The following is a 71,806-nucleotide window of genomic DNA, read 5'->3' on the forward strand; positions in this document are numbered from 1 at the left end:
TTGAAGTCAAAGGCCTTTCCTTTAGCCTCCCAGGCCTCCCCTCAGTCTCAAAAGGCTGACTCAAGAGTCAATGATTAGTAACTGTAAACTAGTTAAAACAGTCTCCACGATGTTCTTATGCCTGGCCTGGGCCACTAACTTATTACTAATGGTTACTTCCTAGTTAGCATTCTATTACTGCTAGTGTCTGGCTTTTCACAAATGATCTCTTCCCTGTCTAATCGCTTTCTCACGGTTACTTTCCAGGTAGAGTCCTGGTGCACCTCGTGTTTTCTCTTGTAACTGAAACACTGCCTGGCACCCCCTGCCTGTGAGCAGTCTTCATTCCAGAGAGCAGGTCAAGGAAGGAGAACCCTGAAGACAACCAGAAACCATCACGGACCCACGGCCCGGATGACTCTGAAACGGTCTGTGGGTGAAGAGTAACACAGACACCTTAACCAGCCACCCCCGTCTTCTGAGCTGCACCTGCAACACCCCTTGCCATCCCCTCTCGAGTCAGGACATACTTTTGAGGTGCTAGCCTGGCATGTCCTCCTCTGCCTGGCAGAGCAATACAGCTGTTCTTTCTCTTCCTCAAAACTATTTCTAAGACTGAATTGGTGCCAATGTACAGAGGCCACATTTTCAGCCACAAATTTTTTAATTTTTTTTTTGGTCTTTTTGTCGTATTATGGCTGCACCCACGGCATATGGAGGTTCCCAGGCTAGGGGTCGAATCAGAGCTGTAGCCGCCGGCCTAGGCCAGAGCCACAGCAGCACAGCATCTGAGCTGTGTCTGTGACCTACACCACAGCTCATGGCAAGGCCAGATCCTTAACCCACGGAGCGAGGCCAGGGTTGGACCCGCAACCCCATGGTTCCTAGTTGGATTTGTTTCTGCTGCGCCACAACGGGACCTCCTCGGCCACAAATCAAAGTCACCTCTGGGTGTTACGCATTTGTCCCTGGCATCTCCTGTGAATAAATGAGGGAGACACGTTAATAAATCTGTTTGTTTTTCTCTGTCTTTTGTTACAGGGATCTCGGCCAAGAACTTCAGGGATGGAGGGAAAATGCTTTTTCCTCCTCTGTACTGGCCTTTAGCAGAAACCCTAAATTTAGTCAGGTTGGCCAGAATCCCCCTTATTCTGGATGTTTCCTGGTGGTGATTTTCCACGCCCTGTCCCTCACCCTATGCCTTTGGCTGTAACCCCTCCTGCATCCATATCTATTTGGACCAGAGCCAGCTCTACACCAAGGGCTCTCTTTCCCCCATTGTAATTGTTCTGGAAGAAAATTTGCCAGCACCGTTTTAACTTCTGATTCCGGTTTTCTTTGAATCCAGCAGCATCTGGAAGCACTCTCTTTCCTTCTCCCCAAGATCCACGGACCATTGCTATTTTCCTCCTGAATTCACTCATTTAACCTTTTTTCATTCCAGATATGATGCTACCCCTCAGTCAGCACAGCTTTTCTACTCAGAAGAAGCAGGTCTTGGAGTTCCTGCTGCTGTGCAGGGGTTCGTCATCTGGCTTGTGTCCGTGGGTTAAGGATCGGGCGTGGCCACAGCTGTGGCATAGGTGGCAGAGGTGGCTTGGATTCGATCCCTGGCCTGGGAATTTCCATGTGAAGCAAGTCTTCCGGAAGAGAGGGAGGGATGCTGAGCAGACTAAATGACACACAGACGGGACACCCAGCATTGCCTTAGTCATGGTATATTTAAGTCCTTTCTTTTCCTTTCTCATCACAACCCAGAAAACCAAGAATTTCTCATTTTTCATGTCATACTGATTCCTCTTTTAGAACAACTCATGGCAGTGGGGGAAGGTGGCTTGTGTAAGACCAGAGAGTTAATTGCTACCAGTGTATAAATATACTAAAAATCTTGGGTTTTTTTTTTTTTTTTTTTTTTTTGGCTGTGTCTGTGGCATATACAAGTTCCCGGGCCAGGGGCTGAACCCACACCACATCGGTGACCTGAGCTACAGCAGTGACAGCACTGGATCCTTAACTGAACGCACTGAACCACTAGGGAATGCCTAAAAAGTTTTAGTTTTGTCCTTAGAGCAAGAGGCAACTTTTGTTTTTTGTTTTGGTCTTTTTAGGGTTGCACCAGCAGCATATGGAAGTTCCCAGGCCAGGGGTCAAAGCAGAGCTGCAGCTGCTGGCCTACACCACAGCCACAGCAACTCGGGATCCAACTCAAGTCTGTAATCTACACCACAGCTCATAGCAATGTCAGATCCTTAACCCACTGAGCAAGGTCAGGGATTGAACCCTTGTCCTCATGGATACTAGTCAGATTCACTACTGCTGAGCCACAAGGGGAACTCCACTGGGGACTATTGAAGGCAGAAACCTGGGACAAAGGAAATGCATCATCAGATTTGTGCTCCCATCATTAACTCATCCAACAAATATCATGTGTATTTGGTTCCAAGGCCTGTTCTGAGGCCCAGGATTACTTCCGTGAACAGACAAAAACCCACGCCTTCTTGGAGTGCACATTCTCGTAGGTGGGGGAGGGGGACAATAGGTGGTTTGTATAAAGAGGCACATTGCATTTGAGAAGGTGATACATGCTATCAAGAAAAAAAATAGCAGATAGAAAGTGCTGGGCTAGTATGGTTTTAAATAAGGAGGTCTGGGCATTCCCATCATGGCGTAGCGGAAACGAATCCGATTAGGAACCATGAGGTTTCAGGTTCGATCCCTGGCCTTGTTCAGTGGGTTGAGGATCTGGGCAGTGCCATGAGCTCTGGTGTAGGTTGCAGATGTGGCTTGGATCTGGAGTTGCTGTGGCTGTAGTGTGGGCTGGCAGCTATAGCTCCAATTGGACCCCTAGCCTGGGAACCTCCATCTGCCGTGCGTGTGGCCCTAAAAAGACAATAAATAAATAAATAATAAACAAATAAGGAGGTCTGGAAAAAACTTGCTGAGAAGATGAGATTTGAACAAAGCTTTGAAGGGTTGGGAAGATTTTATTTTCTTTTTAGGGCCATACTTGTAGTAAATGGAATTTCCTAGGTTAGGGCTCAAATGGGAGTTGCAGCTGCTGGCTCACGCCACAGCCGCAGCCATGCGGGATCTAAGCTGCACCTGTGACCTATGCTGCCAGATCCTTAATCCATTGAATGAGGCCAGGGATCAAACCAGCATCCTCATGGATAACCAGTCAGGTTTGTTACCATTGAGCCATGACAAGAACTCCGAAAGACATCCCTTCTTGAAAACGAACAGCTTTACAAATAAGTTTTTCAAGTTAGAATACCAATTTTGTGCTCATATGTAATTTTGAAAATTAAGATGATTACAAAGAAGAAAATAAAATTACTCATAACCACTCAGAAATAAATATCATTAATATTAATAATTTGGTATAATATATGATTTTCCCGACATTTATATCCTAGGATTTTAACTTACCATATGTATTTTACCCTCTTTAAATATTCTCATAGACCATATTTCTAATAATGCATAGTATTGTCATACTATAGTTTATTTGATCATTTTCCCAATTTCAATTATTTCCAGTATTTTGCTAAGTTTTAACAGCATCCTGAAAAAAAGTCCTCGAGGTACAGCCCTTATGATTTTCTTACAGTAATTTTTAGAAGTTGAAATAAAAATATTATTATTGGGAGTTCCTGTTGTGGTGCAGTGGAAACGAATCCCACTAGTAACCATGAGGTTGTGGGCTCGATCCCTGGCCTTGTGCAGTGGGTTGAGGATCTGGTGTTGCGGTGAGGGGGGGTGTAGGTCCCAGACATGGCCAGGATCCTGGGTTGCTGTGGCTGTGGTGCAGGCTGGCAACTACAGCTATGATTCAACCTCTAGCCTGGGAACCTCCCTATGCTATTGGTGAGACCCTAAAAAGACAAAAGACAGAAAAAAAGAGATAAAGTAACTGTGGTTCAGGCATTCACAATGGAGCCTCGTGGCCACTGTGGATGTGGTTTCAGACATATTTCTGCATCACTGAGAACCTGAATTTTCTGAACTGTATGAAACTCACAGACACCACCAACCATTCTCAGAACAGTACCTGCTAACAGCTGCCAGCTGCAGGCTTACGATTTCAAGGTGTCCTGTTGTAACCATGCGAATTTCAGACCCCAACCCGTCCTTACTTATCAAGCACCCTGACTTCTTGCCACTCGAAGTATGATTTTTGAAAAACAACCTTATGTCATTTTTGTGGGGTTTGCCTTTCTAAGTCTCCCCCATTTTGCAGTCCAGTGGAACACAATTCACGTGCTTTTTCAGTCTATGCGTCCTAGGCTATAGTCTTCATTTTGGTTCCAATAAAATTCTTTTCTACTCCTATTAGATATTGTTTACTGATTACTTCCATTGACATTGTTTGATGTAATTGGCAGGATATCAGAAAAACTCACCTGGAATCTACTTTAGTACCAAGCATGGGCCGCTTGTGCCCCCCGCGCCGCCAGCTTCACTTGACTCTTTCGAGGCTTCACGGAGTTTTTCCTGATATCTGGATCTCCTTGCATTAAGTGATGTTCTACACAGCGTGTATTGGAGGCATAATCTTAAGACATGCCGTTTTAAGGGGAAACCTGTACATTTCCCAGATGAAACCTACGCAGAAGGACCTAAGGGGAAGTTGGCAGGCAGAAGACCAAGAGGGCATTTCTGGGCAGGAATGTCCTAGAAGGAACTTTGCAGTTGGCAAAGTTCTTTTCTTTCCCTTTCTTTCTTTCTTTCTTTCTTTCTTTCTTTCTTTCTTTCTTTCTTTCTTTCTTTCTTTCTTTCTTTCTTTCTTTCTTTCTTTCTTTCTTTTTTTCTTTCTTTTTCTTTCTTTCTCGGCTGCGTCTGTGGCTTCTGGAGGTTCCCAGGCTAGGGGTCGAAGTGGAGCTGTAGCTACTGGCCTATGCTACAACCACAGCAACGCAGGATCTGAGCTGTGTCTATGACCTATACCACGGCTCATGGATCTGCCATGTCCTTAATCCACTGAGCGAGTCCAGGGATCAAATGTGTATCCTCAAGGTACTAATCAGATTTGTTTCTGCTGAGCCACGGCAGGAACTCTTAATCTTTCTTTTTAATGTGGCTTAAAATTGGAAAGATTTGTTCTTTACAGTAAAATGAAACTGAAAGAAAATGGGAACTTGTGCTTCTAAAGCCTACCAGCTCCAGACTGACAGCCACCCTCTGGAAGTCCAGCTGAATTCATGTACAAGTCGGATGGAGCCAATACTTGCAAGTACTTATTTCAGCCCAAATGGCCAAGATGAGGCTCCCTGGACTTCCCCCAGCTGGGTTTCGTGCACTCAGTGAGAGAAAGCCGGCTCGATAACACAGCTTTTCAAAATTCTGACCCTGAGGAGTTCCCATGGTGGCTCAGCAGTAACAAACCTGACCAGGATTCATGAGGATGTGGGTTTGATCCTTGGCCTCACTCCGTGGCTTAAGGATCTGGTGTTGCTGTGAGCTGTGGTGTAGTTTGCAGACACAGCTCGGACTCCACGTTGCTGGGGCTGCAGTATAGGCTGGCAGGTGCAGCTCTGATTTGACCCCTAGCCTGGGAACTTCCATATGCCCAGGGAGCAGCTCTTAAGGGGGAAAAAAAAAAAAAAAGCAACTCCTCTAAATACTTGTTTATTTAAAGAAAAAAGGAAAGAAAAACAAAGTGAGCAAATCAGTGAATGATATTCAGTACCCTTGCTTTCAGTGAATTCTGTCGGGGCTTTCTTGGGTGTCTGGCATGTCTGTTTTGCTTTTAGCCTGCTCAGAGAAATGCTGGGTTGAGAAAAGTCCTGCACAGTCGCCTCTTAGATATGCAAGAATGTGCCCCTCCTCCCAGCTGAGCTGTTTGACCTTTAGCCCCTTGGTGTTGGAATAGAAGCCTGGGAAGCCCAACTGTCTCGGAATCGGGTAAACATCTCTAAGACAATCCACTGAGAAAGTTTTGGCGTGAATTTGGGGATGTTCTGGGTGCCTTGAAAGGCCCACGGGGAATGACTAACATACAAACTTTGCCCGAGTTGCAATGAGTGGGCTAAATGTGACATCAGTAAGGGTGCTTTTTCTTTTTCTTTTTTTGCATTTTGGCATTTATTTTCCCGTGGGGAACTGCCCCTGCTCCTCACTCGGCTCGTGTGGGGCTCCACTCCTCAGTTCAGCTGGACACTCAGACCCAGTCTAATCAGAGCGTGCCAGCCCCGCCACAGTGCTAAAGGCAAGGATTTTCTTAAGGGGCTGGGAGGATGGGGGGCTTGTGTGTGCCTGCACGTGTGTGTGTTCTCAGCCAAGAGGCAGCCTGGTGTTGAAGAGGGTGCATCCTGCACCCCCATGGCTGCGGTTTGAATCCCAGTTGCCCAGTTCCACCGTGTACTGGCTAGAAGGTGGTGGGTGAGCCACTCCTGCTTTCTGGGTCTTTGACCCTGTAGAATGGGGCCAAGAACGCTTCCTACCTCATGGGGTTTTATGGGGATCCAATGTGTTAGTATCTGTAAAGGCTGGGCTTTGTCTCCTTGACTTTTTTTTTTTTTCTTTTTAGGGCCACCCCTGAGGCATATGGAGGTTCCCAGGCTAGGGGTCAAATCAGAGCTACATCTGCTGGCCTACATCACAGCCATAGCAATGCAGGATCCGAGCCCCGTCTGCAACCTACACCACAGCTCATCGCAACACCAGACCCTTAACCCACTGAGCAAGGCCAGGGCTTGAACCGGCAACCTCAGGGTTCCTAGTCGAATTCGTTTCCACTGTGCTACACAGGGAACTCCTCTCCTTGACATTGTATTTGGGCATGTAACGGGCATCTCAGATTTAATACCCCGGATGAAGTCTCCTTTCCTTGTCTTCCTCAGTCAGCTAATGACAGCTCCCTCCTTCAGTTGCTGCAACCACTGTCCTTGGGGTTGTCTGGGCCCCTCTCTCTTTGTCTCTACTCCATCCACAAGTTCTGCCAGTTCTACTTTCAAAATATATCCAGAAGTCAACGAGCACCTGCGGAGGTCAACCTGGTGTAAGCCACCGTCATCTCTCAGCTGGATGAAAGCACCGGAGCCTCCTAGACGGTGTCCCTGCTTCTGCTCTCGCCCCACTCTAGTGGATTCGCCACAAGCAGCCAGGCTGAGCCTGAAAAAACCAATTTGGACAATATCACCCCTGGGCACTGTGAGTGCCCCGCAGCCCCCACACTCTCACATTTGCAGCCTCTTCGCCCACTTCCCCCGCACCCTGCCCTTCCTGTACCAGGAGCCTCTCTCCTCTAACCTTTGTTCTTCTTCGCTTTAGCAGTTACAATGCCAAATACTGTTGAACCACTAGGCCGCCAGGGAACTCAGGATGATTTTTGGGGGCAGGGTTGGATTTTTTAAAGATTGAAATATAGCTGATTTGCAGTATTGTACTGGTTTCAGGTGTACAACAAAGAGATTCAGTTATATATGGGTATTTTTTTCAGATTTTTTTCTTTTTGTTTTTTTGGCCCCACCTGTGGCCTATGGAAGTTCCTGGGCCAGGGACTGATTCAGAGCTGAAGCCACAACCCACACCACAGCTGCGGCAATGCTGGATCCTTAACTTACTGCCCAGGGGACCCAACCCCCTCCTCAGCAGCCAGCCAAGCAGCTGCAGAGACAATGCCAGATTCTTAACATGCTGTGCCCTCGTGGGAACTCCTCAGATTACTTTCTATTAGAGTTTTTTGCAAGATATTGAATATTGCTCCCTGTGCTATGCAGTAAATCCTTGTTGCTTATCTATTTTATGTATAGTAGTGTATTTGTTAATTCCAAACTCCTGATTTATCCCCTCCTCCCTCTCCCCTTTGATAACCATAAGTTTGTTCTCTATGTCTGTGGATCTATTTCTGTTTCCTAAATAGATTCATTTGCTTTCTTTTTTAGTTTCCACATATAAGTGATATCATATAATACTTGTCTTTCTCTATCTGACTTAACTCACTTAATATGATAATCTTTAGGTCTACCCATGTTGCTGCAGATGGCAATATTTCATTATTTTTCATGGCTGAGTAATAGTCCTGTGTGTAAGTGTGTGAATACCACATCTTTTTATCCATTCATCTATTGGTGGACACTCAGGGTGCTTCCATGTCTTGGCTATTGTAAACGGCACTAGGGAGCCTGTGTACTCTTTTTTTTTTTTAAGGGCCACACCAGCAGCATATGGATGTTGAACTGGAGCTAAACTTTTGGCCTATACCACAGCCACAGCAATTGAGGATCCAAGCTGCATCTAAGACCTACATCACAGCTTATGACAACGCTGGATCCTTAACCCACTGAAGGAGGCTAAGGATCAAATCCACATCCTCATGGATACTAGTCGGGTTTCCGCTGCGCCATGATGGGAACTCCAAGCCTGTGTTCTTAAATGCTCTGCACAAGGATTCCTCACAGCCAGTTCAATTCTGTGCCCTCAGCAACCTACGATGGTGCCAGGCATGTGGTGGTTCCTGAGTACGTATGTGTTGAATCTATAAACATCAGAATATGCCATTTTCTTGTCTGAGTGCATTGTAACCATGTGCAAATAAGTCCACAAGAACAGTATTACCATGTGTTGAATGCCTAACCCGTCCTGGGTGTGTGTACCAGCCCAACCAACTCCCAATCTAACAGGTGGAGTAGGCATTAAGCTGTGTCCATGTAACGGATGAGAAAACTGAGGTTCAAAAATGTAACTTGCCCCAAATCATACCACTCCGAGAGAGTGTGCAGGGAGAGTGGTGTAGTCTCTGTGCATTTGTTTTTTTGTTTTGTTTTGTTTTGCATCTTTTTTTTTTTTAGGGCTGCACCTGCAGTGTATGGAGGTTCCCAGGATAGGGCTGTAGCCGCCAGCCTATGCCAGAGCCATAGCAACATGGTCTCCCAGCAGCGTCTGCGACCTACACCACAGCTCATGGCAACACTGGATCCTTAAGCCACTGAGTGAGGCCAGGGATCAAACCCACGTCCTCATGGCTGCTAGTTGGGTTTGTTAACCACTGGGCCACGATGTGAACTCCTCTGTTCATTTGTAATATCTTCACCAAGGGCATTCTAGAACGTTTGACATTTGTAGTTGAGCACCTCACGTGCAGAAAGATAGAATAGCAAAGCGAGAGGGCTCCTGATCCAAGTGTCTCAGCAGGGGCGAAGGACTACAGGGGCCTTTCAGATATTATTTTCTCCAGTGTTTGTGGCCTTTAACAGGTGTGGAAACGAAAAGCTGAAGTGTTCCCAAGTCGCTCTTGATTCAGAGTCAAAAATTGAGACAAAGTAAATCTGAAACTGTAACTGTGTGGGTGTGTCAATTGGTACAACCTCTTGCAAAGTTGTAAATGGTTGTGCCATCTGATCCAGGAAGACTACTTTTACGAGCAGAGGTACTGGGCAGGTGAAAAGATAGGCTGACATAAAAGAGTTCCCGTTTTTACTGTCCTAAGAAAAGAAGAGAAAACCCAAGTGCCCATTGATGTGGGTCTAGTTAAATAAACCGTGGTAAGAGTTCCCTGGTGGCCTATTGGTTAAGGATCTGGCATTGTTACTGCTGTGGCTCGGGTCACTGTTTTTTTGTTTTTGTTTTTTGTCTTTTTAGGGCCACATCCGAGGCAGGTGGAGGTTCTGAGGCTAGGGGTCGAATTGGAGCTGCAGCTGCCGGCCTACACCACAGTCACAGCACCGCAGGATCTGAGCCGTGTCTGAGACCTACACCACAGCTCATGCCAGTGCCAGATCCTGAAATGGCTGAGCGAGGCCAGGGATGGAACCTGGGTCCTTATGGATACTAGGAGCCACGACAGGAACTCCTGGGGTCCCTGTTGTGGCACAGGTTTAATCCCTGGCCAGGGAACTTCCGCAGGCCATGCGCGTGGCCAAAAATTAAATAAATAAATAAGTAAACCGTGGGGTGCTCTATGGTTGACTGCCAGGGGTCGTTTGAAAGAACTAGGTAGTGTGTTTTAGGGTGTGTCCTTCAAAGGCATGACCATGGGAAGCAAGCTAGGCAGAGAACAGGGTTTACAAATATGCTGTAATGTTTATGAAACAATGAAAACTCCTCTCTCTGCATATATGTATCTATAGTAATACTGCCTGTGCAGTACTCTGGTTAAGAGGAAATCTGGGACAGGAAAGAGAATGAGTTCCTACCTATGACTCTGTCCTCTTTGACTTTTATACCATGTATGTCTACGTTATTTCTTTTCAGAAACAAATACCTTGTTAAAAGAGGTTGGTTTAACGGCAGGTCTTAAATGCTGTAATACCAGAAGGCTCAGTTCAATAAAGGGAACAAGTGACCGTAGCTGATTTTGGATCTTGCCCAATATTCAGTGTAAAAGAAAGTTCACGCCCAGGAAAAGGAAGTGGAGGAAGGCAGGGAACACGGTTGGGTCAGAGTTCAGAAAATGAACCCACAGGCAAGACCGACATTTCTCATCCTGTATCCACATTATTTTGTGTAGGCCTGGGGTTGTGAGAATAGCCCTCTGACTCCAGTTTGGAAAGGCTGGACTAGCAGGTGTCAGAAATAAGACTCTGGTCTGTAATTCATTCATTTATTCATTCAACCAGCTCTTTCTTCTTCTTTTTCTTCTTCTTCTTCTCCCCTTCCCTCCCCCTCCCCCCTCCCCCTTCTCCTCCTCCTCCTTCTTCTTTTTCTTTTTTTTTTTGTCTTTTTGTCTTTTTAGGGCTGCACCCGAGGCACATGGATGTTCCCAGGCTAGGGGTTGAATCAGAGGTGTAGCTGCTGACCTACACCACAGTTCATAGCAACGCCGGATCCTTAACCCACTGAGCAAGGCCAGGAATCACACCTGTGTCCTCATGGATACTAGTCGGGTTCGTTAACCACTGAGCCACGACAGGAACTCCCCATTTAACTACCTCTTGAGGATATCAATTCGAGTCTCAGGATATGGAGAGATTAAACTGCAGTTCCTGCAGACCTAGCCCCAAGCTAACTCCTGGACCAGTTAGAGGAACACCTTGCAGAAATTCTCAGAGGATGTGTGTTCCTGGACAGTTACTGAGGCCAAAGTTCCTGGAGCCATCTTAGCCCCCTCTCCTTCTGGTAAACCCCACAGCCAACTCATCAGCAAATCCCACTGCTTCTACTTTCAAAATATATCCAGACTCCAACTTCCTTTTTTTTTTTTTTAATCATTTTGCCACTTTTTACTACTCTCCTGATTAAAGTCATCATAACTGGCCTCCATCTTTCGACTTTCTCACAGTTTATTCTCAGTGCAGAAGCCAGGTTGAGCCTTTGAAATGTCATGCCTGGGAGTTCCCCCTGTGGCACGGTGGGATTAGCAGCATCTGGGGTGTGCTGGGATGCAGGTTCAATCCCCAGCCGGGTGCAGTGGGTTAAGGATCTGGCGTTGCCAGTAGGTTAAGCTGCGGCTTAGGTTGTGACTGCAACTCGGATCTGATCCCTTGCCTGGGAACACCACATGCTGTGGGGTGGCCAAAAAAAAAAAAAAAAAAGAAAGAAAGAAAGAAAAAAGAAAAAATGTCATGCTTGATCAAGACACCCAGAGACCTAGAATAGGTTAAAAATAAAACTCACAGATCCCCAGGTCCTTCTCTTGTCCTACAGGACCCTGGGTGATCTGGCTGCTGGGAGCCTCTGAACTTCTCTCCTGCTCTGCCTCCCTCAGTCCTGCCTTCCAGTTCCCATGGCCTCCTTGTGGCTTCTGGAGCAGACCAAGGGCTTTTCTGCCTCGGCATGTTGCCCCCCTACCTCCCATCCCCTCTGTCTGGAAAATATTTGCCCCAGGAAGTCTTGTGACTTCATCTTCCATTTTCCTTAGGTCTCTGCTGAAGTGTCACAGATGCTCCTAGAGCTAGGGAACCTTGAGGGAGGAGATGCAGGGGACATCTGGGCAAAGCCAATGGATTATTTATTGAGCCACTCCTTTGAGTGCTTACTGTGTGCCCGGCACGTTCCCCAGCAATACCTCGTGGATTATAAAACTGCCTCCCCTCCGCAGCCTCAGGGAGCAGGTAGCGAAGGGCTTACCATGTATCTGGCATTCTGCTCAACACCTTGTAGATAGAACTCATCCTCATTACAACCCCATGAAGTGAGTACGGCTATGGTTCCCCCTCGACATCTGATGCACAGAGAGGTAAAGCGACTTACCCCACATCACCCAGCCAGTGGGCAGCCAAGCTCTGTTCGAATCCAGGGCTTACGCTGATGCCACTGGAGAGAAGACCTCAGGCTTAAGTGGAGCCTTTGAAGGGGGCCCCCACCAGGTATTGATCAAGGGTACAAGCAGAGGTAGAACATTCCTTTTTGGGCAGAAGGCACTGCTTGAAAGCAGGTGCAGAGGCAGGCAGGCAAGTGCTTTCACATTCTTCAGGAAGACCTCGTGGGTGAAGTGTGAAGTGATAAAGTGAGCCCACTGAGAAGTAAAACGCTGTTATTTTTGAGTGTCTGCCAAGTAAGGTCATTTCCCTAGAGATGGAGAGAGTCTGCTCAAGAATCCGGCTGTAGTAGGTGCTGTAGTAGGCTTTTTAAGACCTTTCAAGCCTTATTGGTCGAACGACCGCGGAACTTTAAAGGAGCGGGTGGGGGTGTTAAGGGAGCGGAGAAAAAGCAGGCGAGAGATAAAGGGAAGTGCATTTGCCGAGCCCTGCGGGCTCTCTCCTCCCAGCCTGCCGGCCTCCACCGGCCTCCTCTCCAACTTCGCCCGGGAGACCGGCGTTGGACCTCATGGCCAACCACAGATTCAGCGTCGTATCTGGATCCGAGGAGGAAGCCTGTTGCTCTAAGAAAGCCAAGATCTGTCTCGGCGTCTTTCTGGGCCTGGTGCTGGTGACCGTGGCGGTGGTGGTCGGAATCCTGATGGGGCGCCGGTCGCCCAAGTGGAACGGGAAGGGCAGCACTGTCGATTTTCAGGAAATCGTCCTGAGGCGATGTTACACTTACATTCGGGTGGTGCAACCGGAGCTGGGGTGAGTTGGCGTCGGCGGCGCACCGCTGGGCCCCGGGCGCGAATCTTACGGCGCACGGCTGGGCACAGCTGGGCACAGCTGGGCGCTGCGCTCCGAGCTGCCTCCGGGATTGTCTGGAACAAAGCATCTACTGTTCCGAGTCAGCTGAGAGCCCGTGGGGCAGCACCGAGTAGGGTGTCTGGGCTTGCGATTCCGTGCGCCACTCGCTAGAAGGGCTGGCGGTGGTGCCGAGGGTGCCCGCGAACAGAGCGCTGCTCCTCCGCACAGTTGGGGGGCACCTGGCAGAGATGCCCTGAGCCTCTCGGCGCCCACAGCCCCGTTGCAGGGCTGGAAAATAGCCGGGGAGTTGCTGGCGTTTTCTACTTTGCACGGCGTTTCCTTTCGCCATCTCTGACCCAAAAGTGCCCCGGATGGTTAAGTGGCTTGCGGAGCCTGAGGAGGGGAGGATAGCGTTAGAAGGGCTTGATCAATGAAATTAGTTCCATTCATTAAAACGGCACCCCATTTTTTCTTGCGTTCCCTGCAATGAATGTGACCAGAGCACCCATTAACAAAACCAAGCAATAACAGCTTTCGCAATTAAGCTATAACATTACGGGAAAGTGAATCTGCTTAATGAATCCCGTATCGACCCTGGAAATACCACCCACATCAGTCTATGGAATCTTTCCGGAAGGTTTCTCAAGCCCCCTCCCAGCCAGCTTCTAATCTCTCGCCAAAGTGAACCACCTTCTTGAGTTCATTTCCAGGGTTTGGTTTCGCCTGGAAAACTCAATTTTGAAGTTGTACATATAGCAGAGTAAGCTGGGAGTTAAAAAGTCGCTTCTTGGGCTGGCAGAGGTAGGCAGGGGAGCTGTGATTTTAAACCGTGTGACTGAGATCAATTCTGCCTGCAAACACCCATCCCTGGGGATGAGCTGTGAGACACCGCCGGGGGCCCCTCCGCGCCGCCCCTCGGCAGTCTTCCTGGCTAGGCTCAAGGGTTTGGGTCTAACGCAGATTCTGGAGGTCTTCCTTGCAAATTGTTCAAGGTCAAGACTGCTGTGGTCCGCTAAGTGTTTTGCTTATGAATAATTAGAGATAGCCAATCTGAAATGGGAATGGTAAAAGAGACCGTTTTATTTTCACTTAATGTAATAGTTTAAATTGCTGCTAAGTCATATTTGGGAAGCTCACATCCATGTAGCCAGCAGGATGCACCATAGAAACTACACAGCTTTTTAATATTTGTCGGGATGCTGCTTGGTGTTCAACAGTGTCAAAAACAACATACATATGTGTATGTGTATCTATTCAAAACTATTAACGAAGATATCCTCTGTTACTGTTTCTTGAGCATCTTTCCATATATCTCACAACACACACACACACACACACACGTTATATAAACGGGCTAGTAATTAATATGTGCTTACCGCGTGCCAGGTGCTTTTAAAAGACCAAATGATTTAGTCCCTTAGCAACTATTTGAGGCAGCTGCTATTGGCATCCCTGTGTTATATATGAACAAACTAAAGTGGAGAGTTTGAGTAAATTGATCCAAATTTGGGTCCAGGAGTTCCCATCATGGCTCAGCGGAAAAGAATCTGAGGACATAGGTTCTTCGATCCCTGGCCTTGCTCAGTGGGGTAAGAATCCAGCGTTGTCGTGAGCTGTAGTGTGGGTTGAAGGCGCAGCTCTGATCTGGCATTGCTGTGGCTGTGGTGACGGCCGGCGGCTACAGCTCTGACTGGACCTCTAGCCTGGGAACCTCCATATGTGGTAGGTGTGGCCCTAAAAAGCAAAAAAAAAAAAAAAAAAAAAAAGCTGGGTTTAAACAGAACCTAGGGTCACTTTATCCTTAAGTGGGTCAAGAGCAAGAACTCTAGTGACACACTGCTTGGGTTTAAATCTTGACTCTGTCCTGATGTAACTTTAGATAAATGACTTTCTTTGTGCTGCAGGGAAATGGAATGTAGAACCTACAACGTGGGGAAATGAGGGTTAAGAGGAACAATCCTGAATATCGTAAATGCTCGAAATGCTATTTTTTAGGAAAGTGCAATATCACAAACATCTTTCAATGATAATAGACTTAGTTATAGACTACGGCCAATATCAAAATAGATGCGAAGTATTTTCAGATTTATTTAAATCACAATCCAGTAGAGCAGTTCTCCAATGATGAAATTTGTGTATTTTTAAAAATTATGATGCTTTTTAAAAACTTAACATTTGGCCTTGGAGATCTTTTGGCGTCAGTACATATAGGTTTATCTCGTTCTTTTTAACAGCTCGTAATATTCCATAGATTGGATGTAACCATTTCCTACTGATGGAAAATTAGTTTCCCATTTTCATTCCCATTCATTCACTCAGCAGGTATTACTTGAGCATCTACTGTGTTCCAGGCAGCGATCTAGTTCTGCCAATACAAGAGTGAATGACAAAGTTCCCACTCTCATGAAGCTTTCATGCTGGTTGGGGAAAAACGTGCTGCAATGAATATCTTTGTACATATGTTTTTGGGTACAGATGAGAGTGTTTCTGTAGGCTATATTTCTGGCAGTAGAATTCCTGGATCAAAGGGAGTATTAAGCACATTTAAAATTTTGATAAGTATTTCTGAATTACCTCCAAAATAACTCTACAATTTTATACTTCCATCACCATTTATTAGAGCTCATTCACTTCATTGCTGAAGAGTATGAACTCTTTGTAGTTATGAGAAAAATAACGTCTAATTGTTTCCCGACTCTCCATGATTTTTGGCATATTGTGTATGTTTATTGGCTGTTTATATTTTTCTATGAATTTCCTGTTCAGATCCTTGCTAATTCTACTGAGTTGCTTGTTGATTTCATTTTATGGGAATTCTTTGTATATTATAGATTGCATAAGTGGAATTTTCTTTTCTTTTCTTTCTTTTTCTTTTTTCTTTTTTTTTTGGACACAGCATGCAGCTGCCTTATGTGGGATCTCAGTTCCCAGACTAGGGATTGAGCCTAGCATTCAGGGGCAAAAGCACCAAGCCCTAACCACTAGACAACCAGGGAACTCCCTATGGTGTTTTCTTTCTCTCTCCCTGTTGTCCTTGTAGCCTTTCTAATTTCGGTTGCCTCCCTAGAGACTTGAACTTCAAGGTCATGACTCTTTGAATAGTAACTTCCTCCTTCTATGTTGCTGAAAGTCCATTATGCTGACGATTGTACTCAGACCCTCTTAACATCACCAGTCTTTTCCTTGATGAATTCTGAGATGATTCCCGGGACCTTTCTGTCACATCCATCCCTTGTCAGATTGCTCTCTCCTGCCTTGTCATTTCTATTGGGCCAAAGCAGGATGTTATGTCAGTTACTCAACCTGATAGTTCTAATTTGACCTAGTAGAAGCTTACCGCTGCAGAATTTTATCAGAACTATGTATTAACATATGCAAAACCAAACATAATTATATGCATAACAATTATGCATATAATTGTAACTGTGTAGGAGTTTCCTGGTGGCTCAGCAGGTTGAGGATCTGGCATTGCCACTGCTGTGGCTCGGGTCACTGCTCTGGTGTGTGTTGGATCCCTGGGCTAGGAACTTCCACATGCTGAGGATGCAGCCAAAAAAAAAAAAAAATTGTGACTGTAAAATTGAGTGTGACTGAAAAAAGTTAGCAGAATATGGTACTTTTGGGTTAATGGAGTTATTAACCACTGATTAGTATTATTCCACTGCCATCAGTAGGTTTATTGTATGTTTATTAATGGTCAGTTTCAAATGATCTATACTTGGCATTTTCCTTGTCTGTTCCTACATAATAAACCACCCCAAAACTTAGTGCCTTAAAACATAAACTATTTTATTTTTTTACATGACTCCATGGATTGATTGGGCTTAGCTGGGTGGTTCTTCTGTTCCTTGTGATGTTGGCTGGGGCTGAAGTCATTTGGGGGCATAGCCAAGCTGGGATATCAGACCTCACTTACACGAATGACACACTGTGCGGGGATAGTCAGTTGGAAGGCTGGTGTCACTGGGATGCTGGAAATGCTGGGTTTCTCCTTCTCTGTGATGTCTCAGAGACTTAGAATCACACCTCTGATGTCTTCAGCCTGTGAGCGTGTTTTACAGCAGCGCCATGGATGTGATCATTGCCTTGAGGTCATTTCTTTCTTTTTTTTCTTTTTTTTTTTTCCCCACTGTACAGCAAGGGGGTCAGGTTATCCTTACATATATACATTACAATTACATTTTTTCCCCCACCCTTTTTTCTGTTGCAAGATGAGTATCTAGACAAAGTTCTCAATGCTATTCAGCAGGATCTCCTTGTACATCTATTCTAAGTTGTGTCTGATAAGCCCAAGCTCCCGATCCCTCCCACTCCCTCCCCCTCCCATCAGGCAGCCACAAGTCTCTTCTCCAAGTCCATGATTTTCTTTTCTGAGATGTTCATTTGTGCTGGATATTAGATTCCAGTTATAAGTGATATCATATGGTATTTGTCTTTGTCTTTCTGGCTCATTTCACTCAGTATGAGATTCTCTAGTTCCATCCATGTTGCTGCAAATGGCATTATGTCATTCTTTTTTATGGCTGAGTAGTATTTCTTATTTCGATATTCTTTTACTAGGAAAGACTGGGAATGAGAAGCAGTTTTATTTTCAAACCTAGTAAATCCTGACTTGGAAATGTTTGATCTTGAGTCTGCCTAAAAAAGAACAGTTCTCTTTTGGTCCATGTCTCTCTTTCTTTCTGGATTTTATCCTACACAGCTAAAAGAAATGAGTTGGCACTTCCAACACTCTGCCTGGAAATACCCTCAGCTAAAATCCTAAGTTCACTAGGTCTATTTATTTTCTTTTCTCCTTCTTCTTCTTTCTTTCTTTCTTTTTCTTTTTTTTTTTTTTTTTTGCTTTTTAGGGCTACACCCACAGCATATGGAGGTTCCCAGGCCAGAGGTCCAGTCAGAGCTACAGCTGCATGCCTATGTCACAGCCACAGCAACATCAGATCTGAGCTGCATGTGCGACTTACACACCACAGCTCATGGCAATGCTGGATCCTTAACTTACTGAGTAAGGCCAGGGGTCGAAGCCACAACCTTATGGTTCCTAGTTGGATTCATTTCTGCCCTGCCATGACGGGAACTCCTTCTTCTTTTTCCTTTTCTCTCTTTCTTTCTTTTTTTTTTCTTTTTACTTTTTGGGCTGCACCTGCAGCATATGGAAATTCCCAGGCTGGGGGTCGAATTGGAGCTATAGCTGCCAGCCTATGGCACAAGCACAGCAACGCAGGATCCGAGCCTTGTCGGCAACCTACACCACAGCTCACCCATGGCCGGCGCAGCATCACTTCCACTTGATTAAAACAGTCACCAGTTCAGCCCAGATTCAAGAGGCAGGGAAATAACTCCACCCCTCCACAAAAGGAGGAACAGAAATTTTGTGGACAGCTTAACCCTTCGTATATCTTTAAGCTAGCTTTTAAAAGTTCTTTTCCTTAGCATCTTTTTTGTTCGTCTGTTATGTCTATTGCTCTTTTCATTTTATTGCCTTTGATTGACTAGATTTAAAAGTGATACAAATTGAACACATGTCTCCTGAAATATAAGCTCAAAGAGTCTAGAGACATTCTGTCGAGAGACGTATCTTGAGGACCTGAAAGAGTGCCCAGGATATAATAAGCAAAAGCATTTAGTTGAGTTAAATGAGGGGTATACAAGTCGGTATATTGCAAATAATAAAATTGAACAGAGCCATAATCAGTATCCTCCCTAGTGAACTTCTCAACACATCATTTCTGAATCCATCCATTTCTCTTGGGGGCATATAGACTGCTAGAGACGATTATTTTTTCTTTTGTATAAGAGCTTCTTGGTATTTCTTTGTCTTCTTCCCTTATTCCTTTTTCTGTTTTCCTTTTCCATAAATGTCTTCCTCCCACAGAACTCACTTTCTGCTGGTCTTTTAGTTTGGGTGGACAAGCATTGAAACGTATCTCTGGTAATCCAGCTGCGCCTTTTCGAGCTGAACCAGGAGCATGAAATGCAGAAAACCCCTAAACAGACCACATCAGGCTCTCCTTTCTCAAGGAGCTACCTTCTGGCCAAGATGATCTGGGGCTTATGAGACACGAGAGCTGTGGCCAAGACTCACCAAAGTGTTAGCAAATGGTGAGCACTGATGATTTGGGGATACTGGGACTGCGGGAGAGTTTCAAGTGTCCAAGCAACAGCCAGGACCCAGGGCTCGTAGGAGTGGGGTGCAGAGCCTGCAGGAAAGACTGGAGGACCCGCACCCCAAGTCAGATGCACTTCCAGGGAGGCACCTCGCTGGTGTAGCTTCTGTTTCATGAATCTTCTCACCCTGAGGAAGTCCAGCGCTCCTGTGAGTTGCAGGTATGGATGACAGCTGCTGGCTGTCTAGGGATGGACGCAGGTACTTCTAGACTATCTCTCCTCGTCCTCGCCCCCAAGACAAGATAGGGTCATGGGGGGGGGGAGGGGCTGTTTCATTCACCTCTGCATCCCCTCTGGTCCGGCAGGTTGCACATCACATTACAGCTTCTCCTTCTTCTTCTTCTTTTTCTTTTTTCTTTTTTTTATAGCCACTCTTGCAGCATATGGAATTTCCTTGGCTAGGGGTCAAATGGGAACTGTAATTGCAGCTGCAGGCCTATGCCACAGCCACAGCAACGCTGGATCTGAGCCAGATCTGTGACCTATGCCTCAGCTTACAGCAATGCAAGGTTCCAGGGATGGAACCTACATCCTCATGGACGCTATATTAGGTTCTTAACCTGCTGAGCCACAATGGGAACTCCACATTACAGGTTCTTAATAGATGCTGAATTAGCTCCACTTAAGTCCACATCATGCTGGTTGATACATAACATAAACAGTGAGAGGCTTGGAGAAAATTCTTTGTCCAGCTTCTCCCAGCTGCTGCTGATCACGTCTGTGGCCATGTCCACCATCTTTTCTGATCCCTTTATCTTCAAGGTCATAATTACTCTTTGCTTCCCATTCCTCTTCAAAATGTCTAGCAAGATTTCTCAGGGCCAATTCTTCATTTTCATTTCCCTATGGCCTCCCACCTCGTTGACTCGAGCATTTGGTTAACTTCCCCTCGGTAAGATTTATTAATATGAAATGGGCAAAATAGCAGATTTGTGTAAACACTTAGTCAAGACTTTCTGTGTGTGTGCAGTTGTGGATTCAGGGAGGAAGGAATCACAGGTCCTGCCCTCCACGTCCAGCAGGAGAGGTGGGGCATGCTGGCCTGGAGAGAGCGTACTGCAGGACCTGTTGTCTCCAACAGCAAAAAGGTCTGTGCATGGACGAGAGGGCCTCCGAGGGCGGAGGGGCTGCTTCTGTGCTGTACTTCCTGCTAGACTCCGCAGGGCTGAGTAGGATGTATCAGCACCTATCAAATGAGAAAAATGGGTGAATTGCTATGAGCCAGGTGCCAGCCTCATGCCACAGAGATTCAGAACTGAGCACCTGGTGCGGCAGTCAGGATGCATTTGATGAAAGAAGTAGCATTTGAAGTTTTCCTTTTGCCATAGGATTTCAGCAAATGTGTGTTCTGAAGAGTGTGTGTTACCCTGTTAACAAAGCCCTGGAGACAGATAAGATGCTACTCCGGGGGGCAGATTGGCCAAGATAAAGGGATCAGAAAAGATGGTGGATGTGGCCACAGACGTGATCAGCAGCAGCTGGTAAAGGTTGGACAAAGAATTTTCTCCAATCTCTTTGAAGGCTGTGGGACCTTGAGAGAACCCCACTGGCCCCGTCCACAACCTGGACCTTCTCGGCACACACGAGAGTGAGAGGGTGACCGTACTGGTACAGGCCAGAATTCCAGCGTGTTTTCCCTTTGAGGTGATGGAATGACCACCTGCTCAACATCTGCCTTCTCTGTGAGACCTTGAACTTCATTAGAGCATCACAAGGCATCACATTCACCTGGGCTTGCTTTATGATTATCAGGCTTCCTTCAATCCCACCTTTCGTCTGGGCTGCTAAGATAGAGACCAGCGGCCAGAGCATCTCAGATGCACTTGACTGAAGGTGGAAGATAAAACAGGAAGTGAAAGAGGACTCTGAGGTGTGGAGGCTGGGGGCTGTGTCGCAAGGAGGGAAAGTCAGATCCTAGAGCTCTTATCTGTGGAAGGAAGGGTGGAGTGGCATATATATGCAAATCAACTGAGTTTGGGTGCTCCTTGCACATCTGGGAGTGTGCAGCTCTGGGGGGTAGAATCTTCTAGAAGGAAGGGCTAGTTGGATGCCCCAGGAGCACATCAGATGGCTGAGCAAGAGAGGAGAGGAGAGGAAGAAGGAGAGATGATCCTTCTCGGCTCCTTGGCCTCGTGCTTTGCTTCAGATGTTAGAAAGATTGGTGCTGCTCACCACTGGCGTCCCGCGCACACTTCTTGCTCTGATATCGTTATTAACAATGAACAGCTGCCGGAAGTGGCCGTGTTTTGCCTGGAGAAACCTTTGGTTCTTTATCACCCTGAGCCCTGAAAGCCTTTCTGCTTCCTCCTTTCCTCTTTGGAGGGAAAACCCTTGGAGAAGAGCTGCCAAAAGTCTGTTTAGAAATTTTGAAAGGGGGAGGGTTGGGAAGAGTGTTTATGGGTTGCCAATGTGCGAAGAATTTTATACGGTGGGTTCTTTTAAAATGCTACCAGAATCTTGTCAGGAAAATCTCAGGACATGCATGGCATAGGTGGACAAAGGGAGCCGGAGGCAGTTAAAGAATTAAGTGATATCTGGCAGTTGGTTAGTGGTGGCAAGGTGCAAAATGAAGTGACTGCTCATTGTTCAAAAAGCAGGAGAAAAGCTTTTGCTTTCCCTTTCTTGTGTGGTCTTTCTCTCTACCTGCCAGATGTTTCTTATTTGTTATTTGGGCTTGAGGTCCCCTGGGCTCAGGAATACTTGCAGGGAGGGACCCAGACCCTCATAGGTGCCTGAGGCTGTCCCCCCAGAACTTGGCACACAGGGAAGGCGCACCTGACCTTGATCTTCCTATGGGCGGCAGAATGTTGCAGGGTCACCATGGGCGAGAACCTGCCCCAGGGAGGTGGAGAAGCAGCTGGCAGGGGTTGGGGGGGCTATTATGTGTGAGCCAAGGCTTCAAGGCCCTGGTGCACCCTCTGGTGTCCCACGAAAGCAAAGATCAGATTATTAAGAATCTCCAGACAGCAGCTGCAGAGCATTAAACTCTAAGTGTGGGACCTTTCTGAGCCCAGGCCCCCCTATGAAGTTCACGAAAAGCCGATCTTTCAGTTAGCACATGACAGCGTCGGGAGAGCAACTCATCTCTTTCTATCCTTGGAATCCTCAGATCCATCAGAATGATGAGAAAAATCACATGGAGTGATTTTTCCCTAGGTAGGCGGTAGAGCCAGTTTTGACCTGACTGCATAGCCTGGAGCCATCACATCATACAGTTTCCAAAAGAGTGTGTTTTGAGCAAGCCCCAGGGCCTGGGGCAACCCATTCCAATTGTATTCTTATTATATTCTTATAATGAGGATATTCAGTTATCTTTCCATTCACTTTCAGTCCTAGATGCTTAAGTTCCCCTGTGAGTAACAAATAGAGTGGGTTCTGGAGGTGGGGCAGCAGGAGGGGAAGCTGGCTGAAGGAGTTCAAGGGCCTGGGCTTTGTGGCTTAGAGAAATCTGATGGGAGAGCATGGAGTGACAAGTTGTCCTGCACTGGTTGAAAAAGTCTTATTGCAAGTGGATCAGATGTGTATGTTGTAGGTAGAATCAGAGCCTCAAATAGCAAAGAGCCAAGAATAACAACCAACATTTGCCCAGCTCATCACAATATGAACTCATTTGTCAAAGCAGAAGTTTCAAAAAGTTTAGAGCATGCCTTTGAGAACATACAGAATCAATACATGTCAAAGATGGATTGATTCATTTTTGAGAGAATTAGGAAAATTATAAAATCCATTCAGAGAACACTTGGTAGCCCTGATTATTTATAAGTATTAAAAAAGGAATTTAAGCATTAGATTGGTAGGTTAGAGATAAAACTGGTGGATGTTTCCACAAGGCAATAAAAAGCCATAGCCTTGGGGAATATCTTTACTTTTTATGGCTGCACCTATGGCATATGGAAGTGCCCAGGTTAGGGGTTGAATTGGAGCTGCAGCTGTAGGCCTAAGCCACAGCCACAGCAACACAGGATTTGAACTGCATCTGTGACCTATGCTGGATCTTAACCCACTGAGTGAGGCCAGGGGTCGAACCCTCATCCTCATGAATACTAGTTGGGTTCTTAACCTGCTGAGCCACAATGGGAATTCCTGGGATATCTTTTCTATCAGAGAGGAATTACTTGCATCTCTAATGAATAAGATCTACAAGTTACTGTCAAAGTTCATAAGGTTTGAGAGTCAATAGCAGAGACGAACAAAGATACATTTGCTAGATAATTAACTTCTTCTTGGCTGCATGTGTTAAACAATGACCCCATATGACACTGAAGGACACACGCCCACCTTTTGTCCTTGTTTCCAAATTGTATGTATTTTGTGTAACACACTTAATAAGTATTTATCGAGTTTCTCTCATGTCCCACAAACTCTTCCAGATCCTGAGGATGTAGCAGTGAACAAAACAGACTATATTCTTGCTCAGATGCAACTGATATTCCCCTGGGGAGTGGAGGTGCAGACAATAAAGAAAGCAAGAGAATATGCAATATGGCAGATGGTGGAAAGTGCTAGAAAGAGTTTTAAGTATGGTGATAAAACAAGGAAGGCTTCACCGAAAGATGACATTTTAGCAAAGACCTGAAGAAAGAGGGAGAGCAAAAACTAGAAAGGTCTGTGAAAGCGCATTCTAGGCAAAAGGAAGAACCCCGACAAAGGCTGAGACAGCAAGGACTCCAGTAGGGTCGGAGCTTTTTGTTACGGAAATCTTCAAACATATGTAATATTATAATCAATCTCCACTTGGCCCATTACTCAACCTCAGGAATTATCAACATTCTGCTTGCTATTCTTTTTTTTGGGGGGGGGGGGCGTCTTTTAGGGCCACACGGGTGGCATATGGAGGTCCCTAGGCTAGGGGTCTAATCAGAGCTACAGCTGCTGGCCTACACCGCAGCCACAGCAACGCCAGATCCAAGCCGCATCTGTGACTTACAGCACAGCTCACAGCAACGCTGGATCCTTAACCCACTGAGCGAGGCCGGGGATTGAACTGCCACCTCATGGTTACTAGTCAGACTGGTTTCTGCTGCATCAGAGTTGAAACTCTGAGAGGCGGCTTCTTTAAAGTGAGCGGAGAGGTTGTCTAAGTAAAGACTGCTTCTCAATTTTGACAGTTTGCTATTGTTTTTCACAACTGGTCTACCAATATAAAATTCAGCAACATTTTAAAAATGATTTTTATTTGTTCCATTATGGTTGGTTTACAGTGTTTTGTCAATTTCTACTGTACAGCAAAGTGACCCAGTCACCCTTGTGTGTGTGTGTGTGTGTGTGTGTGTGTGTGATCTTTTTCTCACATTATCCTCCATCATGTTCCATCATAAGTAGCTGGATATAGTTCCCTGTGCTCTACAGCAGGATTTCATTGCTTATCCACTCCAAATGCAGCAGTTTGCATCTATTAACCCCAGATTCCAGTCCACCCACCTCCCTCCCTCAGCAACATTTCTTTTTGGTCTTTTGTCATTTTAGGGCTGAACCCAAGGCATATGGAGGTTCCCAGGCTAGGGGTCAAATTGGAGCTGTAGCCGCCGGCCTACACGGCAGACACAGCAACGCAGGATCCGAGCCTCATCTGTGACCTACACCACAGCTCACCGCAACACCCGATCCTTAACCCACTGAGCAAGGCCAGGGATCGAACCTGCATCCTCATGGTCCAGGAACATTGTTTAAAGTGATTCACTTTGGTCATTTTTACCAAAAAAATTCAACTTAGTTTCCCTAAGAAAAAATGTTATTCAATTTATTTATGAACACTTTAATTGAATTATATAATTTACGGCCAAAATAACACACAGAAACATGCTTAAGAATAGGTAAGTAAACTACGAAACGAGTGAAAATGAAAGTTTTTGGGTATAGTAGCGAGCAGCCTGTTCCTTGTGTAGAAGACGGGCAGAGTCTGTACAGTGAGAACGAAGATTGTCTGTTATCATAGACATTCAGTTAAGTAGGGGGTCAGCTAAGAGGTTTTTTTGGTTGTTGTTGTTGTTGTTGTTGTTTGCCCTAAGTGAATTTCGAGGTGGCCAGGTATTTTTTCTTACCATTAAAGATTTTTTTTTCCCCTCACAATTAAAAATCTATTTCTTGCCTTAGACATAGATCAGTTCAGAAAACTACTAGGGCAAAGTTTTATTTAAATGGACTGCGATGGAAAGAATGGATGCAAGGTGGTGAAAACAAAACAGGAAACTGAATGACAGAGGAAATTTAAAAAATTGCTTTTGTGTTGTGTGTGTGTGTGTGTGTGTGTGTGTGTGTGTGTGAAAGGCTAGGTAGGGGCTTGGAAGGGCAAGAGTGATTATATTCATCAGTTTTTGAGTTGATCTGAATGGGGAGTAAGGGATCACCTTTTTCAACCAAATAGCACCAGTTAATATCTTCCCTGCAAGAGGGGGTGATAAGAATCTTGTTTTGAGAAAGACAAAGAACGAAAGTTGAAACTCAGGTCAGAAATGTGCAGGGTGAATGGGGTTTGAGAATAACATTCTTCCTCCTCCCAATGACTCATTTTTTCCCTAACTATAAAAGTAAAACATGCCCTTTATAACCCCTTTGAAAAAAAAATATATAGAGAGAGAAGAAAACAAAATCACTTAACCCTCCAAGAAAAATTCTGAACAGGTGGGGAATACCACATTTGTTTTTAAGGAAAGAGGTTCACCAAAGGAAGCTATCCGCTTAAATGGATAGCCTCAGCTAAGGAGTTTCAGAGACATAATGCAAATTTCTTCTAAAACGTGGCATTTTAAAAGTTGCTAAGCCTTCCTAATCAATTACACATGTTCAAGTGCAAATATGTGTATTTGTGCAGACAGAGAAGCTCAGAGCACCAGTTGGGAGTGTCTATATATTAAAACTTACTATGTTACATATTTAGTGTGTATTTCCTCTTTCTTTTACACTTTAAATGAAAGGTATGTTTTGAATAAGAAAAAAAATGCTGAGCTTGGCTCTCCACTTCCTACTTGATTTATCAAATGTGATATAGCCACATAGCAGAAAGCTATGTACAGCTTTGGTCTTGGGGTGTTTCGAAGCCATGAGTAAAGCTTGATTTGAAGGGATATTAACAATTCCCCCAACGCATTTACTTGGCTATAATCCATATTTGCCTTGCTATAGTTCGCATGGTTCTTCGTTCTTATTATGACAACCAAGCAAATGGTATAAAGTAATTTCTGTCCTTGGCACATCATAGTTGAAGTATTGTGAAATTTTGGAGTTCCCACTGACGTGCAGTGGGTTAATGATCTGGCTTGTCTCTGTGGAGGTGCGGGTTCAATCCTGGAGCTGGCTGGCCCAGTGGGTTAAGGATCCAGCATTGCTGCAGCTGTGGCGTAAGTTGCAGCACTGGCTCAGATTCGATCCTAGGCTTGAGAACTTCCATATGCCACGGGGGTGGCTGGAAAAAAAAAATTGTGAAATTCTATAAAAATTGCTTCCTTCATTATCTAGGAGTTTCTAGAGTAAACGTTTATTTATAAATTAACTTGTCTGGAGCTGTGTCAGTGTTGGCAGTAATTCAATCTCCTTGGGAGTTCTTTAAGAATAAAGAAAACATGCAGTTGAGAGGGGGAGAGATTAAAACTACAAGCAATGTCTGAGACTTAGAACAAGGGCCGTTGATCACATTTCGGGGATCTGATTTCATGTTTTAATACTTCTTAATAAAAATTTTAAAAGGTGCTTGGGAGAAAGTTCCCTGGTGGAGCAGTAGATTAAGGATGCAGGGTTGCCACAGCTGTGGCACAGGTTGCAACTGTGGCCCAGGTTTGACCCCTGGTCCGGGAACTAATATAAGCTGTGGGGCGCCGCCATAAAAAAAAAAGAAAGAAAACCAAGGCTATGAACATATCAATTCACTGCTAAAACTTGTCCTTTTTATATTTGATAGGTCTAGTTTTCTTCATTCTTCCTGCTCAAGGGACTTCCTTTTCCTTCTTCAGTACTCCTTATTCTTTTTTTGTTTTATTTTGTTTTGTTGCTTTTTAGGGCTTCACACAGGGCACATGGAGGTTCCCAGGCCAGGGGTTGAATCCGAGCTGTAGCTGCTGGCCTACACCACAGCCACAACAATGCAGGATCCCAGCCACATCTGCTACCTACACACCAGCTCATGACAACACTGGATCTTTAACCCACTGAGCGAGGCCAGGGATTGAACCTGAGTCCTCATGGATGCTAGTCAGATTCATTAGCCACTGAGCCACGACGGGAGCTCCCAGTACTCCTTATTCTATATCTCCTCTCAATTATTTTCTTTTTAAAAATCAAACCTATCAGATTATGAAAATGCTAAATGCTCTGAAATATCCTTGGAACAATGTTGCAAATGTCCTTTTACTCATCATGCAGAATTAGCAGACAATGAAACTTTTATCATATTTGCTTTGGATCTTTTTTTCCTAGTTTTTATAGAAATAACATATTACAGATAAAAATCAAAATACCACTCCCCTCAGTTTTCATGTTTTTATGCTCAGAGGCAAATATAACTTATTTCATCTGTATGTTTCTAGAAATGTTCTCTGAATAGATGTGTATATTCACGTTTTTTTTTTTTTTTTTTGCTTTTCAGGGCTGCACTCTTCTTTTTTCTCCCGCCCTCTTTCTTCTTCCCTTTTTTTTGGTCTTTTTAGGGCTGCACCCGTAGCACATGGAGGTTCCCAGGCTAGGGGTCGAATAGGAGCTACAGCTTCTGGCCTCCACCACAGCCACAGCAACACCAGATCCGAGCCACATCTGTGATCTACACCACAGCTCATGGCAACACTGGATCGAACCCGAAACTTCATGGTTGCTAGTTGGATTGGTTCCTGCTGTGCCACACACACATCCTCTTTCCTCTGTCTTTTTTTTTCCACTTAACCAGGTATCTTGATTTTCAATATAGTTCTATCTCATTGCAATAGGATCCCACTTTATAGATTTACCATAGTCTAGACATGCTTTGATGGACATTTAGTTTTTTTTTTTTTTTGATCTTTTCCAATATACTGCAGGCAATGTTGCAATAAAATTCTTGGGTGTGCCTAAGACAGAATCATAGAAGCAGAATCACTAAGTCAAAAAATATGCTATTTAAGCATAGCCAAATTTCTCTTTATGAGGCAGTTCTCTTTGTCAGGCCATAAGCGTTTCTTTCCTCGTATGTTCACTACACAAGGTGTTTTCAGGCATTCTAATTTTTGTCAAACTGAAAAGGAGAGATGCTGCTGCATTTTAATTTGTATTTGTATTTATTCTGTGTTTTTGCCCTGTAGAATAAACTCTGCTTTCTCTACTTAACAATATGCTTTGGTGGTTTTAATTACATCATTTTAGAGATGTGTCCATGTGGATATATGAGCACTTGTTCATTCATTTTTTTCTTTTTTCTTTTTAGGGCCACACCCGTGACATATGGAAGTTCCCAGGCTTGGGGTTGAATCCGAGCTACAGCTCCCAACCTATACCACAGCCATAGCAATGCAGGATCCAAGCTGAGTCCGTGACCTACACCACAGCTCTTGGCAACGCCGGATCCTTAACCCACTGAGTGGGGCTAGGGGTTGAACGTGTATCCTCGTGGATCCTAGTTGGGTTCATTAACCATTGAGCCACGAAGGGAACTCCCACTAGTTCATTAATTTTAACAGCTGTATAATATTCTACTGAATGACCATATTCTATGTTTACTTATTATTATTTTTTAATGTATAGCTCTTTGTTTAATTTCAGATGCCTGTGTTGATGGTGCAGGTTCGCAGGGAAGCCCCCAAACCGTGATTGCATTTCAAAGTTTTTGACAGTTGGGGTAGATCGAGCAATTCCCAGTGATATATTATATAGTTAGTAAAAATCATTCCATTTATAAAAACCAGTGCACACCCACCCAGTAAACAATAGAAGAGTCCTCTCCCACTTTTATCTCAAAGCCTTAGTGGAACTCAGGTTGCGGAATTCTGGAAAACACCCAGCTTTTTTGAAGACGTAGTGTGTTGATACTCATGGAGACCGGTCTGATATTTGGGTCATTAACGTGCTCTGCCGCCTGTGCCCCAATGTTCTTTGTAGATACTGGGGATCCTATGCTTATTAACAGATTTCCTTATTCTTAGGTTTTGCTGACATGAACAATGCTAAAACATACATGTCTTCTTATGCATATGATTTTTTTTTCTAAGATTTAGTTAGAGGGAGAACTGCTAAGTCATAGAGCGTGCCGTCTTCACCTTTCTTGGGTGTATGACTTTGCTCAGGCTGGCATAACAAAGTACCACAGACTGGTGGCTTAAACAATAGAAATGGATTGTCTCACAGTTCTGGAGGTCAGAAATTTGAAATCAAGGTGTCCGAGGGCTGATGCTTTCTGAGGGTGGTAAGAAGCTTCTGTTCCATGCCTCTCCCAGGTTCTGAAAGCCTCAGGCATCCTTGCCTAGCAGGTGTTCTCCCTATGTCTTCACATTTTCTTCCTTTTGTGTGTGTCTGTCTCTAGGTCCAGACTTCCCCTTTTTTCTAAGGACTCTGGTCCTATGGGCTTAAGAGCCACCCTCATCCTCATCCTAACTTGATCATTGGCAAAGATCCCATTCCTAAAAAAGGTCCCATCCTAAGGGAGTGAGACTTTGGGGACGCAATTTAGCCCATGCCGGTGGGTGGACCAATGAAGGTGCTTTTGGCCACAAGTAAAAGAATACTCACCGGAAGGTGGTTTAAAACAAGAGATTTTTATAGACACACGTAATAAGACACCTCCGAAGGGGGAGCGGTCCTAGGGGAGGTTCAGCAGGTTCAGCTCACCGATGGCCTAGGATCTTTCACTTTTCCATGTCCCTGGGGTGACCTTTATCTTTGGGCTCCTTTTTTTTTAATTTCATTTTTTAATTCAATTTTTTAATTTAAAAACATTTATGCAATTTAAAAGGTTACTTTCCATTTCCAAGTGTTTACAAAATATTGACTGCATTCCCTGTGTCGTATAATAATACATCCTTGAGATTCTCTTCCAAGCTGTCCTTGAGCTTCTTGTCACAAGATGATTGCTGCTGCTCCAGCCATTACGTCCTCATAGAATGATATCTGGAAACAGAGAGCAGGAGGATGGGCAAGAGGACCCTCCTCATGTGTCTCTTCATCAGGGAATAACATTAAAATTTTTTTTTTTTTGCTTTTTAGGGCCGTACCTGTGGCATATGGAAGTTCCCAAAGTAGGGGGTGGAATCAGAGCTACAGCTGCCAGCCTACACCACAGCCACAGCAACACCAGATCCTTAATCCACTGAGTGAGGCCAGGGATGGAACCTGCATCCTCATGGATCCTAGTCGAGTTCTTTAACTGTTGAGCCTCGAAGGGAACTCTCAGGGAATAAGAAGCCCTCCCTCAGCTACCTCCGTGCTTTCCCTTGAATGTCATCAGCTGGAATTGGGTCACTTGACTCCCCAAACTGTAAAGGAGGCTGGCGAAGTGAGTATTTGGTATTTGGAATCTCTCTGATAGGAAACATGCTTTGCCAATAGGGAATTAAGGGGGAGGTGTATCTATGTAGCTTGGGAAGCAATGGTATCTGCCACATAACAAATGGCCACACTGATCTCCAGATTTGTGGTATCAATTTCCTTTCACAGGAGCAGCGTGAATTTCCTTGTTCTGGTACCTCCTCACTGTCACTTGGAATTGTCAAACAGTTTTGCCTGTCTCTTTGTGGGCTTAATCCTTCCCTGATTACAAACACAACTGATCATTTTTTAAATGCATATATTGGTCCTTCTGATTTCTTCTGTGAAATGCCTCTTTGTCTTTTGCCTTTTGTTTTTGTATTAAATTGCCTCTCTTCTTTACACACTTAGGATTCTAACTTTTTTGTCAGTTGTGTGAATTACAAATATATTCTCCCAATAGGTGGTTTGACTGTTTTCCTTTTCTTCTTCTTTTCTTTTTTTCTTTTTTTTTTGGACTGCATCCATGGCATGTGAAAGTTCCAGGGCCAGGGATCAAACTGGAGCTACTGCAGTGACATCAGGTTCTTAATCCCGCATGCTGCCGGGAAACTCCTTGGCTCTTGACTTTATTTAGTGGGTCCCTTGTCTTACTGAAGATTTTAATATGATCATATTTATCTTTTATGGTTGTGCCGTTTGTATCTTGAAATTAAGTGTTTTACCTATTTGGAATGTATCTTTGTGTGTGGTGTTAAGGTAGGAACCTAATTTCACTTTTTTTCCTACAGATGGATAGTCAGTTGTGCGAGTACTAATTATCAAATCATCTATCCTACATCAAGGGCTTTGTAATGTCACTTCTGTAGCATATCAGGCTTACTAGTTCATTTCTGGGCTCTAATCTGGATTATGGTCTGTTTATACCATTTCCACATTGTCTAAATAACTGATGTCCTAACACTCAATATAATGTGTCTCTACTTCCTGTTATATCAGTTTACTTTTTTAAACAAATATGTACACAGAGTCATAGACTATGTGCTCTTTTTGTCTTTGGCCTCTTTCATGGTTTTGGCAGGATGTTTTTGAAATTCACCCACGTTTTTGTGTATGTTAATAGTTTCTTCCCTGAGAGTTCCCACTGTGGCTCAGTGGTAATGAACCTGACTAGTATCCATGAGGATGCAGGTTCAATCCCTGGCCTCACTCAGTGGGTTAAGGATCCAGCACTGCCATGAGCTGTGGTATAGGTCGCAGATGTGGCTCGGATCCTGTGGTACTGTTGCTGTGGCTGTGGCATAGGTTGGCAGCTGCAGCTCCAGTTCAACCCCTAGCCTGGGAATTTCCATATGCTTCAGGTGTAGCCCTAAAAAGACGAAAAAAAAAAAAAAGTAGTTTCTTCCTTTTTATTGCTGAGTAGTAGTCCATAGTGTGTATATATCCCAATTTGTCCATCCATCTGTTGATGGGCATTTGGTTTGTATTCACTTTTTTTTTGTATTCACTTTTTGAACATTATGACTAAATAAAGCCTCTATGGAGTTTAATATATAAGTGACTGTGTGGACATGTGGTTTCGTTTTTCTTGGGTAAATGTCTAGAAGCTGAGCCATGTGGTTTGGCTATTTAAGAAACTGGTAAACTGTTTTACAAGGTAATTGTATGGTTTTGATGTTCACCACGGCCTATGAATATTCTAGGTGTTACGCATCCTTATTAAACTTCTTACTGTCAGGCTTTTACATGTTAGCCCTTCTGGTGGGTTTGCAGTGGTGTGTTAATGGTGGTTTTGAATTGCTTTTCCCTCGTGACTAATAATGTTGAACATCGTCTCATGGGCTTATTGAAGTATGTAGTCAAATCTTTTGCCAATCTGCAAAAAAAACTAGGTCAGTTTTTGTTCTCACTGAGTTGTAGGCGGTTTATGTATTCTGCAGAAAAGTCCTTGGTCAGATGTATCCTGAAACTTCTTTCACTTGGTGACTCGCCTTTTCATGTTCTTTGAAAGTGCAAAGTTTGTCTAGATCACCAAGCTCTTCAGTGGTTTTGTTTTTTGGTTTTTGGTTTTTTTTTAAATACTTTTTAAGGCTGCACCCACGGCACGTGGAAGCTCCCAGGCTAGGGGTCAAATCGGAGCTACGGCTGGCAGCCTACACCACAGTCACAGCAACATGGGATCCGAGCAGCATCTGCGACCTACACCGCAGCTCACGGCAACACCGGATCCTTAACCCACTGAGTGAGGCCAGGGATCAAACCCATGTCCTCATGGATCCTAGTCCGGTTCATTACCACTGAGCCACAATAGGAACTCCAATTTGGGTAGGTCTGGAGGTCACATAATCTAAGTCCTCCAGATTTTTTCCTTTGCTTGTTTCGGCTGGCTTGTATTTTCACATAAATTTAAGGATCAACTTTTCAGTATTTTTAACAAAGCATGCTGGAATTTTGTGATTTAATAAATATATAAATACATCTTAGTGATAGTTACCATAGTAACATTGAGCCTTTCAACCATGAATATGGGAAATCTCTCTATTTCCTCAGGCATTTAAAAATTTCTCTCACCAATGTTTTGTTTTCAGAGTACAAGACTTACATATATTTCGTTAAATTTCTGCCTCGACATTTCTTATTTTTGCATTCCTGTAGTTTTATGCCATTTATCAAAGTAGGAGATGTGTATATATACATATATTATACATATATATATGATATATAGATGTAGATATGTGTGTATGTGTTTATATAGACACATATATATGTACATATACATGCATATATCCTACTTTGATATAATACATGGTATATAATTTTAATATGTAGTATATAATATATAGTATTTAGAGTAATATAGTATATATATTTTTTAAATGTGTTCTAATTGTTGCAGGTGTATAGGAATGTTTTAAGTTTTGAATGTTGGTATTACATCCACAGACTTTAGAAACAAGCTTGATATGTTTGAGAAAAGGGAAAAAGGACAACTGTTGGGTCCTAGTACGTAAAGGAGAACAATTTGAGGTCAAAAGTAACCAGGGATCGCATGGTCATCAAGGTACAGGTTTTTTGTTTGTTTATTTTTTATTTTTATTTTTTAATTTATTTATTTATTTTTCTTTACTGCACCAACAGCATATGGAAGTTCCTGGGCCAGGGATTGACTCCAAGCCACAGCTGTGACCTGTGTCTTAGCTGTGATCTACGCTTTAGCTGTGGCAACACCAGATCCTGTAACCCACTGCACCAGGCCTAGGATTGAACCTGCCCCTCTGCAGCAACCAGAGCTGCTGCATTTGGGTTTTTAACCCTCTGCACCACAGCAGGAACTCCAAAGGTATAGGTATTTAACAGAAGGAATTCCAAAACTCCCCACGCTTAACACAAGCTTACAATATCCCAGTGTGATCTATCTCCTTAACCACCACACAATCCACGTGTTTGTGCGGCTCTCCTATTTAGTGACTGTAGCGCCCTTTGGCCTGAGATCATTACAGGTCGTGGGCTGTGTGTGTGTTGTTAACTGCCCTGTCCTTAGAGTCTGCCTGATCCTTTCTGCCTGGCGTATAGCAAGCATTCTGTACTTATTGAACAAAAGAATGGAAATATAAAACAGATAATCTTTTTTTAATATATTATTAATATATTTTCAAGTTTATATTTATAGCATTTGGATATTAGAACAATGATAAATAGGTCTTAATGAGTACAAGAGTCTGATCTAAGGAATTGCAAGTGACTGTCACAGAATGCCTTTTTTCTTTATTTTTTTTTCCGTCTTTTTAGGGCTGCACCTGCAGCATAGAGAGGTTCCCAGGCTAGGGGTCCAATCAGAGCTGTAGCTGCCAGCCTATGCCACAGCCACAGCAACGCCAGATCTGAGCCATGTCTGCGACCTACACCACAGCTCATGGCAACACTGGATCCTTGACCCTCTGAGTGTGGCCAGGGGTCGAACTCACATCCTCAAAGATACTATTCAGGTTCGCGTCTGCTGAGCCACGACGGGAACTCCTCAACATTCAATTTATTTGCTCATCTAGTTTACATTATGGTTGCAGGAAACTTCCAATTCCTACAGATAATTAGTAAGAAACAGGCTTGCTTAATATTCTGGGAGAAGACATACTTAGTCTTGAAGTGGGATGAAAGGCGAGAATATGGAAGGATAAATTTAGGGATATTACTTTCTTAATGGTACACTTAGAAATATTTAAATAGAGGCAGAGCCACAGCAACACGGGATTTGAGCACAGCTCACGGCAACACCGGATCCTTAGCCCACTGAGCAAGGCCAGGGATCGAACCCGCAACCTCATGGTTCCCTAACCACAGCACCACGACGGGAATTCCTGCTTTGTCTTTCAAATGCTGATCTCATGTAGTCTCATGAGTCCTCTGGACTCACATACTTACCTGTTCGTTTCACAGCTTCACTTGCGTGTCTGATGGACATTTAAAACTCAGGGTGCCCCAAACTGATCTCCTGATCAATACACCTCAACCCAAAGCCTTCTCCATCCCAGTTCATGGCAGCTCTATCCCTCCAGGGTCTCCAGCTTCAAACCTTGGAATTATCACTAACTCACTCTTGGTTTCTCTAACACCACAATCCTACCAGTTAGGAAATTGACAATGAAACCAGAGTCTATCACGTCTCGCTGTCTCCACTGCTACTGCCCTGGTCCTAATCACCAGGGGCACTGGCCTGGGTTACTGGTCTACCTTCCTCTGCCTTTTCCTCTCTTTCAGACCATATGCAACAAAGTCACAGGAATCCTTTGGAACTTAAGTAGTATCGTGTGCCTCCTCTGCTCAGCATCCTCTGTGGCTCCTCCATTCCCCCTCAGTGGAAGCTTCTGAAGCTCTGTCCAGGCAATCAGCATTACCTTTCTGATCTCTCTTCTGTCCACTGTCCACTTCGCTCACTCTGGTCCAGGCATACTGGCTTCTCTACTGCTTCTTGAACATGTCAGGCACTAGGGCCACTGCGAAGGCTGTTCCTCCTGCCCAGAATTCTGTTCCCTGGGATCTTTATGGCTGAGTTCCTTGTTTCCTTCAATGCTTTGCTCAGATGTCATCTACTGTCATCTCTGCTCAACGCCGAGTACAGCCACCTCCTAGCCCATAACCTCTGGCTCCTTTAGCCTACCTGTTTTTCCCTTTTTCCATAGAATTTATACATTTCTAGAATACTCTATAACTTACCTATTTATTATGCTGTTGTTTGTTTGTTTTTAGGGCTTCACTGTGGCATATGGAAGTTCCCAGGCTAGGAGTCGAATTGGAGCTGCAGCTGCCAGCCTACACCATAGCCACAGCAACGTGGGATCCAGCCATGTCTGCGACCTATGTCACAGCTCAGGGCAACGCTGGATCCCTGACCCACTGAGCAAGGCCAGGGATCAAACCTGCATCCTGGAGTTCCCGTCGTGGCGCAGTGGTTAACGAATCCGACTAGGATCCATGAGGTTGCGGGTTCGGTCCCTGCCCTTGCTCGTGGGTTAACCATCCGGCGTTGCCGTGAGCTGTGGTGTAGGTTGCAGACGCGGCTCGGATCCCGCGTTGCTGTGGCTCTAGTGTAGGCCAGTGGCTACAGCTCCGATTCGACCCCTAGCCTGGGAACCTCCATATGCCGCGGGAGCGGCCCAAAGAAATGGCAAAAAGACAAACAAACAAACAAACAAACAAAAAAACCTGCATCCTCATGGATACTAATCGGACTTGGTTTCCCTGCGCTGCAATGGGAACTCCCATGATGTTTATTGTTTATTGTCAGTCTTGCTCTGGTAGAATATAAACTCCTACAGCACAGAGATTCTTATCTATTTTGTCCACTGGTATATCTTACATGCTCATACATATACGTGGAACATAGTAGGTGCTCAATAATATTTGCCAGATTGATGATTTCTAAGCTTTCCTTCCGCCTGAAGAGTCTGATTTAAGACCTTATAAAATCCTGATCGCCTCAGTGCAAATCCCCCTTTCCGCCACTAGGTGGAAGTCTTCACCTTCACTGCGGGCTCCCCGTAGCCTCAAATGTGAGCATTCACAGTTGAGTTAAGCTGCGTGTTTTCTTCGGTCCAAGACAAGCTGCCCGGCAGGACTCCACGGCAGGAAAATTCCGCAGACTGAGTGTAATTACCCCTCGGGATTCAACTGCTTTTAGGGAAGAAGACTTGGGATGTGAGTGCTTTCCTGGGGGAGCAACACATTATGAAAGTGATGTTGCTTTATTGCTGGGGATTTTTGCAGTGTAACTCACACGTGGGAAGGATGTAGGTTTAGAGAGAGGTGACAGGACAGAGTTGTGGCACCTCAGGTAGGCTGACAACATACAACCTGGATTCAACCACCAAATATTATCTGTTTTTTTTAATTTTCACTTTAGCGTACGGCTTTAACCCTTTCTGCCCCATCCCATTTTACTCCATCCACTTACTATCCCTATGCTGGTCTTCAAAATTTCTCGTGACCTATAGGGAAATACAGCCCCTCTGGGGTCCTCATTTCTGTTGGGACCCACTTCCTTCTGGGGATGGACAGGGCTGTGATCAATTTCCTGTGGGAGGCAGTATCGTTTAGCAGAAAGGGCAGAGTTTGGATGTAGCAGCTGTGCCGCTCGCTGATTGGTTTGGGGGCAAGTTCTTTTTTTTTTTTTCGTGGGTTTTTTTTGTCTTTTTAGGGTCATTCCTGGGGCAGATGGAGGTTCCCAGGCTAGGGGTCGAATTGGAGCTTTAGCTGCCGGCCTACACCACAGCCGCAGCAATGATCACAACCACAGCAGTGGGTTTGGGGGCAAGTTCCTGAGCTCTGAGCCTCTAGCTCTAAAGCAGGGGGCTGGTAGTGCCGCCCCTCCCCCATGGGGCTGGTGGGAGAGTTAAATTGGATGCGGGACAAGGTAAGCACCCAGCACGGTGCCTGGCACATGGTGAGTGCTCTGTGGGGTTCTCACCCTCGCCTTCCTCCTTCAAGCATGACCCTCGTCTGACCCCCTGCCTCTGGGCCCTGGAGACAGTCCATCCGCGGTCGGAGGTAGGGAGAAGGAACGAGAAGTGCATGAGCAGGAGTGATGCATGGGGGCAGGTGAGGGGTCTCTTGGAAGGAGCAGAGTGGTGGGAAAGGGGAGCACGTCCCAGTGACCTTGAATCCTGACATTTGTGCCCAGCCTGCATGCACCGAGCCTCCAGGTCACCGACTCAAGAGGCAAAGACAAAACTGCTATATCAGATCGAGAGTCCAGCTCAATACAGAAGAAAGGAAACTTACTTATTAATAAATCACATCTTTCAGGAGTTCCTGTCGTGGCTCAGTGGGTTAAGAACCTGACCAGTATCCATGAGGATGCAGGTTCGATCCTTGGCCTCGCCCAGTGGTTTAAAGATCCAGCGTTGTGACGAGTAGGGTGTATGTCGCAGATGCAGCTTGGATTTGGTGTGGCTGTGGCGGTGGCGGTGGCGTAGCCTGGCAGCTGCAGCTGTGGTTTGACCCCTAGCCTGGGAACGTCCATATGTTGCAGGTTCAGCCCTAAAAAAGGGAAAAATACATAAACAAACGAATAAGGACATCACGTCTTTCAGAAGCTGCTCCTTAGTGGGTCAGGCATCATTGCTGATGCAGCGGGCTTCTTTCTACATGCCTCTCGATTCTTCAGTGTCCCATTCAGACTGTGGGTTGCTGTTAATTCCCCCTGCCCCGCTGCTCCAAGCACCAACTCCACTTTAGCTGAACAAAGTGGGTTTATCACTCTTGGCTAGAAGCCTAAGCACTCGCCAGGAGGGATCCACGGAGGCAGGGGACAAAGGGAAAGGACTTGTAGGATTTGGGTCTGTTCTTTTTTGTTTTGTTCACTAGTTTGTATTTTTTAGGGTCCGTGTATCAGTGAGATCATATGGTTCTTGTCTTTTTCTGTCTGACGTATTTCAGTGAGTATAAATGCCCTCCAAGTCCAACCATGTTGCTGCAAATGGCAACATTATTCTTTTTTGTGGCTGAATAGTATTCCATTGTGCATATCTATATCTCTGCTTCTGGATTAATTTTTCCGACCTGATTTCTCACGACCGCCCTCCTTTTCACTCACTTCCTCCAAATCAGCAAAATCTTTTCTGCCTCAGGGCCTTTGCACTTGCAGTGTCCTTGGGCAAGAAGGAATTTCTTCTCAATGCTTGGTCTCAGGGAGCCCTCTCCTGACCACCCTCCCTAAAGGGGTCATTGCTTCAATAGTCCCCACTGGTTTCCTGCATTCTTATCATAATCCATATTTATTTTGTTAGCTTATTTGCTTATTTTCATACCGTCTATCTCTAAGCAGAGAGCGAGCCCCACAAGGGCAGGGGGACTCATAAATACCACTTTAGACACAGTGAGGCGTCTGAACAGCTTTGCACACAGCGAGTAACTTCGTAAATGAGATTTGTGGGGGGTAATTCTACTCTAAGTATATGTTAGAAAATCTAATTATTCGTGAATAATTCAAATCATCATGTTTTATCTCACAGAGATAGAGACTGCCAGAAGATTGAGAAGGCATTCACAAATGCATTTATCTCTAAGGACCCCTGCAGTGCCAGAGAGGAAGACTACGACCCGCTAATGAAGCTGGGGCATCAGACTGTGCCTTGCGACAAGGTAAGTGCGTCAAGTTGTGGATTTAACCCTGAGGGTAAAAGCCAAAGGGAACATGATGGAAGATAGCATGAAAAAAAAGAAAGAATGTATATATGTGTATATATATGTGTGTATGTATGACTGGGTCACTTTGCTGTACAGAAGAAATTGAAGCAGCATTGTAAATCAACTATACTCTATTTATTTATTTTTTAACAAAGCCAAAGGGAAGAGGTCATGGGACCAAATTTTTTTTCTCCCTGCCCTGGACATGCAGAAGTTCCCAGGCCAGGGATCGAACCTGTGCCACGGCAGCAACCCGAGCCATAGCGGTGCCATCAGATCCTTAACTTGTTGTGCCACCAAGGAACTCCACGGGACGGAATTTTGACTGGGATGAGGGAAGAGGAATTTTGCAGGCATGGTGGGCAAGGAAGGAGCTTGTGGGGCCATTGGGAGACCAGGATGTCATCAGGATTTGGGGACACCTGGGGACGGGAGGTAAGAGAGAGGATTGGGAGTTCCCGTCGTGGGGCAGTGGTTAACGAATCCGACTAGGAACCATGAGGTTGCGGGTTTGGTCCCTGCCCTTGCTCAGTGGGTTAAGGATCCGGCATTGCTGTGGCTCTGCCGTAGGCTGGTGGCTACAGCTCCAATTAGACTCCTAGCCTGGGAACCTCCATATGCCGAGGGAGTGGCTCAAGAAATGGCAAAAAGACAAAAAGAAAAAAAAAAAGAGGAGAGAGAGAGAGAGCGAGCATTGGGGATGAGAAAGGGGAAAGGAAAGTGGATCTCAAATCAGGCAAAACAAACCTAACACAAAACCCAACCCAACGCAGACAAAAATAACCCATCTTGTGTACCTGTCAAACTCTCTCTGCCCTCTCATGGTGATAATGGCAGCAGTGATGCCATCTGGCATTTGCCAAGTGCCTTGTTTGCTTACAAATGACTCTCTTAACCCTCATCCCCTTAGGTTTTCGCCACCAACCTGTGGAATGGGTCAGGTGTCAGTACCCCCATTTTGCCAGTGAGAAAACTGAGGCTTGGCAAGTTTAGGTGGTCCGTGGTGCTCAAGTATGATGGTTCTGAAAATGACCAGTTGAAATGTAAAGAGCCCACGATTCAGAGCCACAGAGGCCTGGGCTTCGATACCTATTAGAGTATCGTGATTACTCTGTTTTCTGTGTTTTCTTTCATTCAAAAAGGTGCGGCTTTTTTTGGACTCAGCACATTGATCTCAGTGATAGACTGTGCTTATTCTTTCTTAGACAGTCTTTTGGAGCAAAACGAAGGAGCTGGCCCATCAGTACACGAAGACTCAGAAGGGGCTGTTCACCCTGGAGAACACGCTGCTGGGTTACATTGCAGACGACCTCAGCTGGTGCGGGAAAGCGGGCTCTTCTGGTGAGGCTCTGGGCCCCGTGGGGTCCCCTGGGGATGTGCAGAGTGCAGGAGCTCCCCCCCCCCAAGATCAGAGTGAAGGAGTCAGAGATATGCACCCCAATGTCATCTGTACCCTTAATGACAGCTCAGGCTAATGTGAAACAGCATCCTGTAGCCAACCCAGGTTTTCTAGAAAAACCAACCTCAGAGTTTGGGGCTATCATACCCCCTGATTCCCTCCGTTTTTGTTTTTGTTTTTTAAAGCTGCTCCCGAAGCATGTGGAAGTTCCCAGGCTAGAGGACCAATCAGAGCTGCAGCTGCTGGCCGAGGCCACAGCCACAGCAGCGCCAGATCCGAGCCACATCTGCAACCTCTGCAGCCCACGGTGGGAGGCCAGGGATCCAAGCCGCATCCTCATGGATACTACTGGAGTTCTTACCCCCTGAACCACTAAAGGAAATCCATGTTGTTAGTTGTTTGTTTTTTGTTTGTCTTTCTAGGGCCACACCTGCAGCATATGGAAGTTCCCAGGCTAGGGGTGGGATTGGAGCTATAGCTGCCAGCCTATGCTGCAGCCACAGCAACCCGGATCCAAGCTGCATCTTCCAGCAACACCAAAGCTCATGGCAGTGCTGGGATCCTTGACGCATTCTGCCGGCCCAGGATGGAACCTGTGTCCCAGTGCTCCCAAGAGGCCACCAATCCAGTTAGGCCACCAATCCAGTTAGGCCACAACAGAAACTCCCCTGATGCCCTCTTTTTGAATGCAAGGGTAGCCTACTTCTGAATTGTTGGTGTTTTGCTTTCTCTAAAGGCATCACTCTGGACCACAGAATGAATTCTAGGCAGGATGAAGGCTTCCGGGGAAGCAGGTCAAAGTTCTGGCTCTGCAGAATAGCCGCAGTGGCCATGGGCTAGGCTTCTCTGCGTTTCGGCCAGTGTACAGCTTTGCTGTTGGTCAGAGGTCGTCCTACCTTGCCCAGAAAGACCCAGAACACTCCCTGTGGGAAGATGTTTTCTACTCAGAAAACACGATTGAGTTCATTTCCCTTCCATTTTTTTTTGGGGGGGGGTCCTTTTTTCTTCTTTTTTATTTGCACTGTGGATATTTGTACTTTATATTGTTATGTTCTTATTTTAATTGCTTTTGACTGTCATGAAATACTTATTGTAGAAGCTTCTTCATGCCAGATTTGCATTATTTTCCAATTACAAAAATGATGCATTCTTAATTGAAAAATACTTGCCTACACAGAAATGCATAAAAATAAAAAGTAAAAATACTTTTACTTTTCCTGCCCACTTCTCAGTTTCCATGCTACCTCCCAAAGGGGGAACGGTTTTCAGCAATCTGGAGCGAATCCTACCTTAATGATGCTTATATTCTGCCTTTTGCCACAGAGAAATGCAGTACATCTGTGGATCCCTTCCTATTTGGATGTTTCGTTGCATATTTTGCTTAGATTTTCTTCATTCAAGTTAAAGAGTCTTCTATATGTTCACCTAGTGTTCTTATTTTTGTAATTTTTAAATTAATTTTTAATCTGGACTCTTTCTACCCAGAAATATGGCATATGAACATATCTCTCCACTTATTTTCTTTCTAGTTAAAATTTTAGTAGTTTTTTTGGCCATGTTTCTTGCTTTCCTTTTAAAGTAAATGTTTTTTAAAGTTGAATTTTTATTTTTGTTATTTTTTCACTTTTTAAAACTTAAAGTATAGTTGATTTACAGTGTTGTGTCAATGTCTGCTATATGGCATAGAGTCATATTCTTTTAAACTTTTGCATTTTACTAGTTAGCTTTTCTTTGTTATTCATTTAATTCTTTTATCTTAAGCGTGTTTCCTATAAACTTCTTCCTTTTTTGTTTTTTGTTTTTGTTTTTGTTTTGTCTCTTTGCCATTTCTTGGGCTGCTCCTGCAGCCTATGGAGGTTCCCAGGCTAGGGGTCGAATCAGAGCTGTAGCCACCAGCCTACGCCAGAGCCACAGCCACACGGGATCTGAGCCGCGTCTGCAACCTACACCACAGCTCACGGCAACGCCAGATCATTAACCTACTGAGCAAGGGCAGGTACCGAACCTGCAACCTCATGGTTCCTAGTCGGATTCGTTAACCACTTAGCCATGATGGGAACTCCTGTGTTGTTTTTTTTTTTTTTCAGTTTATCACCTCAATTGGTTCTTAGAATAAAATGTATATATATATATATAAGATTAAAAAAAAAACTCTTTCTTATCTATTTATCTTTTAAAGTTCTTTATTTTTGCTTTCTTTTCAATTGAGTCCTATTTAGGTTGTTTTATTTTGTCTACTTCCTTCTTCTCTGGCCTCAATTTTTATTGATTCCTTATTTTATCTGCTGTCGTTCAGGTTCCTAATTTTTATATTTTACTTGTTCTATAGTCTGAGAAACTTTTTTCCCTTAATTTTTTTTCTGCCTTAGCTTTGCCTTGTCTTATTATGAAAGTCTTAATTTCTGTCATAACCTTCCATTTTTTTCCTTTTTCTTTTTACAGCCACACCTGTGCCATATGGAATTTCCCAGGCTAGGGGTCGAATCAGAGCTGCAGCTTGGACCCACACCGCAGTCAACTGCCACAGCAGATCTGAGCCACGTCTGTGACCTACACCACAGTTCATGACAATGCGAGATCCTTAACCCACTGAGCAAGGCCAGGGATCGAATCCTCAACCCCATGGGCACTATATCGGGTTCTTAACTTGCTGATTCGCAATGGGAACTCCTGTTCTAACCCTCTAATCTCTCTCTTTTTAACTGCATATTCTGCTTTTTTATATACTTAATTTCTCTTACTTTGTTATAAGACTTTAAAATGACTTTAAAATGTTATTTGTGTATGATATGTTTGCATAAAGGCAGGTGGCAAGGGGGAGACATTCTTGTGGAGAGAGGGGAGGTGACAAACGTGGAGACCTCTCTTCGGATGCGGTTGTGAAGATAAAAAAGATTTATGTTCATGAAAACCTATGAACTGGGGCACTTATGTAACACCTTACAAAATACATGTTCATTTCATCGGTGTCAACATTGTTGCTTCTATTGGGAGAGGATTCAAAGTTTCTGACCCCACAGAAATTACTTACATCTGCACATGTAATTTTTTGTTAAAATTGGTGTGGTTTTGTTTTTAATGCAATTAATTACTCTAAAAACTCACAGAATTACTTCCTCATCCTGGGAAGGGCTTCTGATCGAGAACTTTCTTTCCCATCATTGGCAGCCAAGCCCACGTCTGTGGTTAGGTTCATTTCCTGAGGCTGTGGTAAAGAAGTAGCATATTCTGGGTGGCATAAAACAATAGAAACTTATTTTCTCAGAGTTCTGGAGGCTGGAAGTCCTAGATCAAGGGGCCAACGGGGCAGTGCTGTCTCTCTGAAAGTTCTGGGAAAAACTCCTTTGCCTCTTTTCGCTTCTGGTTGTGGCCGGCAACCTTGGTGTTCCTTGGCTGGTGCGCGCATCACCCCACCTCTGCCTCCGTCTTCGCGTGGCTGTCTTTCCCCTGGGCGTCTTCCCAGTCCCTTCCCTCTGCGCATGTCTGTCTCTGTGACCAGACTTCCCTGGTCTTTCAAGGACATCAGTCCAACTGAATTAGGCCCCAACCACCCTAACGATCTCATTTTGCCTTGATTACATCTGCAAAGACCCTCTTTCCAAAAAAGGTCCCATTCCCAGGTACTGAGGGTTCCACGTCAACATTTCTTTTGTGGGAACACAATTCAACCTGTACCAAGGTGGAAAGGGAAAGGTGGGTGTTTGCGTAGGGTTCAATCCCCGGCCTGGATCAGTGGGTTAATGATCCGGCGTTGCCATGAGCTGTGGTGTGGGTCACAGACGTGGCTCGGATCTGGCGTTGCTGTGGCTGTGGTGCAGGCCAGCAGCTGTAGCTCCAACCCCTTGCCTGGGAACTTCCATATGCCACAGGTGTGGCCCCCCAAAAGAAAGAAAGAAAGAAAGAAATGCATGGATAAAGAAAAATGTGGTGTGTATCAGTCAGCCTTTAAAACGAAAGAAATACCATCATTTGTGACAACACAAACGTGGAGGGCATTATGCTGAGTGAAAAAAACCAGAGAGAAAAAGATAGAAACTGCATGTTATCACTTATATGTGGAATCTTAAAAGAAAAGAAAAAAAAAAAAGGAACTCATGGAAAGAAAGAGAGTAGGAGTCCCCATTGTGGCTCAGTGGGTTAAGAATGGGATGAGTATCCATGAGGACACAGGTTTGATCCCTGGCCTTGTTCAGTGGGTTAAGCTTCTGACGTTGCCACAAGCTGTGGTGTAGGTCACACATGCAGCTTGGATCCAGTGTTGCAGTAACTATGGTGTAGGCTGACAGCTGCAGTTCCAATTTGACCCTTAGCCCAGGAACTTCCATATGCCTCAGGTGTGGCCCTAAAAAAAACAAAAGAGAAAGAAAAAAAAAAAAGAGTAGATAAGTGGTTTCCAGAAGTTGGAGGAAATAGGGAGAAGCTGGTGAAAGAGTACAAAGGTTCAGTTATGAGATGGATAAGACCTGAGGATCTAATGTGTGACATGCTGGCTATAATTATTAACCCTACTGTATTGTTGAGATTTGCTGAGAGAGTAGGATTCAATTGTTCTCATTTAAAAAAATGTGTATGTATAAGGTGACAGTTGTGTTAACTTGATGGGGGAGAATCTTTTCACAATGTGTTTGCATACCAAATCATTATGTGGTACATGTTAAGTACCTTACAATGTTATTTGTCAATTACACTCAATAAAAAATAATGAAAATAAATATGGATGCCTTAAGGCAGGTATCCTTGGGAGGAATAACACAGAAACTATGTGTTCATACTTCTGCCTGTGGCTCCTCACTGACAGCTGAGCCTGTCTGGCTGGGGACAGTATAGAAACACTGAGGTCATCTGAGCCTACGGATGTGGGGCTGGAGGAGGGAGGTTGGGGAGGGAAGTGGTTAAGAAGCAGAAGAGAGGGAATTCCCCTTGTGGCTTGGGGGTTAAGAACACGATAGGTATCTGTGAGGATGTGGGTTCGATCCCTGGCCTCGCTCAGTGGGTTATGGATCCCGTGTTGCTGCAAGCTGCAGAGGAGGTCAAGATGCAGCTTGGATCTCGTGTTGCTGTGGCTATGGCACAGGCGGCAGGTGCAGCACTGAATCAACCCCCAACCTGGGAACTTCCATATGTCGCTGGTGCAGCCTTAAAAGGGAAAAGGGGGAATAAAAAAAAAAAAAAAGCAGAAGAGAGGTTGACATGAGCCCTTCCAGGTTTATCTCTGTCTCCCTAAAAACGGGGATCATGTTGGGACCTTGTCTCTGTCAGACGAGCGTCTGCTGCAATTTCCCAGAACGATGACTCAAAGCTGGTCACTGTGTTCCTGTCTGGTATTTGGAGGATTCAGGAAGGACTTGGAAGGGATTCAGGGGGCACTTAGTTAAATTGGGTTGAGATGTGTCCATTGTCCAGCCTCCGTCCTGGCAGTGATGCTGTTGGAAGGTGGCTCCACTGTGATCCAACAGCCTGGGAGGAACAGAGACGAATTATACCCTGTCTTTTCCACCTCAATTATTTTTCTGTAAACTGCGTCTTTCAGAAATAAACCATGAGTCTTGTCCGGACCGGAGGAACTGCAACAGCAACTTTGTTTCTGTTTTCTGGAACCTGCTGTCCAAAAGGGTAAGTACCACAGGTGATATTCTAGAATCTTGGAGACCCAAGAGCTTAAGAGGTCATCCAGTCTGTGGTTCATTTTAATTCACTTGGGGTCACAGATCCTTTTAGAAACAAAAGTTTAGGATTCATTCCTGAGAAAGACGTCCATACGCACACGCCCGCTTAATTTTCGGGCATTCGCAGAAGGTCCTTGAGCTCTAGCTGCTGACGTCCTGATCTTACTCATTTTTTTTTGGTTTAGACTTCCAGCCGTCTGTCTTGGTTTATTTGTTTGTTTATCTTTTTAGGGCCGCACCTGCAGCGTATGGAAGTTCCCACGCTAGGGATCAAATCAGAGCTACAGCTACCTATGCCTACACCACAGCCACAGCGACACAGGATCCCAGTCGTACCTTGACCTACAGCACAGCTCATGGCAATGCCCGATCTTTAACCCACCAAGCGAGGCCAGGGATCACAAGTGCATCCTCACAGAGACTGTGTCGGGTTCTTAACACACTAAGCCACAGTGGGAACTCCCTCTGTGTTGATTTAGTCCTCTGATCCAGACACTGGCCAACCCTAGTTTTCTGGGACAGTCTTAATAATTTACATTTACTACGTGCCAGGCACAGTCCGCAGGTCTTTACGTGGATTAAAATCTTTCATCCTCGCAAGAACCCTGCGAAGTAGGTACCATGAGTATCACACCCATTTTACAGATGCCATCATGGAGGGGCAGATAAATAAGCACTCTACCAGATGTACACCGCAAGTGACAGATCCATGATCCAGGCTGGGAACCACTCATCATCTTGCCCCTCAGCTTCCCGCATGTATATTTTTCTTTTAAGTTGCTTCTTTCCAAGTGGACTAGGAAAAAAAAAAAAGCGAAAGAAAGAAAGAATAGAAAGGAATGGAAACAAAGGGGGAGAAAAATAAAATGATACGACTGAGAATTCTCCAAAAATTAAACGTAGACCTCTGAGGAGCTGGGGCAAGTGAGGACTCAATGTTTGTTAAGTGCATATTTGTGACCAGTCCTGGGCCAGGTGCCTCACCAACGTCACCTCGTTTCGTCCTTACAATAGGAGGTACGAGAAGGTACAAATTCCCACACTCCAGGTGAGGAAACGAAGAGGGTATGTGACTCGTTCAAGGTCTGTGGGCTAGTGAGGAGCAGCGCTGAGAGCCTGCCCCACCTTAAGGAGCTTAGGTAAACCCCGTGAGGAGAAAAGGTGACAGGCGGGGCCTGGAAGTAAGGAGGCTCTTTAGACAAGCACAGGCTCTGCATCTGTTCCGCCCCTCAGAGCCCTCATGTGTCAAGTGGGAGTAAAACTAATGCCTGTCCCACAGGGTTGCTGCAAAGCTTAAACGAGATGCCACCATCCCATTAATTAACTCAGGATGTATTCCTTTGACAGATATTTGTTGAGGACCTACTAGGTGATGTGAAAAATCCGAGGCACTGCCTAGTTTTTCGTTGTTGTTGTCTGTTTGCTTTAGAGAAGTTTCCATGTAATCACTCTATGATATGTTTTGTGGCAGCGCTGTTGCTGAAAACTTTTTTTGGGGGGGGTCTTTTTGTCTTTTTAGGGCCACACCCACGGCACATGGAGGTTCCCAGGCTAGGGGTCCAATCGGAGCTGTAGCTGCCGACCTACACCACAGCCACAGCAATGCCAGATCTGAGCCATGTCTGCAACCTACACCACAGCTCGAGGCAATGCCAGATACTTGACCCACCCAGTGAGGCCAGGGATTGAACCAGGCAACCTCATGGTTCCTAGTTGGATTCGTTTTCAATGTGCCACAACAGGAACTCCTTTTTATGTTTTTAAAATTTTTTTCTGAAAACTTTTAAAGCCAAGTCACATTTTATATGTGTCAGGTACCTCTTGTTTCCCACTGTCCTTGGGGCTAGGAATACAGCAAAGGGAATGGAAGGCACCCTGCCACTGTGACCTCCCCAGGACTGCACCTTTTCTTCAGCCAAACGCTCATAGATGGATGGAGATGGGCCTCTTTGATCTGACTTGACCTGACTGGGTGCCTTGAATTCCAGTCTTACTTCCTCAATTCCAAGAGACATGACCTTGGGACAAACTGGCCCATTACTTGCTATGTGGGGGGCTCCTCAGAATTATCAATTGAAGGGTCAGTGCTTGGCGCCCTGTAGGCACTCTGTTGAATTAGCACTTGTGACTGATAATAATTGGGCCTCTGTTTTCTGCTCATCATCACCCCCAGGAGAAAGACAGACGGTGTACTGGATTTTCATAATGCTGATTCAAATGGTTCAGCAGTGTTTTCTCTCCTGTAAAGGCCAGATCCCTTGGCCAAGCATGTAGGGCTCTCCGTAAACAAATTATTTACCCAACTTCAGCATCCACTCAGGTTTGCCCCCAAACACCACTCTTCTCTGAAGCTGCCAGGCCTTTCTGTTTGTAGCTGCCTCAACCTCTACCAGGTGGAATCCCACTGATTCTTCAGGACTGAGCTTCTGCTGTCCTCTGTTATGATTTTGCTGGTTCTTTTCTGCTCTGCATCACAGAGTATTTGGGCTTCTTCCCACCTCTCCTCTCTTCCTCTTTCCCTCCCTCTTCTCCTTCCATCTTAGATGTCCAGCCCAATCAAACCTTCAGATGACACCAGCACCCGCCACCATTCGTTTGCAACCTATGAGAAACTCCAAGTGAAAATCATCCAGCTGAGTCCATTTGATACACAGAAATGTAAGAGATGATTGTAAAGTATTACTTCAAGTCACTAAAAAAAAACAAGTAGATTTTTCATTAGCTCCTTCACTAGCTGTGAGGCTCCAGGGTTGCTGTGGACAGTGGGACAGCCGGGCTCATAGCTGTACAAGAGCTGCTGGTACTGGTGGGTCAAGCCACGTTAAGCTCATCCTCATGATGCTGTATAGTTGGATAATGTGAGAAGGGGACCTGAGATTGTCCCAAGGTCTGAGTGGGCTTCCTGGAGGAAACAGATTGTTTAGTTTTGTTCATCTTGTTTTCCCCAGGGCCTAGCAAAGAGTCCAGCTGCATGTTTGTTGCATGAAGACGTGAAACTCCTTGCTCAGTAATATTCACTCACTCCTTCCTTCCTCCCCCACTGCCTTCAGTGTCCCCATCTCTCCACAGTTTCTTTTTTCTTGGTGTCCCGTTTCTTTCATTTCTGAATCCTCTGCTCCCACTAAATGAAATGTGCACTGTCCACAATGCATGGCCCCAACAAAGTGCTTTCATCTGCTTCCTTTAGCAATGACATTGCTCATAATCACCTAAACTTCCAACTTTTTTTTTTTTTGTCTTTTGTCTTTTTTGTTGTTGTTGTTGTTGTTGCTATTTCTTGGGCCGCTCCCGCGGCATATGGAGGTTCCCAGGCTAGGGGTTGAATCAGAGCTGTAGCCACTGGCCTACGCCAGAGCCACAGCAACGTGGGATCCGAGCCTCGTCTGCAACCTACACCACAGCTCACGGCAACGCTGGATCGTTAACCCACTGAGCAAGGGCAGGGACCGAACCCGCAACCTCATGGTTCCTAGTCGGATTCGTTAACCACTGCGCCACGACGGGAACTCCAACTTCCGACTTTTTCTTTCTTTTTTTTTTTTTTGGCTGTGCCCACAGCATGTGGAAGTTCTTGGGTCAGAGATAAAAATCATGCCACAGCAGTGACCTGAGACACTGCAGTGACATCATCAGATTCTTAACCCGCTGAGCCACAGAGGAACTCCCTGGCCTTCTGACTTCCGAACCACCAATTTAGCCACAGTGATGTTCACCTTCATTGTTCAGATGCAGACTGGAGCAACTGTTTCCAGAACTCTCTGTGGGAAGCAGATTCCCTCCAAGGGCTTGGGGTGAAAATGGCATAGACTTGACCTGACCGAGCTAGAACCATAGAGGCTTTTCCTCCTTAACGAACTGATGCCGCGAGCTGTCTTGAATGGAACTGCCAGGGCCTGGCAGTTAACTTTGCATGCTGAGAAATGGTGTTGTTTTTGTTTTTAAGTTTGCAGAAAATGCCTGTGGGATGGTCCAGGTGATTCTCAATGGATCCATCAGTAACGCCTTTGATAAAACCAGGTACTAATTTCTTTGCATCCTACTTGCAAGGGTGAGCACAGTTTCCTACTTGGTATTCATCTTTAGCAGAATTTACTTTTCATTCTGAAAGTCCTGAAGACTTGGCCTACAAAAGGTAAAATGTTTGTAGTCTATGGAGAGATTTGTCTTTCTTTCTCTTTTCTTTTTTTTCTTTTTATGGCCACACCTGTGGCATATGGAAGTTCCTAGGCTAGGGGTCGAATCAGAGCTGTAGCCGCCAGCCTACACCACAGTGAGAGCAATGCCCCATCCAAGCCTTGCTTGCCACCTACACCACAGCTCATGGCAACACCAGATCCTTAACCCACTGACTGAGGACAGGGATCGAACCTGCATCTTCATGGATTTCCACTGAGCCACAATGGGAACTCCAGAGATTTGTCTTCCTTTTATTTTATTTTATTTTTTTGTCTTTTTGTCCTTTTAGGGCGGCACCCGAGGCATAGGGAGGTTACCAGGCTAGGGATCTAATCGGAGCTGTAGCTGCCGGCCTATGCCACAGCCACAGCAACACCAGATCCAAGCCGTGTCTTCAACCTACGCCACAGCTCACAGCAATGCCGAATCCTTAACCCACTGAGCGAGGCCGGGGATCGAACCCGCAACCTCATAGTTCCTAGTCAGATTTGTTTCCACTGCACCCTGATGGGAACTCCGAGATTTGTCTTTCTAAGTCAGTGCCTTCGCCTGGTTTCTCCACTGCATAAAGTCCCCTGCAGGTCCTAATGGTCCAAACACTGAGTCCAGCCCATCCTCTTGACTTTTCCAGGCCTGGTATAAGTTCCTCAGCTCTCCATCCCACACTCCATCCTGCCCACTTTCCACCTGTGATCACATTCTCCCCCCATATGACCTGCCCCTCCCTCCTTCTGCCTGTCTAAATTCTCCCCACCCACCAAGACCTGCCCTGACTCTTTCCCCCGCTCCCCCAGCAATGTGAACCCCAGTGTAGCAGTCAATCTACTATTGGACTGTCAGGCGCTATACTGGGTGTTAGGCTTTCGTTATCTCTTTGCGGATGGTGTCAGCAGTTTACTGCAGTGGTTAAAAGTGGGGGTCATTACATCTAACTATATGACCTTGGCAAGGTCCCTGGAGTACATATGTACCTGAAGAGGTGATGGTTATGTGAAGATTTTTTTTTTTTTGCTTTTTAGGGCCTCACCTGCAGCATAAGGAAGTTCCCGGGCTAGGGGTCGAATCGGAGCTGCAGCTGCCAACCTATGCCATAGCCACAGCCACCTCAGATCAGAACTGGGTCTGTGACCTACACCACAGCTCATGATAATGCCAGATCCTTAACCCATTGAGCAAGGCCAGGGATCGAACCCATATCCTCATGGATACTAGTTGGTGTTCGTTACTGTCGAGCCACGATGGGATCTCCTAATGGGAAGATTGACTGCAATAATGCAGGAAAGATGCTGAGCCCTGAACCTGACGACAGAGAATGTGCTAGGTGAATATCAGCTCTTACCCTGGCAACTGGATCTGGCCACAGCCCCGCCTTTCTTCTCTGACCCGCTTCTGTACTTACTGCTTTTACCACATCGGTCACCCTGCCAGTCTTTATTCTCCATTCCTTCCCTGGATAAAGCTGATTGAAAGGAGGGAGCATGTATTAACGTGTCTGGGACCTCTAGGTGTCCCCAATTAATTTTCCTTCTCTCTTCTTTGAATGTTTAATCCAAAGAATCATTTGTCTTTCTGTCTTCTTCTGACTCCAACCCTGTGGGGTTTGGGGGGGGGGCCGTGTTAGCATTCCAGAAATTTGTAATCTAATGTTACGGATCCAAGAGCTTGCAAGGGGTGGGGGGGTGGGGTGGGGGGGGAGGGGGGGTGGTTAGTGGGCGGAGCTTAGGACTGGCATGGAGCAGGACATCATGGTCTTTCAACACCTGCTTCTCAAGCTGGCGGAGTGTGTGGGTGACCTGGGGATGGGTGGGCTGCCAGTTCTGATTCAGCAGGTGGTAATGCGCGGGGTTCTGCAGTTCTAACAAGCTCATGACGTTTGTCTAAGGTTTACTGCTGGAATAGCGAGTGCTTAAAAGACTCAACACCAATGTACAGATTAAGAATTTCATTTTGAAAATCTTAGTCATGGAGAGTGGCCCTGAGGGAGGGTGGCTGGTTCTAATGGGAATCATGGGTTCAAGCCTGAGGGTAGGTTCTAGCCAAGGCTGCCCCGCTGCCCCGCCTCCGGCTGGCTTTTCCCAGAGGCTGCTGGTGCCTGAATGATTTCATCTGGGGTTAACACCGTTCTTTGTCTTTTCCATCTTAGCACGTTCGGCCGTGTGGAGGTCCATAGCCTGCAGCCGTCGAAGGTGCATACACTAAAGGCTTGGGTGATACATGACAGTGGAAAAACTCCCAGGTATCTGTTACTACCTTGTACCCACTCATTCTCATGGTTATTTTAGGAATCAGTCCAAGAAAGAATCCACAGTCACAGGAATGCATTGAGAAAAGATGGGCTCAGGAAATGAATGAGCCCTCACTCTTCATTTACCCTGTCCCAACAGTGTCTTCATTGCCTCTCCATGGTGAATATCTACCTAGTCCACCCCTTTGGCCCTTCTGCTGGCCTGGGAGCTCTTAATAGCTACCTCTGCTTCACCTCTTTATCCCAGGGCCTTGCCCAGCACCTGTTCCCTAGAAGAACCAAGAGACTTGGGAAATGTTTGTGGATCTTGCTTTTTTTTTTTTTTTTTTTGGCATTTTAGGGCCTTGCCTTTAGCATATGGACGTTCTCAGGCTAGGGGTCAAACTGGGGCTCCAGTTGCCAGCCTGCACCATAGCTACAGCAATGTGGGATCCCAGCCGAGTCTGACCTACGCCACAGCTCACAGCAACGCCGGATTCTTAACCCACTGAGGGGAGCCAAGGGATTGAACCCACATCCTCATGGATACTAGGCGGGTTCATTACTGCTGAGCCACAAGGGCAACTCTGAGATCTTGTTATTTTAACATCTTTGTCTTTCTTTCCCAGAGACACATGCTCAGGTTCCTCCATAAATGAGCTGAAATTGATTTTAAGAGGCAAGAATATCAAATTTACCTGCCAGGAAAACTACAGGTAATTGATGTCTTCTTGAAGAGAGGGCTTCTTGCCACCTGGAGGCATCTTCTCTGGGGCCTTGACGGTGGTCTGGGGTGGTGATCTCTGTTCCTCGGGCAGCCCGGCCAGGAAGGTGATCCCGGTCAGTGCCTTTCAGCTGGCCATCTGTCCCCCTTCTCCTTGTCCTTCTCCAGCCCACCTGAGCAGTGATTTGCCTCTAGATCCACCCAGGCTTTGAGAACGTCTTTCCTGGTTTCCTGTAAGAGAGGCCTGACCCAGGGGGCTCCTAGCTTTCTGGGGGAGCAGAAGCATGTTTTGCCAAATGCAGAGGATTTATAAAACCCTGTGACTTGGCATAATTTTGCTTGTGAGGGTTCTTTCTTAGTTGGTTCTCAGTGTAGATGCCTAACACTTGGTAAGTTGTCAAAGGGTAGCTTACCAAGTTTTACCTTTTTTTCATTAAAAAATGTAAAATCTTAAAAAAATGTTTTTAAACCACTACTACATGTTTATTGGAGCAAAGTTTAAATTACAGATAGGCAGATATTTTTAAGGTCACCTAAAACTCTAACTACCAGAACTAGGACCCCCCCTCCGACTGTTTTATTATTTATTTATTTGCCTTTTTTTTTTTAAGGGTCACACCTGTGTCATATGGAAGTTTCCAGACTAGGGGTTCAATCTGTGGGCCTATGTCATAGCCACAGCAATGCCAGATCTGAGCCGGGTCTGTGACCTACACCACAGCTCATGGCAACGCTGGATCCTTCACCCACTGAGTAGGGCCAGGGATCAAACCTGAGTCCTCATGGATACTAGTTGGGTTCATTACCACTGAGCCACGACGGGACCCCCAATACTTAAAACAGGCAGGGATCCTTGCTAAAAGCACCTTTGGAAGTTTTCCCATGTGTTAAAGCTTAGAACAAGACAGATGGAAAGAGAAGAACTTTCTCAAAGAATGTAGAAGCTGAAATGCTGGGATAGTTTTCCCATCTTCCCCCTGTTACCAACCTTTCCCACCAACGATGTCAGAAAGACAGAGGATAGATTCAAGGAACATTCCCCAAGGGCTTTGTCTCCCAAATGACCTGGATTCCCCATCAGTCAGATGGCTTCTCTCTGGAAACTGCCAGGACATAACACAGCCTTCTACAGCAGTTAGATGGGAAAACTTAGAACAACAGAACAACTGTAAGAGAAACGCGGCAGACATCTGACCCGTCTGAGTTATTCAAAGATATTTCCCATTGTGCAAACAAAATACAAAAACCTAGGAGAAGACTGGGCCATGAGCCAATGCTGTTTTATCTTTTTTCTTACATTAAACTTTCCCCACCACTTTCTTTTTCTTTTTTTGGCCACCCCCTGGCATATGGAGTTCCCGAGCCTACACCACAGCTGCAGAGATGTGGGATCCTTACCCCACTTTGCTGGGCCAGGGATTGATCTGTGTCCTGATGCTGCAGAGACTCCACCGATCCCATTGCGCCACAGTGGAAATTCCTCACCCCCTTTTTAATGAATGACCCAAACGGCAGGCTCCTTCCTGGTGCACTCACTCATTCTCCACCTGGGAAGAATACCTGAGACAGCTTCCACCTGCCTAGCATGGCGGCCCCCTTAGGAAGTGATTCGTAAGCCAGCACCTGTCATTCAGAGCATCAGCTCATGTGACCTTAGATGGGGACCATATTATTATTATTATTTTTTGTCTTTTTGCCATTTTCTTGGGCCATTCTCGTGGCATATGGAGGTTCCCAGGCTAGGGGTTGAATCAAACCCGCAACCTCATGGTTCCCAGTCAGATTCATTAACCACTGAGCCACGATGGGAACTCCGGGGATCATATTTGAAATCACTGTTGGTTTTCTCCAGCCATGACGTCATAATATACGCAGCAAGCCTCCTTGAATTTACAGACCCTCAGGGCTGCTCAATGCATCGAAGAGTTCTCCGACTTTGCTAGAAATCTGCTTGTCTCTAGGGGTCCCCACACAGTGAATGTCACAGATTTGGTTGTCGACTGTAGTTTAAATTATTCCAACTCAAACATACCTTCCAAGGAAGCCGCTTTTGTCCAGCTGTTTTGGTGTGCTTGCTCAAGGAACAAACAGAAGTACAATTCCATTAGCACAGATTAGAACTATTACCAGTTCTGGTATTACCCTTAATAAATCCTGCCCCTCAGTGACACACACTGTTAATATTTGGCTCTATAGCCTTAAAGTCTTTTTTTCCCCCATATACATATTCAGTCTTCTAAAATATACACAGAATTTCTTAACATACGTTTTGATACTAGAGTAAACAGGAGGTAGCAGTACTTTTTTGGATTACTTTAAAAATAACAGGAGTTCCTGTTGTGGCACAGCGGAAATGAATCCAACTAGGAACCATGAGGTTGCAGGTTCAATCCCTGGCCTTGCTCCGTGGGTTAAGGATCCGGTGTTGCCGTGAACTGTGGTGTGGGTCGAAGACACGGCTCGAATCTTGCGTTGCTGTGGCTGTGGCGTAGCCCGGTGGCTACAGCTCCAATTAGACCCCTAGCCTGGGAACCTCCAAATGCTGTGGGTTCGGCCCTCAAAAAAAGAAATAATAATATTAATAAAGTAAAATAAAATAAAAATAACAAATGGGAGTTCCCACTGTGGCTCAGTGGGTTAAGGATCTGGTGTTGCTGCAAACTGCTGTGCAGGTTGTAGATGTGGCTGGGGTCCAGTGTTGCTGCAGGCTGTGGTGTAAAAAGAAAAAAAAAGGCAAAATGATCACAATGCTTTTTTTTTTTTCCCCTGGCTAGTGCCCCCTAGTGACATATTAGAAAACCCTAAATGGTGCATTTTTCCTTTTATGTTATTTCAAAATACTCTGTCTCCATCTATCAATGTCTCTATCCATCAACATATCAGAAGCGTGTCCATTTTATTGGGACACTGGATAGGAATATTTACCTATTTTATGGAGGAGATCTTAACAGCATAATTGCTACTTCTTTTCCAAAATTGACTTCCTGATAAATTAGAAACTAATTAAGAAATATATTCATATTCTCTTCATTTATTATAAAGCAAAGATTGCTTCAAAAATCCTAAGCCGCAGTTCCCATTGTGGCTCAGGGGGTTGAGAACCCAACATAGTGTCTTTGAGGATGAGGGTTTGATCCCTGGCCTAGCTTCACGAGTTAAGAATCCAGAGTTGCTCCAAGCTGTGGCAGTAGGTCACAGAAGTGGCTCCGATCTGGCATTGCTGTGGCTGTGGTGTAGCTCGGGAGCCGCAGCTCTGATTTGACCCCTAGCCCGGGAACTTCCATATGCTGCAGGTAGGGGTGTAAAAAGAAAAAAAAAAAATCTTAGATAATTTTAACAAAGATTCCTCTTCCAGAGCATTATATCCCTAAGGAAAAGGATCCTCCTCCCTCCAAATGTATCCATGTAGGGGGATCCCAGGCTATTACACTGGTGAGGATGGAGTGACCCTGTGTTTAGAGCCTCTGTGACTAGTTGGTCAAGAGAGTTGGCTGGAGATGGGCCTGAAATGGCCCCTCCTGGCAGCCCAGGGGTGCTGGTAGCTGCTTCTAAGAATCTCTCTCCCTTTCCAAACTCACATTTGGCAAAATCAGATTCAGCTGCAATTTAAGGAGCCACGTTCCCCCGTGGCCACCCCCTCCCCCGTGTGCCGGCCACTCCCATTGGCCCCTGTTGCTTGGTTCTCTCACGTTTATGACAACGAGAGTCATTCACCTGCTGACACTTATCCAGGATTAGTTCTGGGCAAAGGATGTGTGGTCCTCTTGCTGATGGCCGCCAGCCCCCTCCTAGAGAGACGGTGACCCCTTGCTGCCTGACACTTTGACCCAGCACTTCCTCAGGAAGCTTTTGAAGGGAAGAAGACGAATCCTCAACAGAAAACATGGGGGGGGGGTCTGTCATCTCAGGTGGCTGCTTCTAGAATGAGCATCAGCTGATAGTCACTGTGCATATCTGTGACGTGTATGAGCCAGACATTCATTTTCATCTCCAAACATCTCTTCTCAGTATTTATTTCTTGGTTTGACACGTAAAATGAAACTAAACTGGGCCACACTTGCAGTCATTCAGTCTTGAACCTGACCTTTCCCTGGGTCATCACTGCCGGAGAAGAAACCGGGTGGGCGTGAATTTGGTTATTAACCAAGGGGCTTGTTGTGTTGGTGGGTTGATGGTAGGTCTGCTGTACTGATCTCCTTTTTTTTTCTTTCCTCTCCTAGGCCTATCTAGTTTCTTCAGTGTGGGCAAAATGCTGGGGCTTCATCTTGCAGATTTTGGGCATGAGCCGCTCAGCATGGTTAAGCACCTGCCGTGAACATCGCCATGCAGGACTTAGGAGACTTGTTGGTGGAAAGCTGAGGACTTGCAGGGGATCGTCTGTCCCGATATCAACACCAGAGATGGACCCCTTTTCCTCCCAAGTCTTCAAATAACTTTATGTTATTGGGGCCATTTTAATCTTCATCTCCTAAGAGTCCAGAACAAATTAACTACTGTAGAAAGCCAGAACAGAAATTGTATATTGTTATGTCATTTTAATGTTCATGTGATGCTTTTATGTTGTTTTTATGTCGGTCACATCATTTCTGTTGAAGAATGACCACCCAACTTCTGACGGGCAGGTCAAGAAAAGTCAGTGCCCAAACTTTTCAGAAAATATGACCTTTCCAAGTGAAGGGCCTTGTCTCAGGAGATAGCTTGGTGCTCTTTCTACAGATAAGCAATGAATGCCATGGTTGCGGGTTGTGGGCCATGCTTATATTCTGCAGGGTAGAAGCTACCCATGTAGTTGGTGCTTTACCCCTAATCCCTCCAACATCCCTATGAGGTTGATGTTATTATCTCCCATTTGTTACATGTGATAAAGGAAGTTGAGGGAGGTTATATCATTTTCCCAAAGCCATACATTTAGTTCAAAGTAGAGCATGAATTTGAACTCAGATTTATTTCACTCCCAAATTCACACGCGCTCTCTCTAGGCTTCTCGTACCAAAATGGCAGTGCCTTAAATTCTCTGCCAGTAAATGCATGTTGGATTAAATTGGATACAATAGAATCTGAAATGTGATTTTTCTGGATGACTTCAAAACTGACTTATATTTTTTCTCCTCCTCCTCTTCCTTCTCAGTGTCTTATATATGTAGTAAGCTGTTATATATATTTGTTCCTCATAGCAACAATTTGTTTCTCACTTGAATTTTACATAATTAGTATTGCCTGGGGATTATCAATTTTATTATTTTTTCTAAGAACCAACCTTTAACTTTGTTGATCTTCTCTTTCTATTTACTTAGGTTTTGCTTCTCTCTTTATTGTTAGAGATGGAGAGATTCCTTCTAATTTCTTTGGGTTTCTTTATTCAGCTTCTTGAGATGGAAGTGAAGAGCATTGATTTTTCAGTACATTTGCTTTTCTTAAACATATATTTTAGTACTGTATTTTTTTTCTCTGGGTGCTGCTTTAATTGAAGCTCTTAAAAAATTTGTAATATGTCTCTTTCCATTATCATTTAGTTAAAATTTTTTCTGATATCATTCTTATTTAGAAATGTGTTGCTGGAGTTCCCGTCGTGGCGCAGTGGTTAACGAATCTGACTAGGAACCATGAGGTTGCGGGTTCAATCCCTGCCCTTGCTCAGTGGGTTAATGATCTGGCATTGCCATGAGCTGTGGTGTAGGTTGCAGACGCGGCTCAGATCCAGCGTTGCTGTGGCTCTGGCGTAGGCCGGTGGCTGCAGCTCCGATTGGACCCCTAGCCTGGGAACCTCCATATGCCGCGGGAGCGGCCCAAGAAATGACAAAAAGACAAAAAAAAAAAAAAAGAAAGAAATGTGTTGCTTAATCTTTAAACATCGGGGGATTTTCTAGCTTTTTGTTAAAACATAGGTGCACGGCGGGAAGAATTAATAACGTAGTTTGAGACTCCTTAACCCACTAGGTTTGTTGAAAACAGCATACATTTTGGAGTCAGACATTTCTGAGTTCCTATTTTGGCATCACTCTGTGACCTTGATACCTAACCTCTCTGAACTGCAGCTTCTTTGTCACCTTAATAAGGATTATAAACTAACCCTTATCAAAGTGTGGTGAGAACTAAAGAAGGTGACAAACATTGACCGTCTGGCACAGTGTCATACGTAAGAAATCACTCAACCAAGGTTGGCTCCTTTCTGGCTGCCCCTTGTTGGCAGTTTGGTTTCCTTGAGGAGCCCTTGCAGCTACAGCCTCTGCCATCAGTCCAGGGATTCTTCTCTCACCTTTCTCCACTTAGGCACATCCTCATGGGATATAGTCTTGGCCGGATGTGAGCATGGATGCTTGGGATCAATTCTGATTAAGATTCAGCCTTGCCCCAAGTTTCAATAAACTCTACCTGCAGAATGTCTTCAGAAATAAGTCCCTGCTGAAGAAGAAGCCTATACATACATAAATCAATCCTCTGTACCCCTTACAAGTGACATCTCTCTTGAACTACTGACTGCTCATAAACCTCGTATTTTACTCATAAACCTGCTTCCCACTTCATTCTTGGCTCTAGAAAATCCTCTTACCATCCCAATTTGTACCCACCCTCATACTTACCCAAAGACTATCGGAATGACCCAGAATTGCATTTTCCCTTTCCAGCTCCCAAAGGCTCACTCTTTTCCTTCTGTCATGGTGCATGACCTTATAATATTTGAGGCACACTTTCAAATACAGTTCTGATATCTCAAGCTGAATACTTGAAGATGCACACACACATGCATGTGGGTGTGTGTATGTGTACGCATACTTTTGTGTTACAAAAAATGGTGTGTCTCAATCCGTAGTGACACCACGTTCAATGGGTCTTCCTTTAGCCCCGCTTCACTGTTTGTGTCAACTTGTTTCGTGCCACCTCTATGTCTCTCACACACCTGGCAGACAAAGCCAAGTATATATCAAGTGTTTTAAGAAAACACATATTTTCTTTGGCTAGACAGCTTTCTGTGCCTTTTAGCTCTTGTTGGGGACAAGCTCAACCCATGTCTGTATACTCCCCTGCAGTAGGGATGCAGCAGGAGCCATGCTGACTTACTTCCTGGCATCTGTTCCTCTTACAACAGTTCCTAAGACTGTGACTACAGCATCTCAGGTAGAATCTGTACTGCACAGAATGACTCTGGTTTTTGTGGGGTTTTTTTTAACAGGAAGTGGTTATGTATATGGATAAATGCTATATATGGCAAATTAAAATTGTGTACATTAAAATGTTAAAGTAAACCTAGAGGCTAACTTTAAAAGGCATTTTTTTTTTTTAAAATATAGACAAAGTTTATTTGGTGGTTACTGCTTGAATCTTGAAATTTACCTCTAGATTGAGGATAATGATTAAAAGGCATTTTATATGCAGTGTTAATCTAATACTTTCCCAAAGTTTTTTTAAAATCATGAAACAACTTATCTTTAGTATCTTAGTCATCATTTTAATAAGTATTTGTTATCTGTCCATCAGGGACTCAATTGCTGGGTGCTCCCCCCAGAGGCAGTGGTTGGCTGGCTCTCAGCGCACACACAATGCACAGAAGGGTTTGAATTGGTCCCTGACGGTGTTTATCCTTGAACTTGATTCACATGGGTTCCCTTTGCCATGTTCATCCTCTGACCAAAAGGCAAACAGCAGGTGAAGTTGTGAAAACCTTAGGATTAAGGGGCAAGTGACCTAGAGCGCAAGTTCATGAACATCTGTGAATCCTCAGTTTGGAATGTATTTATAACAGATATAAATGTTTTACAAATAATACATGAATAATAAAGGACTTTGTGGAATCATTCTTTTAAAAACAGTTGTGTCTGAAATTCTGCTTGACCTTATTTACATGTGGAATCTAAGAAAGTCAAATTCATGGTGACAGCAAGTGGAATGGTCGTTATCAAGACCTGGGTGGGTGGGGGAGATGGGGAGGAGGTTGCTGGTCAAAGGATGGTGTGAAATTTTACTTATGAGATGAATGAGTTCTGGAGATCTAATGTACAGCATGGCGACTACAGTTAACGACAGACTATTGTAAGAGTTCCCGTCGTGGCGCAGTGGTTAACGAATCTGACTAGGAACCATGAGGTTGAGGGTTCGGTCCCTGGCCTTGCTCAGTGGGTTAAGGAGCCGGTGTTGCCTCGAGCTGTGGTGTAGGTTGCAGATGCGGCTTGGATCCCACATTGCTGTGGCTCTGGTGTAGGCTGGTGGCTACAGCTCCGATTGGACCCCTAGCCTGGGAACCTCCATATGCCACAAGTGCGACCCTAGGAAAGGTGAAAAAAAAAAAAGACCAACCCCTCCCCACAAAAAACAATAGAGTATTGTAGACTTGAAAGCTGCTAAGACAGTAGATCTCAAGTGTTCTCACTACACACACACACACACACACACACACACACACACACACACACGTAACTATGTGAGATGGTGAATATGCTAATTAGCATAATTATCATAATCGCTTCGCAATCTATAGGGATACCGAAACATCATGTTATACATCTTAAATGTATATTTATTTTTCAAACATACCTCAGTGAAGCTGGGGAAAGAAGGAGCAACTGTTGCCTATGGGGTTGAAGGAAGAATTAAGCTGGAGATGCACTTTCAAAGGCAACCGGTCCTCTCGCCTCCCCACCCCAAGGTCAAGCGAGCTGGGCAGCTGGAGATTGGATGGGTCAGCATCTCGGGTATGTCTTGTGGGTGAGAGAGGTGGGAATAGATACCCAGAGGAGTCCGAATGTAGAGTCTGTGGAAAACCTGAACCCCCTCACCCATTCTTCGTCATCCTCAGAGACATCAGAGGAGGAACGGTGCTGTTGGCATTCCGCTCAGAACCTCAGCCTGAGACTCAGGATGATTTTCCTTCGTTCTGTTAGGAAACCTCACCTGACACCTCCCAGGAGCTTATGCGATGACGTAGTAAAATTTGTGATTTTAATAAGGGACAAAATTGTGTAACAACCTCGCTGCACCTTGCAGACCTGCAGAGAAGAGAAAACAAACACATGCTGTGCACGTGTGTCAACCAGTGACCTCAGCTGCAACAACCGATACAACCCTGGCTGGAAATATTTTTCCTAGGGAGTATCAGAGGCTTATAGCTTCTCCAGGAGGGCAGGAGAACAGTTTGGAAGCCATTTAGTCAGAGCAATACCCCAAATTGCTCAATACACCCACAGTCAGGTAGAAGAGTCGTCCTTGCCCTAAGGATACTCAGCTGTCACTTTGCCACCGTCAGACGTGGATGCTGTCATTGCCGGGAGTAAAAATCCACAGTGAAGGGTGCATGGTGGAAGCTCATGGAGCCTGGAGCCTGCCTCCTGGGCCCGCTAGCCTCACAGTCATGGTCACACAGATTCCTCTGGTGTCCAGGGTCCCGACACGTGTAAAATGCTTAGAACATTTCCCTACCTGTAAAATGGGAGTGATAGTTGTGTCTCCCTCTTTGGAATGTTTGAACTCTAAGCAAGACGATGGACGTAAAATTCTCAGATAGGGCTTAACACAGAGCCCCATCAAGGTTAACTTTTAAAATTCAAATATGTTGACACCTGTTTTTATTCTGGAGGAACTTGCTTGTTAAGCCTACTTGGTTTAGAAGCTGAGACCCTGAGACCCTGGGGACAGAGGAGAAGAGGGTTGGGAAGGGCCCTTTGACACACCAGCAGGGTCACCACACCCTCTCTAATCCTAGGCGGGTCAGTACTTACCAACCTGTGGGTGGGGGTGTGGGGCAGAGATCCTCCTAAGACCTTTTGCTAAAAGCTGGCTCTCATCTCAAGCTGGATATTGACAGTTGGTTTCAACAACCCCCTCCCCGCCCACCAGCCCCACTTGCCAACCATCAATCTAAGAATTTGACTTTTTTTTTTTTTTTCCTTTTTTGACCACCCCTCAGCAAATGGAGTTCCCAGGCCAGGGATCAGATCTAAGTCACAGTTGCAACCTGCGCCACAGCTGCAATATACACCACAGCTGTGGCAATACGGGATCCTACCCGCTGTGCTGAGCAGGGGATCCAACCTGCATCCTGGCATTGCAGAGATGCAGCTGATTCCGTTGTGCCACAATGGGAACTCCTAAGAATGTGACATTTGTAATGTTCGTTCTTTAAGCCCCCAGGAGTTCAACACCCTCCTTGCCAACCCAAGCCCCCTCCCTGGCAGAATGAAATTAGAGGACAAAAGTGCTGGGTGGACAAGCCCCTCCTGGTGTAACCAGTGAACCGAAAAAACCTAGGAAAAAGGTAAGACTGGCAAGAAGTAGAGGAACCAACTGGAGCCTTTGGTGCAGGAACAAATCTCCCTTTGTGAACTTTCCCAATTCAGTTCCACGGAGCCGCCTTGCAGAGAATTTCCCAGAAAGGGTAGAATAACCAGATCCAACTTGACTGCTGGAAGGAGAAAAGCACCTTTGGGAGCCCCTGGGTCTCAGATCACCCTTAGTTGCTGGGCGTCTTTGACTTTGGCCCCCGGGGCCATAGATATCATGAGGTTCCACAGGCTTGGCTTGTTTGGACTGGAGGTGAAGGGACCAGGACCAGAGCAGTGCATGGTCTCATTAGGTTAGCTGTCCCTCCTGACATCAGCTTTCTAGAAAAGGAGATGAGTTGAGTCTGTGCTGTTAGATGGGATTATTTTGAGGATGGGTGGTTTTTGAAGCATCATCTGCCACCATGAACGTGTCAGATACTTTCATAATAAAACTAGCCAAATAGACAATTGTGCAGTGATGTCTTATTATGGAAGAGATGCTCCTGAAAGGATCACTGAACATGACAGCTGCAGAGCAAAGACTCAACTTCTCCACTTGACAGTGAGGATGCTGAGCCCTTTTCCTGGGAGTCAGGAGGGTGGATGTTGTGTCATAGGTAGGAGCTTAGGGATCAAGATTTTCCTCACTCTGTGTCTCCTTTTCATTATCACAGAGCCTACGAACCCATAAATGCAGATGGCTGACTGTTGTCTCATAACCATTATTTTCTTCTTTTATTTATTTATTAGGCTGCACCTGTGCCATATAAAAAATTCCTAGGCCAGGGGTCAAACCTGTGTCACAGCCATGACCCGAGCCGCTGTAGTGACAACTCCGGATCCTTAACCTGCTGCAACAGGAACTCCTTCTTTTTCATTTTTAATAGATAGCATTCCCCCCCCCCCAACTTAAAAATAGGAGCTCTGTTTTCCAGCCTTAGAATGAAGACGGGAGTGACAGCAAGTGATGCGTTTGATTGAAAAGAGAGGTAAAGTGCTGGAACAGCATCGGGGGTCGGGGGTTGGGGGGACTGGCATGGCCACTCTGACAATGGAAATATGAGGCATTCTTGGAATAAATTTAGGTCTAGTGCTGAATGCAGTGCCCCGGAATGGTTGCTTTTTATTCTAAAGAGCACAGATTTAGCCCCATTCTGACCCACCCTGTGGGACAAAGATCCACTGGGTTGAGTCCTCACCTTGAAGAGCCCATACTATAGGAGTTTCCACTGTGGTTCAGTAGGTTAGGAATCCAACCGGCATCCATGAGGATGCAGGTTCTATCCCTGGCCTTGCTCAGTGGGTTAAGGATCTGGCGTTGCTGTGAGCTGTGGTAGGTTACAGATGCTGCTCAGATCTGGCATTGTTGTGGCTGTGGGGTGGGACGGCAGATGCATCTCTGATTCAACCCCTAGCCTGGGAGCTTCCATATGCCTCAGGTGCAACCCTAAAAAACAAACAAACAAACAAACAAACAAAAAACAAACAAAAAAACCCTCATACTCCAGAGGGGACAAATAAAATGACAAATTGATTTTTTTTTTAGGGCCACCTGTCTAACTGACCCAATTTCAACTGTGAAATCGTGATCAAAATAGCACTTACCCCAGTGTCGCTGGGAGAATTCAGCATTAATTTCTATCTTTCTGGCGCTTGGCAAGACTTAGGAAGGAATGGTTGGTGATAAATGGGTGAATGAATTCATTTACTCTGGGCCACCTGGGGCCAGGGGCCTGGGAGAGCCTGCCTTTCTTTTCCTCTCTGGAATGTTTCACCTCATCTCGCTGCTGTGTCCCCTTTATTTTAATTAATTAATTTATTTATTATTTATTTTTTCAGGGCTGCACCTGCAGCATATGATTCCCAGGTTAGGGGTCGAACTGGAGCTGTTGCTGCTGGCCTATGCCACAGCCACAGCAACTCGAGATCTGAGCCGTATCTGCGACCTACACCACAGCTCACGGCAACACTGGATCCTTAACTCACTGAGCAAGGCCAGGGATGGAACCCACAACTTCATGGTTCCTAGTCAGATTCGTTTCCACTGTGCCACAACGGGAATGCCTCTCTTTTACTTTTTATGATTGCTCAGCTCTTCTTCATGGAGGGCCTTTTTTACACACTGCCAGGCCCAGCTTTCTCGGAGGACTTTTGCACATGTCATGCGGCTCAGCTGGGAGCCGCTTAGGCGGAAAACTCCAAATAAAGTGCAGCCTGTTGCAAAAAACAAAACAAAACAACCAAACAGAAATGATCTGCAAGTTGGAAGAGGACTTCAGGGTATGATCTGGTCTAGTCCCTTGCCTTTAGGTAAGCAGGCTGTTCGTGGCTTCCTTTTTACAGATGAGGCATCTATGGCCCACGTGGGCTAAATGACCTGGCTGGGCACAGGGCAAAGGAAATAAAACCCAGGTTTCCGTGAGTTCCCATTGTCATGGATTCAGATACCAACAGGGTGGGGGACATGGGCACATGAAGCACAGGAAGGGACTTTGGCCAAGGGGAGTCGCCACACTCTGTTGCAATCGGTTGTCGTCCTGTGCCTTGCGAGGTTGCCAGATCTTCAACGCTTTTTTCAAGAACCAAGGAGGCAAGAACATTAGATGTTTATGCAAGCTTTTTAGAAGGTTGGTGACTAATTACAAATGTTAAGAATGCTGTGCAGGACTCCTAAACCACGTCAGCTGGTTTATTTTTCTTACCTTTGCGCTAAGCTCAACTCCCTGCAGAAAAGGCTGTATTGGTCTCTCCCTAGACTCAGGTCCCAGTGTAAAGTGCTGCAGATTTAATACTCATTTCTTCTTCCTGGGGTGTGTGTGTGTGTGTGTGTGTGTGTGTGTGTGTGTGTGTGTGCGCGCATGCTTGGCTCATTTTGGGAGGAGAGCAACTTTTTACTACAGTATAACATACCTACCGAAAGCACATAAATCACAAATATACAGTTTGATGAGTTTTCACAAGATGAACACACCCAGCTAATAAGCCCTCAGGTCAAGGAACAAGATTTTCCCCACCCTAAATGTTTCCTTTACACAGTTTCCAATAATTAACCCCCAAAGGTAATCACATGCGGTCTTCCTCCACCAAAGAGTCTTTTCCCCTCTTTTTGAACTGTGCATAAACGGAATCATAGAGCACACATGCTTTGGTGTTTGGCTTCATCAGCTCAGCACTGTGTTTGTGAAATTCATCCCTGTTTTCGCATCCCTGTTTTTGTGGATTTCTCAGTTTAATCAATGCCTAGCATTTTATTGCATGAATATGTCATAACGTATGTACTCATTCTACTTTCGATGAGCATTTGAGTAATTTCCAATTGTGTTACTGGGAATAATGCCGCCACATTCTCTCATACGCCTCTCGGTGGACCCGTGTACACGTTTCTGTTGGTATCTATTTGAGGGTGGATGGCTGCGTCATAGGTTGTGCATGTGCTCAGCATTGCTAGTCGCTACCAACAAAGTTTTCCAAAGTGACTGTTAAAACAGACACTCTCCCAATGTGTGAGAGTTCCGGTTGCTCCATATCCTTGCCAACACTTGGCATTGTTTATCATGGCCATTTTAGCCATTCTGGGGGGCTTTTCCATTTTAGCCATTCTCGTGGGTGTGAGGAGATACTGCCTTGTGGTTTTAGATCTGTTTTTCCTTTGAATATGTGTGAGATGACTCTTCTATCAGTGGTACCACTACCACTTAATCTATACACTATTTAAGGAACCCATTTAGTATAAATTCCTCAAATGGCTCTTCACTGCTTTCAGGGTGGGGCCAAAACTCTGTAAACTTTTCTCCCATCATAACTCCTAAGTACCTTCACTCAAGTCGCATTGAGCATCTGTTCCTGCTTTTTTCTCAGGTTTTTCCTCTTGCATGCTCCTACCCAGATTTGGCATTTCTGTGTGTTGTTCTCTCTGCCTGGAACCTCATTCTGTGACATCACCACCTGAGTGACATGTGTTCAGCCCTCAGGACTCAGCCCAAACATTGTCTTTTCCTGGAAGCCTCTCCTGACTTTCATGACTGAGCTGCTCATACTGTACCAAAAGGGTCAATTGGCTTATTAACACCCATTAGTTCATCAAGGGTAAAAGCAATTTATGTAGTTGTCACACTGTGTGAGCAACAGATGTTTGTTGAAAGACTAAATGAATGAACAAATGAATACACAAATAAGGGAGATTTGGAAAGAAGAAAACTTAGAGATTTGACTATAGTATTTATCTAAGAGGGATTTCTTTCTTTCATTCTTTCGTCTTCTTTCTTTTTTTTTTTTTTTTTTTTGCTTTTTAGAGCCACATTTGCAGTATATGGAAGTTCCCAGGCTAGGAGTTGACTTGGAGCTACAGCTGCTGGCCACAGCCACAGACACAGCAATGCCAGATCTGAGTCACATCTGTGACCTACACCACATCTCATGGCAACACTGGATCCTTAACCCACTGAGCGAGGCCAGGGATTGAACCAGCATCTTCATCGTTCCTAGTCGGATTCGTTTCCACTGTGCCATGATGGGAACTACCTAAGAGGGACGTCTAATGACGATGGTGGTGATGATGATATCCTGTGTCTCCTTTTGCTCAACTAGCTTAAGCAAAGGGTTGATTCCAGAAAGCACAACAACGCATTCTCCACTCAGTTCAATTCCAGTGTTGAAAGGATATTGAGAGATGTTCCAGGCTTATGCAAAAATGAGATCTTTAATCATAGAGATTACTCCGGAAGCCACAGGGGAAGTGATCAAAGCAGATGATTCACTACTGGGTTCAGTGAGAAGTTGTTTCAACCCAGCCCTGAAGGCTGGGCAGGCAGGAAGGTTGGATGTCCTTTCAGGTGTCTTCAGGCTCCAACATGGTCAACACAAGTTTGATCACTTACTATATCCTTCCAGATTTCCTAAACAGGGAAGCTTTTAGAATCCAAGAACCACCTAAGGAACAACGGGCCACCAATGAGTCATCTGTTTCATCTTTCAATGTCATACCACTGTGATTCTTATCAAACAATAACACATTGACTGGCTCCAGACTTTAAAGTATTGATGGATGGAAGTATTGACGAATGAGCCAGACTTAAGAAACGCTGCTCTGAAGACCAATGTATGCTGGGATATCAGACCGAAATAGGAAGAGTACCCTTTGAATTCATAACCCAGATGGGCCTGCCAGTTTGATTTCTCCAACTGCAAATAATTAAGATTGGTTGAGAGAAAATCACCTGCTGGTGAAACACATTCCTTACAGTTGTTTTAAGAATGCAATATAATTTTAAAATTATTTTCTTACTCTGAAACGTAACAGGATGGAAAACTTGGAAAACTCAGTGTATAACCCTCCAGAAATGCTTTCGTCCTGTGGGCAACACCTCACCCCCACCATGCCCCTCCCACCAGTGGGAGCTCCACAAAGGGAGGGACCATGTCTTCTCTGTCTCTGCATTCCCCAGGTGTGGGCCAGCGCCTGGGTCTAGCAGATGCTCAACCATCGTTTGAGTTAAATGGCGCTTATAACCAATGCATGGGTTGTTTCTGGCTGCCAATTTTAGGTTTTTGCCATGCAGCAACTTTGAAGCATAACTCAGTGTTTTTTTACATTCATAAAGAATTCATTGTGCAGTTCCTGCTGTGGCTCAGTAGGTTAAAATTCTGACCGCAGCAGGTCAGGTCGCTGAGGAGGTGCGGGTTTGATCCCCAGCCCAGCACAGTGGGTTAAAGGATCTGGCATTGCTGCAGCTGTGGCAGAGGTCACAGCTGCATCTTGGATTCTGTCCCTGGCACAGGAGCTCCATATGCCATGGGTGCAGCCATAAAAACAAACAAACAAATAAAACATTGTGTTAGCATCCAATGTAGATTTTACTGACAGTTTTTTAGGAAATATAGAGAGAAATGTTTACTTATACATCCTGCAGCGTTTTCTTCCCTATTTCCCACCAAACATATACTTCCAGTCTCTCTCTCTTTTAAAGTTTCTATTTATTTATTTTAAGTTCTTTTTCCTTTTAGGGCTGTACCTGCGGCATATGGAGGTTCCCAGGCTAGGGGTCTAATTGGAGCTACAGCTGCCAGCCTACATCACAGCCAAGCCATGCAAGATCCTAGCTGCATCTGTGACCTACACCACAGCTCACAGAGACGCCGGATCCTCAGCCCACTGAGTGAGGCCAGGGATCAAATGCGCAACCTCATGGTTACTAGTCGGATTCGTTTCCGTGGCGCCACAATGGGAACTCCCAAGAGTTAGGATATTTAGATATTTAGGGGGTTTAGGGTCTGGTTTAAGGTTGGTCTTTCAGTGCAGGGGCTTGATGAGGACTGGGTAAGGACCTGTGACATAATCATTTATCCTTAGTGAACACAGCAGGGCAGGGGTTCCCAGGCAAAGCTTTCGATGAGTCTTAGGATATAAATGTCATTTGATACCATCTACTGAAATATCAAGCCTTCTGATGTTCACTTCAATTGGTTTGATCTCGGAAAGCTCCTGACATGAACAATAAAGTCATGATCTTATCTTGTTGGGCAAACGAGCATGTCCCGGTACGTAGCATACAGTAGTCATGTTGTTAATGACAGTAACGGCACAATTTCTTTTTGCCACTCAGCAACTTTGAAACTCAACTCAGCAGTTTTTACTTTCATTCATTCATAAAGAACTCATTGCCTTACTGTGCAAGGTTAATTTTACTGAGAGGTTTTTGGTTTTTGTTTTGTTTTTGTTTTTGCTTTTTGCATTTTCAGGGCCACACTCACGGCATATGGAGGTTCCCAGGCTAGGGGTCTAATTGGAGCTGCAGCCACCAGCCTACACCACAGCCACAGCCACGCCAGGTCCGAGCCGCATCTGCGACCTGCACCACAGCTCACGGCAATGCTGAGTCCTTAGCCCACTGAGCGAGGCCAGGGATCAAACCTGTGTCCTCATGGATACTAGTCAGGTTCATACATGGCTGAGCCACAGCAGGACCTCCTCCAGCGGGCCTTCTTGGCTGAGGGAAAAGCAAAGACCCTAAATGAGGGATAAGTCTGAGGAGCCTCACAGCTGCAAGCAGGCCAGTGTGGATTGGAGCAGGGTAAGCAAAGCCGAGAAATGAGTTGATGTTAGAACTCAGAACTGCGAGCAGAGGGAGAAGCAGGGATCAGATTATACAGAGGCTTACAAACCGTGGAGAAGAGGCTGGATTTTATTCCATGTGTGACAAGATGACGATGGAGGGTATTGGGCAGGAGAGCGACAGGTCTCTTTTACGTTTTAAACAATGCTGTCTGGGTACTTGGAGGAGAATTACCTGTAGGGAGTGGGAGCACCAAGCCTGGTCAGGAGACAAGGTGAAGGATGGTCTGATGATAGGGCCAAAAGGATTTTTTTTTTTCTTTTTAGGGCTGAATCTGCGGCATATGGACGTTTCCAAGCCAGGGATCTAATCAGAGCTGCAGCTGCCATCCTACATCCTAGCATAGCAACACCAGATCCAAGACTTAATCAGTTTGCAGCATTGCTGGATCCTTAATCCACTGAGAGAGGCCAGGGATCAAACCTGCATCCTCATGGACACTAAGTCCAGTTCTTTTTTTTTTTTTTTTGTCTTTTTGCTATTTCTTTGGGCCGCTCCTGCGGCATATGGAGGTTCCCAGGCTAGGGGTCTAATTGGAGCTGGAGCTGCCAGCCTACGCCAGAGCCACAGCAACGAGGGATCCGAGCCGCGTCTGCAACCTACACCACAGCTCACGGCAACGCCGGATCGTTAACCTACTGAGCAAGGGCAGGGACCGAACCCGCAACCTCATGGTTCCTAGTTGGATTCGTTAACCACTGCGCCACGACGGGAACTCCTAAGTCCAGTTCTTAACCTGCCGAGACATAACAGGAACTCTGGGCCAGCAGGATTTGTTAACGGATCAGATGTAAGGCTATAGGAAATAACGGAGTCAAAGATGGGTCCTGGGTTTACCCACCAAATAAATGGATAATCACGATTGTCATTTACAGATGTGGGTTCTGGACGTGCTGGCTTTGAAATGTCTGCTAGACATCTATGTAATATGTCAGGCAGGCTCTTGGACAGATGAATCTGAACCTAGGGGTTTTGTTTTTGTTTTTCTGGTTTTTTTTTTCTTTTTCTTTTTAGGG

The 71,806-nt window shown here is 45.2% G+C and overlaps 1 protein-coding gene across 2 annotated transcripts; it reads left to right on the plus strand.

Annotated features, from left to right (window-relative positions):
- Window positions 1–12,655: 12,655 nt before the first annotated feature.
- Window positions 12,656–59,220, plus strand: CD38 (CD38 molecule). Of its 2 annotated transcripts, XM_047798906.1 has the most exons (8): window positions 12,656–12,929; window positions 39,062–39,191; window positions 40,442–40,577; window positions 46,166–46,248; window positions 50,245–50,318; window positions 52,621–52,713; window positions 53,331–53,417; window positions 57,646–59,220. In XM_047798906.1, exons 1-8 carry the CDS (start codon window positions 12,688–12,690, stop codon window positions 57,653–57,655), a joined length of 855 nt encoding a protein of 284 aa, XP_047654862.1. In that variant the 5' UTR covers window positions 12,656–12,687; the 3' UTR covers window positions 57,656–59,220. The 2 variants fall into 2 exon arrangements, with proteins under 2 accessions (XP_047654862.1, XP_047654863.1); XM_047798907.1 differs by lacking the exons at window positions 50,245–50,318; window positions 52,621–52,713; window positions 53,331–53,417; window positions 57,646–59,220 and adding an exon at window positions 48,845–49,519.
- Window positions 59,221–71,806: the final 12,586 nt, after the last annotated feature.

The sequence above is a fragment of the Phacochoerus africanus genome, chromosome 10 (assembly GCF_016906955.1).
Source record: "Phacochoerus africanus isolate WHEZ1 chromosome 10, ROS_Pafr_v1, whole genome shotgun sequence".
Classification (NCBI taxonomy): domain Eukaryota; kingdom Metazoa; phylum Chordata; class Mammalia; order Artiodactyla; family Suidae; genus Phacochoerus; species Phacochoerus africanus.

Bases quoted from the DNA above. Each gene is read 5' to 3' on its own strand.
- CD38 (XM_047798906.1), top strand. From the start codon at position 12,688: ATGGCCAACCACAGATTCAGCGTCGTATCTGGATCCGAGGAGGAAGCC. The intron at 12,930-39,061 runs GTGAGTTGGCGT...TTTATCTCACAG, and splicing joins GTGGTGCAACCGGAGCTGGG to AGATAGAGACTGCCAGAAGA. The intron at 50,319-52,620 runs GTACTAATTTCT...TTTCCATCTTAG, and splicing joins AACGCCTTTGATAAAACCAG to CACGTTCGGCCGTGTGGAGG.